General features: G+C 35.3%; 9 protein-coding genes and 1 pseudogene across 20 annotated transcripts in view; 6 read left to right on the forward strand and 4 right to left on the reverse strand.

Annotated features, from left to right (window-relative positions):
* The window catches only part of LOC121751308 (truncated transcription factor CAULIFLOWER A-like), a 4,709-nt gene extending 3,749 nt beyond the window's left edge, over positions 1-960 (reverse strand). The window contains exons 1-2 of the mRNA XM_042146029.1: positions 817-960; positions 500-686 (exon numbers count right to left, since the gene is read on the reverse strand). Coding sequence (XP_042001963.1) covers positions 500-684 — 185 coding nt within the window. The 5' untranslated portion in view covers positions 685-686; positions 817-960. The remainder of the gene's footprint in view (positions 1-499; positions 687-816) is intronic.
* Positions 961-8,753: 7,793 nt separating this feature from the next.
* LOC121750120 (UDP-arabinopyranose mutase 1-like) lies at positions 8,754-10,587 on the reverse strand. Its single transcript, XM_042144579.1, has 4 exons — positions 10,209-10,587; positions 9,588-9,838; positions 9,361-9,529; positions 8,754-9,300 (listed from the first exon to the last, which is right to left on the reverse strand). The coding sequence occupies exons 1-4, from the start codon at positions 10,518-10,520 to the stop codon at positions 8,962-8,964; spliced, it is 1,071 nt and encodes a 356-aa protein (XP_042000513.1). The 5' UTR covers positions 10,521-10,587; the 3' UTR covers positions 8,754-8,961.
* A 5,245-nt stretch (positions 10,588-15,832) lies between these two features.
* LOC121753052 lies at positions 15,833-16,717 on the forward strand. The gene is made up of 2 exons (XM_042148201.1): positions 15,833-15,992; positions 16,241-16,717. Exons 1-2 carry the CDS (start codon positions 15,882-15,884, stop codon positions 16,622-16,624), a joined length of 495 nt encoding a protein of 164 aa, XP_042004135.1. The 5' UTR covers positions 15,833-15,881; the 3' UTR covers positions 16,625-16,717.
* Positions 16,718-16,954: 237 nt separating this feature from the next.
* Positions 16,955-18,274, reverse strand: LOC121753051 (probable RNA-binding protein EIF1AD). 2 transcript variants are annotated; one of them, XM_042148199.1, is made up of 3 exons: positions 18,143-18,274; positions 17,580-17,701; positions 16,955-17,508 (listed from the first exon to the last, which is right to left on the reverse strand). In XM_042148199.1, exons 1-3 carry the CDS (start codon positions 18,225-18,227, stop codon positions 17,095-17,097), a joined length of 621 nt encoding a protein of 206 aa, XP_042004133.1. In that variant the 5' UTR covers positions 18,228-18,274; the 3' UTR covers positions 16,955-17,094. The 2 variants fall into 2 exon arrangements, with proteins under 2 accessions (XP_042004133.1, XP_042004134.1); XM_042148200.1 differs by having other exon boundaries at positions 17,580-17,696; positions 18,143-18,245.
* A 4,354-nt stretch (positions 18,275-22,628) lies between these two features.
* LOC121753255 (protein SPIRAL1-like 1) lies at positions 22,629-24,497 on the forward strand. 5 transcript variants are annotated; one of them, XM_042148474.1, is made up of 3 exons: positions 22,629-22,785; positions 23,490-23,780; positions 24,136-24,497. In XM_042148474.1, exons 2-3 carry the CDS (start codon positions 23,505-23,507, stop codon positions 24,211-24,213), a joined length of 354 nt encoding a protein of 117 aa, XP_042004408.1. In that variant the 5' UTR covers positions 22,629-22,785; positions 23,490-23,504; the 3' UTR covers positions 24,214-24,497. The 5 variants fall into 5 exon arrangements, with proteins under 5 accessions (XP_042004408.1, XP_042004409.1, XP_042004411.1 ...); XM_042148475.1 differs by having other exon boundaries at positions 22,638-22,785; positions 23,468-23,780; XM_042148477.1 differs by having other exon boundaries at positions 22,716-22,827.
* Positions 24,498-25,647: 1,150 nt separating this feature from the next.
* On the forward strand, positions 25,648-28,138 carry LOC121753369 (EKC/KEOPS complex subunit bud32-like). Of its 2 annotated transcripts, XM_042148656.1 has the most exons (8): positions 25,649-25,801; positions 26,371-26,427; positions 26,523-26,636; positions 26,717-26,995; positions 27,110-27,223; positions 27,549-27,621; positions 27,708-27,769; positions 27,919-28,138. In XM_042148656.1, the coding sequence occupies exons 2-7, from the start codon at positions 26,371-26,373 to the stop codon at positions 27,743-27,745; spliced, it is 675 nt and encodes a 224-aa protein (XP_042004590.1). In that variant the 5' UTR covers positions 25,649-25,801; the 3' UTR covers positions 27,746-27,769; positions 27,919-28,138. The 2 variants fall into 2 exon arrangements, with proteins under 2 accessions (XP_042004591.1, XP_042004590.1); XM_042148657.1 differs by lacking the exon at positions 27,110-27,223 and having other exon boundaries at positions 25,648-25,801.
* A 2,888-nt stretch (positions 28,139-31,026) lies between these two features.
* Positions 31,027-36,940, forward strand: LOC121752278. 3 transcript variants are annotated; one of them, XM_042147261.1, is made up of 7 exons: positions 31,027-31,194; positions 31,987-32,971; positions 33,047-33,128; positions 33,301-33,367; positions 34,723-34,908; positions 35,020-35,080; positions 36,434-36,940. In XM_042147261.1, the coding sequence occupies exons 2-7, from the start codon at positions 32,167-32,169 to the stop codon at positions 36,631-36,633; spliced, it is 1,401 nt and encodes a 466-aa protein (XP_042003195.1). In that variant the 5' UTR covers positions 31,027-31,194; positions 31,987-32,166; the 3' UTR covers positions 36,634-36,940. The 3 variants fall into 3 exon arrangements, with proteins under 3 accessions (XP_042003195.1, XP_042003196.1, XP_042003197.1); XM_042147262.1 differs by having other exon boundaries at positions 32,011-32,971; XM_042147263.1 differs by lacking the exon at positions 31,027-31,194 and adding an exon at positions 31,215-31,395.
* A 195-nt stretch (positions 36,941-37,135) lies between these two features.
* LOC121752279 lies at positions 37,136-38,267 on the reverse strand (annotated as a pseudogene).
* Positions 38,268-43,276: 5,009 nt separating this feature from the next.
* Positions 43,277-48,221, forward strand: LOC121751696 (protein LONGIFOLIA 2-like). Of its 2 annotated transcripts, none has more exons than XM_042146497.1 (5): positions 43,277-44,114; positions 44,294-44,367; positions 44,897-46,909; positions 46,987-47,134; positions 47,226-48,221. In XM_042146497.1, the coding sequence occupies exons 1-5, from the start codon at positions 43,979-43,981 to the stop codon at positions 48,038-48,040; spliced, it is 3,186 nt and encodes a 1,061-aa protein (XP_042002431.1). In that variant the 5' UTR covers positions 43,277-43,978; the 3' UTR covers positions 48,041-48,221. The 2 variants fall into 2 exon arrangements, with proteins under 2 accessions (XP_042002431.1, XP_042002432.1); XM_042146498.1 differs by having other exon boundaries at positions 44,900-46,909.
* A 9,664-nt stretch (positions 48,222-57,885) lies between these two features.
* On the forward strand, positions 57,886-60,620 carry LOC121750509 (transcription factor TCP5-like). Of its 3 annotated transcripts, XM_042145055.1 has the most exons (3): positions 57,886-58,126; positions 58,284-59,319; positions 60,384-60,620. In XM_042145055.1, the coding sequence occupies exon 2, from the start codon at positions 58,409-58,411 to the stop codon at positions 59,297-59,299; it is 891 nt and encodes a 296-aa protein (XP_042000989.1). In that variant the 5' UTR covers positions 57,886-58,126; positions 58,284-58,408; the 3' UTR covers positions 59,300-59,319; positions 60,384-60,620. The 3 variants fall into 3 exon arrangements, with proteins under 3 accessions (XP_042000989.1, XP_042000988.1, XP_042000990.1); XM_042145054.1 differs by lacking the exon at positions 60,384-60,620 and having other exon boundaries at positions 57,887-58,126; positions 58,284-59,532; XM_042145056.1 differs by lacking the exon at positions 60,384-60,620 and having other exon boundaries at positions 57,887-58,126; positions 58,447-59,532.
* Positions 60,621-60,948: the final 328 nt, after the last annotated feature.

Genomic DNA, 60,948 nt, shown 5'->3' on the forward strand with positions numbered 1-60,948 from the left:
GGTATAAGTAGTGGGTATTGCTTAAAAAAACACTAAAACTAGTGAAATACTTAGAAGATAGTTATAAAAAATGAAATAGTAGGGAGTAGTACTTAATAAATAGTGTAAGGCACAAAAGCAAGGAGAGTTTTGCATGAAATTGCAGTGTGCTTAACACCAATCATAAACTGCAAAAGCAAGCAATGTTTGTCATTGGCTCATTGGACACATATACATACACACTCACTCACACACAAATCCTACTCTGATTTCCTCCAAAAATACCAAGAATTGGGTCTTCAAATTTTGAAAATCATAGAAAGCCACAAAAGAAAGACAGCTTGACTGATATGATCATGTCACTCCAGTCCTTCACTACAGAATTTTTTTTAATTTCGATGCATATATGATGAAATCAAAGAATTTGAAGAAGAAAAAAACCAATCGAAAACCCCAAACCATAATAATAAAAAAAAAATCATAAAAGAGAAGAATTAAACCTAGTGAGCGAAAAGCATACCATGAATCAGTAGCATATTCGAAGAGTTTTCCCTTAGTGGAGAAGACGATTAAGCCTACATCGGCGTCGCATAGGATGGAGATCTCATTTGCCTTCTTCAGAAGCCCCGATCTCCGCTTCGAGAAGGTCACTTGTCGATTAATTTTGTTCTCTATTCTCTTCAGTTGCACTCTCCCTCTCCCCATTACTAATGTAGTATATGTGTATGATTTAGGAAAGAGGGGAAATCAATAAAACCTGACCTATTTATGGAGAATATATATGAAGAAGAAGAAGAAGAAGAAAAAGATGTGATGATGAGTTGCTCTTGTTTTTACCGTTTCCATATACATGCTCTGTCGCACTCCCCACCACTCAGATTTTTTTTTCCTCCCCCATTATATATCGGAATGGAATTGTTTGTTGGTGTGTGTGTATGTATAGATGCGTGGGAGCGATGTGTTTGGAATCAATATATCGCTACTGTGTGGGAGAAGAAAACAATCTTCCCAACTGGTTTTGCAAAACCGGAGGTGGTTTTGGGGGAAATGGTTGTCAACATCTCATTGGCTGCATATCGTCTACGTGTCGACCTCTTATTCCTTGAGAAGCTCTCGCCCATCGGTTATACTCTAATTAATTTTTACTTTTTGAGCAAATTGTCCAATCGGTCACTATCGTCATTATTTTTGCAAATTTATTTCGAAATGGATAATTAATTTTTTATTAGGTCATCATTTTTATCCTACTACCCTTTCATCCAATGGGGCGCCCAAAGGCGTGCTATGTGCATTTTCTTTTATTTGAATATTTAAATAACTACAAAAATTAGGAAAAAAATTTCATTTTATTTATAAAAATTAATAAATTGATTAAAGTCCCAAAATAGTCCTTAACATATTACTTTTTTTTTTTTATTTTGGTCCAAAACATTATCTTTTGAATTATTCAGTCCCTCACATTTGAAATCGGATCACATTTGGTCCATTTTGGACGGTTCCGTCAAATTTTTGACGGTTTTAATTACCGGGTCACAAATCCGTCACTAACTGGGAGAAACTGATCTGTCACTAATCCGTCACTAATTCATTAAATAAGAAATTAAAAAAGAAAATCTAATCCTAATCCCACCGAGACAAATCATCAAACACCTTCGCTCCAAACCCAATCAACGCATCTTCGACAACCGCGGCGAGCTTCTGATTACGGCGGCGGCAGTCACCACAGCACCCCCAATCTTCCTCACTCCCTAAACCAATTTCCTCTTCTCCCCCTTTTTCCCTCTCCACCACCGCTCAAATTCGCTTTACTCCTCGTCCTCGCCGCAGCGCCGCCCCCAATTTCCCTGCCGGAGCTGCTCGCCATCCCACTCTCCCTCGCCACTCTCTCGAAATCATCCCCCAATTTCCTCACCGGATGGCGCTTGACGTTGAGGCCGCCCATGGATCAGTGGGCCTCCTGCGCCCACGACATGAGCGGATCGGTGACGGAGGGCGGTGGATCGACCCTCTCGGAGTTGAGCTTGACGTCGGTGTAGAAGCACGGGCGCAGCAGGCCGCTGTCGTAGAACTTCCCCGGACCTAGTGGCACAACCATTTTTGCGACGGATTGTTTGTGTGTGTGTGTGTGTGTGTAGATCTGATTGAATGTGTTGTTTATGCTCGATTGATTTGAGTGTTTGTGAGGGAAGAGGCGCAACTTTTGTAGGGCGTGGTTTAGGGATTAGTGACGAATTTGTGACGGATTTGTGACCCGATAATTAAAACCGTCAAATATTTGACGGAACCGTCCAAAATGGACCAAATGTGATCTGATTTCAAATGTGATGGACCGAATAATTCAAAGGATAATGTTTTGGACCAAAATAAAAAAAAACGCAATATGTTAAGGACCATTTTGGGACTTTAGTCTAAAAATTAATACATTACAATACGAATTAAAAAAATACGCAAACTCAGCGACGGCGGTTACAGGCCCACACTTCTTCAATCATGTCGTTTATGAGCTGAGCATGGTCTTGTTGCTTGCGCATTGAGGCCTGTCTAGATAGAACCTCATTGAAGCCCGTCGGTAATCCTCTAGCGGTAGGCGCGGTCGCCGTGCCGGACGAGCTAGATGCACCTTCATCATCGTTCCAGTCGGTGATGCTCCCACCTTCATGCTCGACTATCATGTTGTGCATGATTATGCACGCATACATGACATCGGCGATGACTTCCTTGATCCAGAGACGAGCCGGCCCTTTCACTATTGCCCACCGTGCTTGGAGCACACCAAATGCCCGCTCGACATCCTTCCGCGCCGCCTCCTACTTGTGCGCAAATAAAACCCTCTTCTCAACAATTGGGCAGCTGATAGTCTTCACAAAAACAGGCCACCGTGGGTATATGCCATCGGCCAAGTAGTACCCCATGTGGTATTGGCGCCTGTTGGCAGTGAACTCGATGGCCGGGCCATTGCCATTGCATTGCTCGGTGAAGAGGGTGGATGAGTTGAGGACGTTGATGTCGTTGTTCGACCAGGCTACACCGAAGTAAGCATGCCAGATACAGAGCCGATAGTCAGCGACGGCTTCAAGGATTGGCCTCTCCATGCCTTCGGACAATTCTTCCACTCCCAGTGCATACAGTCGATGCTCCCTAGCATCCCAGGAAAGTCGTGCACCGTCTCGTGCATCTTCATCAGGCCCTGGCAATCAACAGCAATCGGCCTGCGCAAATATGTGTCCCCGTAGGTCTCCACAATTCCCCTACAAAATCTCTTCAGGCACTCCTGGCCTGTTGTCTCCCCGACATGGAGGTACTCGTCGAAAATGTCTGCCGTGGTGCCGTAGGCCAACTGACGGAGTGCAGCCGTGCACTTTTGCAACGGTGTAAGGCCGGGTCTGCCGACGCCATATTCCCGATACGTCGTGTATTCATCACGTGACTCCAACGTCCGGACAATGCTGAGAAAAATGTAACGTGGCATTCTAAACCGGTGGCAGAAAACAGTCGGGCCCCACCGTGGTTGCTCGGCAAAATAGTCTGCAACCAGATGTTGGTGAGCTACCGCATGGTCGCGTCAGAGAACCGTCCGACGTCGAATAGGCCTGTGGATCCGCTCCGCCGCCGCCGCCTCCTCGCACTGCAGTTCGGATAAGCATTCCGCCATGGCCTCTTCAATGGCTGCATCTAAGGCATCCCCGGTCGGACTACCTTCCTCCGAGGAACTAGTGGTGTCGTCGTCGTGGTTCATTTTGGTATGTAATAGAGGTAGAAATGTGAGAGATGAGAGAAATGAGAGAGGCGAGATGTTCATATGAACAAGTGAATGAGAAACGAGGTTTAAATAGACAAGATTCGGGAAAAAAAATGCGTGTCATCATCCGTGCCTATCGTCCGCGGAGCCCACAATGGTGCCAGATGGTGCGGACGATGGCCTATCGTCCGCGCTTCTTCCTCGCCCGAAGCTTAGGGCGTAGGCGTAGGGCGTGCCATCGTCCGGGCACCCACAATGGAGCCATCGGGTGCCCCATTATGGGTGCTCTTAGAGCATCCACATCGGCGATCACAAGCTCGTCCGTCCGTCCGTGCCAACGGCGCGGATGAGCTGTCCGCCGCTGCGCTCTTGCCACTTGCACGGCGCTGCTCGATGCATCGAGCACGTACGTGCGAGCGAGCAGGCGACGTGGCAGCTTCCTATTGGCCAACGGCATAGCCATTGGCAATTAAAATTTTTTTTAATAAAAAAATCAGATTTTAATTAAAAAAATTCGATTAAAAATAAAAAATTCCCACTTCCCAAAAAATTATATCCGTTTTCTACCCACTTTTAATTTATTTTTCAATTTTTTTTTTCCAAAAAATACACATTTTCATCTATAAATACTCCCACTTCCACACCAAAAATTCACACCACACTACACAATTCTCATCTAAATTCTCTCATTTTTCATTCTCAATTCTCAATCTTTTTATTTGTAATATAAAAGTTTTTTATTTGTAATAATCATTATTATTTTTGAATTAATTAAAAATGATAATTGGGTCAAAATCTGAAAATTCACGTTGACTGTTAAATTTTAACAGTTCCGTCCATTTCGGACTAAATGTGATCCGATTTCAAATGTGAGGGACCGAATAATTCAAAAAATAATGTTTTGAACCAAAATAAAAAAAATTGCAATATGTTACACCTTACTAGTAATTAAGATCTACGTTTGTACTATAGTCCACATAACGCCATGGATTCTCATTTATGCCCTGAGATAGTAAATGATTACTTAATGTTAGTTGGTTAAATAGAGTACCGTTAGTTGGATATTAGATAGATAGCCCTACCTAGTAATAACATGATTTTATAGCATGTATCTAGTGTGTTCCGTAATAATCTAGTACAGTATAAGTTTTATACTATATTTTTTAATAATAATCTATAAGTTATATGACTAATAAGATGTCCATATTTTGATTATAGAAAGATTTGGTTGTGACAAGTATCGCCAATAATCTAGTACTTATAACTGTATAATTGGTTCATCTTCATGAATACATATATAATGAAATACATGATCGAAGCTTGTACGACTTAATTAACAGAATAGGCTTTCTCTAGCTCTCAAAACTTTTAAAAGTTCAAGTCTTACCACAGAGTCATTGTAGGTTATCTATATCGTAGAGATGATTAACCATTAATGAAATACTAGTATATTTGTTTTAATACTCACAATTTAAAAACAATAAAATATAATATCGTATTCCTCAATAATCATTAACAATGGATTCATCTAAATGAATACGTTGTGAAATAAATCACCATATTAATTAAGAAACATTGATTTTATATTTCATCCGAATATCATCTTTACTAGTAGTAATTTGCTAATGTAAATTGTACTTAGTTTATTTTAGTACTAGAATAAATCTTTCTCGAAGATACCCTTTTATGTTAAGGAAGAAAATTGCATTGTGGGATGGACTCTTGCTTGTTTGTTTTATTGATGTTGGCTCAAAAATGTGTATCCATAAATGTTAGCACGTATGGAGATGTATATATATGTGTTGCTTGCAATGTTGGGATTTTCCCATTTCATCATTTCGTTTAAAAAATGGAAATAATAGGTCACCACAGTTTCATACATGTGCTTGGTGAGAAATCAACAGAAAAATTATTCAAAGGGTGGAAAGAAAAATAATGTTTGCCGCCATTTTAATTAAGTGGAATCTGACCGCAAATTGTGCGGGTATGGAAAGTGATGTAGCCATATCTATTGCTAAGAACAAATATCTTATTCTAATTTCTAACATTGAGCTTAGATTCCATTACCATTTAATTTGTTTTCTACTGGAAACAATCAATTTGATATCTGATATATGCGACTTGTATTCAAGTCTATTTAAGTCTGTTGTGATCTAATTGAGTTGGAACTTTATCAAACTATGAATTTTCAGTTCTAAACACTTTCGGGATTGGAAATAGCTCAATGAGCGAATTGAGTTATAAGCTGATAATAAAAATTTAACTTGTGGAGTTGTATGTATATTTTTATTCTTAAAGATCACGTATTTATAATGAATAAACATTCACAAAAACTTAAATATATACTCATATAACAAATACAATAGGAGTACAATAAAAGGTCTAAAACATTCCAAAAAAAAATCAAATTTACTTCTCTGTCTTTTAAAACGACATGATTTGAATGCACAATCATTAAAATAAAATATAAAAGATAAAAAGAAAATGTTATTGAAATATTGTTAGTAAAAAATGAATGATCTTACCTTATTAGAGAGAAGGGTTTCCTAAACTAGAAACTTTCTATTTTTAAGAGCGGACCAAAATAGAAATAGTTTTTTTGAAAGGACGAGATGATTATAGCATAAAACTAACGATAGATTATTCAACGTAGTTTGACGTCATAAAGTCTAACTGTCTCATATAAATCTAACATCTAACGCTTAGAATAACATTTGGAATTTCAACATGGAAAGAAACACGACACCACATCATTTTTCGGTCGTTAAAAAAAAACAAACAAACAACAATGACTATTATAAAGTACTAGTATAGTTTTGCAAAATGTATCAAAAATTAAAATCAGGCACAAATCTGTGACATTAAAAATATGCAAAAATAAGGTAAGGGAAGTAGCTTGGGGTTGGATTGGTATACCAATTCAACCTAACCCTATTGGATGATCAATTCCTTGTTTCACATGGAAATGTGTAATTTAAATTTGTTGTCGACATGTGATTTGTCTACTCAAAATTTGCAACATACACTATAATCCTATACTTGTTCATTGATAGTTATACATATATATGATGTCCTAATATTTGTAGCATAATTTATTTGTTTTTTAAATGCTTTTGTACGCTGTGAGATGGCCTGGAATCCAATGGGACCATATTGTCCTTAACCAATTTAGCATTTCTTAGGGCATCAGCAGTTGGGCGCCCTAAGGCGCGCCCTATAGCGCGCCACGTCATCAGTTTTATCCTCCTACCTCCCCACCTGCACCACCTGCAGTGGGGCGCCCTATGGCGCGCCACATCATCATTTTTTAATATTTACAAAATTCATACGAATTTAAAAAAACTAATAAATTAAAATACGAATTTCAAAAACTCAATTTCATTTAATAAAAATTAATACATTACAATGCGAATTAAAAAAATGCAAACTCAGCGACGGCGGTTACGAGCCTACACTTCTTCAATCATGTCGCTCATGAGCTGCGCATGATTTTGTTGGTTGCGCATTGAGGCATGTCTAGATAAAACCTCATTGAAGCCTAACGGTAACCTTCTATCTGGTTTCTTGGTCGACGTGCTGGACGAGCTAGATGCACGGTCATCTTCATTCCAATCGGTGATGCTTCCGCCTTCATTCTCGACTATCATGTTGTGCATGATTATGCACGCATATATGACATCGGCGATGACTTCCTTGTACCAGGAACGAGCCGACCCTTTCACAATTGCCCACCGTGATTGGAGCACACCAAATGCCCGCTCGACATCCTTCCGCGCCGACTCCTGCTTTTGCGCAAATAAAACCCTCTTCTCACCAATTGGGCAGCTGATCGTCTTTAGGAAAACTGGCCACCGTGGGTAGGACGCGTGCCATCGTCCGCGACCATCGTCCGCGTAGCCCACAGTGGGGCGGCCGATGGCGCGACCGATGGCCTATCGTCACGGCCATCGTCCGCATAGGCCGCAATGGGGCGGACGATGGACATCGTCCGCGCTATACTCCGCGCCCTTAGTATAGGGCGCGACGATCGTCCGCGGCCTATGTCACGCACCCGCAATGGGGCGGACGATTGCGGGCGCGGACGATGCGCGCCATCGGGCATGCCATCTTCCGCCCCATTGCGGATGGCCTTAGCTAAATTCAACTTTTCTGAGAAATTTCACAGATATTAATTGCGTGGTAGTGTAGGGTTACAGCCCAACATTCATATGCCTTAAATATCCACAGAATCTAATTGTGGTTGGTCATGTGGTGAAATATTTTGGGGAAGTAGATATATACTTTAATTAAATAGTAATTGCACCAAGATACATGAATTTTAATATTAGTTATGATTTTGCACATGAACTGACATGTTTCACCTTGAAATACAGAAACTTTCAATTGTTTTCTTTTCAAATGCTTATCAATTTTTGAAATTAATGTCATTAAAGTGTAGTAGGTATCTATACCGTTATGTTCAAGTCATGTAGATTTTTATTGTAAAATATCAATAGTTTTACCCAATTATGAAATAGATCTCAAAATGCAATTAAATGATAGTACTATGAGATTTGATAACTCACTTTGGTAAACTCAGCAACCGAAGAAAAAGGTAACAGATTAACTCATAAATGTCTGACATTTTTTTGAGGTACCGATAAGGGAAGCCAATAAATAATTGATTTTAACCTTAAACAATTATGAATTTATTTCCTTATTAAATTTAACTGGACCGCAATTCACGTGTTTTATCTTACTCTCATTTTACTGTTTACATTTCGATCGAAATTTAAAACAAGATAATTTTTTTATTTATTAAATTAGGTGAGCAAAAAAAACAAGGATTAAAACACGTCATTAAACAATAAGGGGACCATTATTGCGTTTAAAAAGTATGAATAATCAAGGCGGCCAATTAAATTTTGGAAGGAGCATTGTCGAAACATTCAAAACCTAAAGTTATTTCAGTTTTTAGAGGAAGCTTGTGCTTAATTTATTTCTGATTTTTAGAAATCTATTGCAAAATTATAGTATTTTTTATGATTAACTGGTATTGAATTTTTAATGTAGTAACGCTCATAAAAACAAAAGTAAATAGAAATATTACAACTAGTGTGGTTCTCAACTCAAACAATTAGCTAAATAAGAAGTATGTCGCAGAAGACGAACTTGTCCAATTTGTCAACATCAACAACTTGAACAAAGAGGACTATTCCGGTGCTAGACTATAAAATTATTACGGATGAATCAAACTCCCTTTACTACTTGGCTGTGCCGTTGGGGAGGCGGCCGGTGGTTCCCAGCGGGTTGAGCTCGTCCCATGCTTCGATCCAGGTCACCATTGCACCTGCCAGCTTTATGAAGTAGTCGTCCACCTTCCCCAGCTTCGCCTTCACCTGCTTGGAGATCTCGATGTAGCATTTCTGCACGGTGGTGCATTCCTTTGGGAGGACGACGGATTGGAAGAACGGGATCAGCTCTTCCTGCCAGTAGATGCCCTTGTATTCCTTCTGGAGATTCACAAACGGATTGCTGGCCTTGCTGTGCCAGATGTATGGCAACCCGGTCTTCACGCCCCAGCCTAAGTGGTCGCAGATCACCTACAACAGACATGATTAACAATGAATGAATTCGAGACATCACTAATGAAGGGAGTCTACCTTAATGCACCAACCAGCCCACATGTCGTCATAGCGCCCGATGGGCTGGCCGTCTCCCATTAGTCCGAAGTACATTGCCGGGCCAATCAACTCACGGTCAAAAGCTAGGTTCATCCCACACATTGGGAACAGAGTTCCCTTTGGAATTGTCATGACTGCATCAACATACCTAAACACAACATTTATAAGCAAACATTTAGAGAAGATTGAAGGGATGAGATGTATACCTGGTGTTCCTCTCGCGTGGCTTGACAAGTTGAGTGGGCGCGTCGTAGTCAGGGATGTTGAGCCAAAGACCGTGAGACACGGCAGTTGACACACCTTCACGGAGACTGAAGGGGTACCCCCGGACAAAGTCTGCACCCTCACGGTAGGGATCATAAAGGGTGTTGAAGAAAAACGGAGACGATGGTGACAGCAGGTTCTTGATGTGCTGCTCGAGTGCGTTGATGTCCTCGCCAGATGGATTTTTGGCAACCTGCACACCAACAAATGAGTTTATATAGATCAGAACTATATGATGATGTCTATACCTACAGATCAATGCTCCGATAACTTAAAACCTTTGTACAGATATACACCACGCAATCTGTATGATGCTGATTAACCACAATTACAATGAAATATGGTGCATAAATTCGACATTACTCACTAGATCAACACTAAAGAGATGTAAGTAAAACTTGGTAAACAGAGCAGAAAAGCATATGCAGTTCACTGATTTCACACACCCAATTATTAAATTTATAAAAATCAATAAAACTAAAGGAATATAATGAGAGCGCATAGAAATGTCATAATTGGAGAGATGAAAAACGAAAAGGGGGGGGGGGAGAAGAGAATCTCACGAAGCAATCGTCATCAATGGTGAAAATGTACTTCTTCTTCGAAACCATGTAGCCGAAGCAGCGGCAAGCGGAATCCTTGAAGGAAATGCAGCTGGCCTTGGGGCCTAGAATCTTATTGATATCGTTCCTATTGTAGAGCTCGTAATCGAAGCCCTCGGGCACTTTTATCGTCTTCGATGGATCGCCGTCCTGCACAATGATCAGATGATACGGCTGGAAAAACGGCCGCCACATCTCCAGGAAATCCAGGTTTCTGATCGTCGGGATCACGATGTCCAGCTCGTCCTTGAGCACCGCCGTCGAGGCTGCCATTTTCAGATTTGAGAAATTTGTTTTGATTTGGGGATAATTTCACAAGAGGGAGATGGAATTTGTAAGAATGACGAACTGACCGATTCCTTAATTATTTATTTTATTTTATTCGATTTCCCAACCTCCAAATAGAAAAAAATAAACGAAAATTTCCAAGAATTAGCAATTTAAATATCTTACAATGTTAATGACAGATTTCGTTAATTTCGAGTGGTTAGTTTTTCTTTGGATTCAACGTGTCAATTGTGAATATTTATGTTAGTGTCGTTCAAGTTTATTTCTGAAATTTTGTATATTATTTTAAAATAGGAAGGCTCCTATAATTACTTGTCTCGTCTGTGATCAGTTGCTAACTATGCTAACTCATTAACTTAATATATTGAAGTTTTAACAAAATTATGTGTTGATATTTTTAATATACTACACTGATGAGTTAACAGAGTTCAACTTAAATAATTAGCAATATAATACACATTAGTCAATTAGTCAACAATTATTTTACTCCGTCCTTTTCAAATTTTCTTGTTCAAACTGAAAGCTGTGGAAACAAATTTCGGTAAACACTACCAAAATAAATTTGGTAAGAGTAACTTTCATATGTTTTCTATTTGTATTATTATAGAGTAACAGTAAAGTATGGAAAAAATTATACAAAATCAATTCCAACACTAAATCTATATAATTAAGAAAAGAAATTACTAGTAGAAAAGAAGATAGAATAGCTAGCGGCAGATGAAGAGGAGCGTTTGGCGAATAAATCAAAGTCAGCCGCCCAATGGCCAATGTTGTTCATTTTTTCATTTTTTGGTGTTGTATGAATCCTATGCACTCTTTCTTGTGCATATTAATTGTCAAATTACAGAAGCACTTCTACTCCAGAAGAGAACACTCTACTTTGAATGACAGTACGACACGATGCAATTTAAAATTTAAAAAATATGTATTAGGAGTATTATTTTCGAACAATCTCAAAATCAATTCATACTATATTAAAGTAATATTCGATTAGTTTATATTATATTTATCAATTTATTGTGTCACTTAAAGTAAACATCATCTATAAGTAAAAACTTTGGAAAAAACACAAATCTTAAGTACTAATGAGAGTGTACCACTAAAAAAAACTTTTTATGAGGATAGAAAAAATTAAGACGCAATTATTTGCGTTAGAAATTTTTTAAAATAACATGTTAGGGCACACAAAAAACGTTCTTAAATGAAAGACAAATTAACTTACTATTTTGCTTTTATAAGATGCTTCTATTTGTGTCATCTAATTTTAGTTGTGATATCAACAATAAAAATACTTTTAAGCGTTGGTGGTATATTTGAAAACATAAATTAACGTCCTTTAATATTGCATTAAAAATATCATTAATGGGATTTTTTCTAAATTTCTGAATTGCATTGTGATAAATGACGTCAATTATTTTGGAGGCAAAAAGTGGGATGGGAATGGGATGAAGCAAAATCGAAAGTCCATTGTTAATAAAACATTCCTACAATAAAAATATACCTGATGTAATTAAGAAAACAATTTGAAAATTAAAATAATATTTATCCTAATAAAAAATGGCACGATTATAGTATGAAAAAGAAAATTGTTTATTTTGACCCAATATATGTTAATATAAACGCAGTTGTAACCAAAAAGCCCAAAACTAATGAGAGGCCGTATCAAAGCCCATTTACAAATTTATAGATATAAGTGCATTTATTCAGGTCCATGACTAGATTATAAAATTAAAACAGTTCAATAGATGGATGTATATATGTGTGCTATAAGACTAGTATCAATTCAACTAAATCGAATAATCGGATCCTAAAATCCAACTAAATTGTACTATCAGTTTAATACTCTTGGGATCAAAATTTACTAGTACAAGTTTAAAATACTTCCTCTCATAATAAGAGTCATGTTTTACTATTTCGGTCCATTCCACAATAAAAATCTTATTTCACTCTTACCATAAATGGTAAGTAGGTCTCACATTCCACCAACTTATTCCACTCATATTTTATTCAAAAAACTAATATATATATATATATATATATATATAGGATTGTGATCAAGATAGAACCATTCTTAAACGTAGAACCATTCTTAAACGTAGAACAAATGCCAAACGGAGGCCGTTAGATCTTTTAATCCAATGGTGTTGATTTGCACAGCAACTTCCCATTACAAATCCCAAATTTACGGCCTTAAATGAAAAGTGCGAGTAGCATGGGACGGAGGGAGTATTTTTTTGCTATTTCCAATATTTTCATGACCAAAGTACCCTTAAGGCCATGAAGGGCAATTCGGTCTATTTATTCATCCACTTTTTTCTTTCTTCTAATTTATTTGGGATTAAGTTTAATACATCTTATATTATTATTAATATATATCATACCTTATTTGAATATTATGATATTACTTTCTAGTATTAGTTAATACTTTTATATGGTTACATTCTCAATTATTTAGATAAAACTAAGATAAATACTTTATTTTAATTAATTTCATAATTTTGTTAAACTGAAAATTTAAGTTAATCAAAATATATAATATATACTACATTGAAATAGAAATTTAATAAAGTAGAAAAAATATGATTCACAAATAGTCAAGGGAATAGATATGAGAACTATGAACAGTTTTCATGATATTGTAAATGGTCTAATGATAATATTAAGACGCGACATTGTGATATTAAACAATTGATAGCAACTATTGATTTTTTATTTAATTAAACAATCATAGATTTAAATTAAACATATATTCAACTAAGAATGTCATTGTCTTTTTTATTAAATTGATTATTGTTCAACTAATTTTTTTAGACTACAATTACTATATAAGAGTAGATAAAATAAAACATAGCTCTTTGAATTATTTAATATTCTATGTATGTTATAAATTTTAATTTATTTTTAATTATCAATTTTGTATTGCGCTTAAAAATAACATATTCTATGTATAGCTTTGAGATTGAAAAATTAATATTGCATCTAATAAATTGAACTACTTTTATTGTATAATTATAATGTTTACATATATTTATATCTAAGTTATTTTACTATTAATATTAAATATAGTACAATGATTTAAAATATTACAAATAAATAAAAGTAAACGTAAATAATTAATGATATTAGAATATTAATATCATTAAGATATTTTTATTTTGAAATTAAAATTAGAGGCAACATCTTTTTTTTACATCAACTATCCCAAATTACATACTTTAATGAAAATGAGAGAATAAATAAATTGAATTGCCCTCATTGGTCTTAAGGGTACTTTTGTCATGAAAATATTAGAAATAGCAAAAAAATAGTTGAATTGATATTAACTTATAGTTGATGGACCTTAAAAGATATTATGAAATGTTACGGACCAAATTTGTTCATTTAGGATAGTTGATGTACTATAAAAAAGATGTTCCCTAAAAAAAGTCGTCTCAAAATGACATTTAATTTATTCAAACATTTAATTCCAATTTAATCTAAATAAAGAAATCCATTTGGCGTCGCAAATGTTGAAATTCGAGACTTCTTTCATAGTGATCGAGTATTCAACAATCTACGTCATCGTAAAACTTGTGTGGTTCGCTACCAAGATGCATGACCGTATGATCATTCAGGGGTGTCGAAACGGGTACCCGCGGATACCCAAACCCGATTTTGTGGGTACCCGTACCCGAAAACTTCAATATTATACTACCCAATCCCGACCCGTATAGTTATACGGGTAACCCGATACCCGCATCGGGTATCCCAAATCCACAAGCATAATTTGAATTGTGTATTATATTATTCAATGGTATTATGCTTTTAGTTTTCGCTTATCATCAATGCTAGACATCTAATACAATAATTTTATGTACATGTTTGTAATTCTAGAATGGATTTTGGGATTGTTGCTAGTTGCTACACTATGATTTTAGATTTGTATTTTTTTTACTTTATTGTATTTGCATAGTTTCCTACTATTAACTATGCACAAATATGATGATTTATCATCTCTTAAATATAATATGACTACGTATGAAATATAACGCAAATCCAAATTTCAAATAAGCAAATATGATAGAAACATCAAGCATGTCTAAAATTAAATCACCATTCAAAAGTTTAATATAAACTGATTATATATAAACTTGAAACTAATAAAATAAAATAAAATATATTAAAACCCTAGTCCTAAAAATAACGGGTATTATCGTGTTTAACGGGTATACCCGCGCGGGTGCGGGTATACTCGATCCCGCCTCGTTTCCCTTTGTCGTCGGGTAGCGGGTCGGGTTGAGGGTTTCCCGATACCCGTTTCGACACCACTGTGATAATTTATTTAGAGCATCTGCAACGGTGGACGGACGGCGTCCGTCCGTCCGTGCCAGCGGCGCGGAAGACGGCGTCCGCCGCTGCGCTCGCGCCGTTGGCACGGCAGGTGACGTGGCCGGACGTGATTGGGCAACAGCATAGCCGTTGCATTTGAATTTTATTTTTTAAAAAAAATTGTTTTAATTAAAAAAATTGATTTAAAAAAAAAATCGCACTTTCCAAAAAAAATATATCTGTTTTCTACCGTTTTCTACCCACTTTTAATTTTTTTCCCTCAAAAATACACATTTTCATCTATAAATACCCACACTTTCACACCAAAAAATTCACACCACACTACACAATTCTCATCTACATTCTATGATTTTCATTCTCATCTACATTCTCTTATCTCCATTCTCAATCTTTCTTCCACTCATACAACATAACAATGTCCGGCCAAGGCGATCACCCTCCGGGCTCCCACGGTTGGAACCCCGATTTTTAATTTTTAGTATTTTAATTATGTAATTTTTAATTTTTAGGATTTTAATTATATAATTTTTATTTTTTAGGATTTTAATTATGTCTTTTTATTTTATTTGTAATTTGTAATATTATTTCGGTTTTTTTAGTGAATTTTAATATTATGGAAATGTTTTTATTTAAATTGAATAATAGAATGGTGTGACCCTTGTGCTCGTCCTTGCAGAAGAGCACAGCTGTGGGTTTTGTGCTCTTATCTAAGAGCAGATAGAAATAGTGGCATCGGGCCCACAACCATGCTCGTTGGCAAGATAACGGTTGTGGGTGCTCTTAGTCCTATCGTTGGTAAGAATAGCTGTGAGATTAAAATTTTCTTTAACTTGACGTGTAAAATATTGGGAATTTGATAAAGTAGGATAGTATGGAAGCAGCGAATGAAGTGATGACACGTGGAAGAAATTATATTTTGTAGCAGTAGCAGCTCCACGAGAATTAATTTGAACCACTGAAATTGATAAATATGCAGATTTGTTTAGTCGAGAGGAAAAAAGGAAGAAAAGAGAGGTGATGATGAAGATGATGGCTGCCGCAGCTATCCCATATTCACCTCTTCTTCTCAGATCCATGGCTTCCCAGAAGCCCATTTCTTTTGCTGCCAAAACTGTCACATCTAAAAAGGTCTCTCTCTTTCTTGTTTCTTGATTTTTTTATAGGAGTAACATAGAAATAATTATAAACACTCCTATGTATCCATCATTGTTCAATGTGTTCCAGTCTATATGTAAATTGAGAGAACAACTTGTTCTCACAACATTATTAAACTAGTTTAATGTTTATATTGATGAATTGATTAAATTTTTAGTTTAATTATAGAGTACTATATTTTATCAATCTATCTTGTCACTCAAAGTAAACGCCCAATGCAGGGCACAACGGGGTCGAAGCCGAAGCCGAAGCTGCTGACACGGGTGGAGCAGCTGCGACTCCTGAGCAAGGCGGAGAAGGCGGGGCTGCTGTCGGCGGCCGAGAAGTCGGGGCTGTCCCTGTCGGCAATCGAGAGGCTCGGGCTCCTGTCGAAAGCGGAGGAGCTCGGGGTCCTCTCGGCGGCCACGAACCCCGGGACGGCCACGGGGCTTCTCAACATCAGCTTGATTTTGTTGGTTTTGGGACCTGCATTTGTTTTCTTAGTGCCAGAGGACTACCCTTGGGAAATAGGCCTTCAGGTTGCGGTTGCTCTGCTTTCTATAGTTGGTGGCTCTGCTGCTTTTGCTGCATCAAATCTTGTATCCACTTTGCAGAAATCTAGTTAGACTTCTTTTCCTCAAACATTTGCTCAGATTTTCACAATTTCATGGCAATGTAAGGACACAAATTCCCATACTGGAGTACATGATTTAGAGATATGTATCTATGATGAATGATAAGATTGCCATTTCAAATGAAGTATACATAAGAATCTATGACTTGTTAATACTACATCATAAAGACTTTACCCCAAGTTCTTGCCAGAGGCTCACAACAATAACCAAACACTTTTTCCAACTCCATAAACTGACTGATACAAACTATAAGGCAATGAATAAGATTTTTTATCAGTACAACTCTGTTTCTATATAAAGAAAGAACATTTAGCTACAAAATGAAAAGAGGCATCATAAAAGCTGTTTCAATAAAATGAAAAAAAATGCAATTTGCATGTACTCTTTTGTCTAATAAACACTACAAAATGGGCAAATCACATGTCATACATATAAGCTGTTTCAATACATAATTGGATCAACTAAGAATCATGCTCAATATCAGAATCAGATGTAGACTCTGCATCCGAATGCAACAGCAAAGGATTCACTCTGTTTGTATTTGCTTCCAAAGGCGGAAGCCCTTCATCATCATCATCAGTCGAACATTCATCATCATTCAAACATACATCTTCTTGATTGGGGGTACCTTGCATTGAGCTCTCCTGAGAGGAGGATCTGAAGATCTCTGGCCATTCAGAGGATTTTTGGAGGATACGAACTTGATCGTGGTAAAGCACTTGAGTGAGGATGCCCGCCACCTTTCTGCCAGATTCGATGGCCTCCTCTCTCCCACTTTCATCTACAACTACAAAGTTCCCTCGTTTGATCCACATACTTTTCTGGAATTTTGCTGGAAATATTGCTAGTAGATGTTGCCCTTTTGCATCCATTACCTTAAAAAACGGAATGAATCAGTAAAACAACCTTCCATCTGAAAAGTATAGACAGAGTTAAAGATTTTCACCTCAATCAAATTAGAGCCCCTCAAATCGACAACCTGCATTATGTTTTGCCCTTGTTGAAGTGCCATCATCTCTGCCTCGACGGCCCTCTTGAGATTCTTCCTCCCCCCTTTCATGTTCTGTGCTGCATAAGATTTCAGTAATAACTTTGTGAATTTCGACACTTAGATGAATAATTGCAAACATCAATATGATAATTACAATAAGGCATTTTTGATATTTCAATTCCATTTAACCAATGTCCAAAATCGTCTAATTCATCTTAGGGCAAATTGTTATGAATTAGAATCAGCAAATGCTCAAATTGATAATCTCTACCATCACCTAAGTAGCTGAATCAAACACAACAATTGCCAAAACCTTCAAGCGGGTATGTCAACTGAGAGCGAATAAGTTGTTAAACATAGGTTTATTGTGTAGGATATGAGGTTTTAGTCGAGATTACCAGCCAAGATGCAGAAATTTCAATAGTTGTATTACTGTATTAGTGATTCAGCACATACACGCCTGCGGAGTAGTAATATGCAGACATAGAAGACAACGAGAGAGAGAGGGTAAAACTTACTGGCGCGGTGGCGATGCCGAACAGAATCGACGGCGGCGGTGAATCGTTGAGATTTTATGGTCGTCCGAATTGGGTTTTTGGGCATAGTACTGTATAAATCCCCTCTAGATTATAGGAGGAATAAGCTTTATACTAATTGGTTATACTACTTTATCTATATTTTTGGGGCATAGTACTGTATAAAATCACAAAATCAATAATCACGCCTACGTGGTTATACTACTTTATCTATATTTTTAAAAATAAAAATCTCTCTATAATAATATAAATAATACTAATAATTATTTTTATACCATTATCATATCACAATTAAAATTTACGTACTCCATTTCAAGATGTAATAATAGAAATCCGAAGTATTATATGAACATATTTATCGTTTATACTAAATTCAGAATCATTTTAATATAATTATCACATCAAAAATAGTAATTTTATTATAATTATTTACATAAAATTCTAAAAAAATATCCACACGTACTTAAAAAGTCTTAAAAGGTGATTATAGTTGTTAGAATATAGGGGGATATTATTTAGTATGCCGTACTACTCCTCCATTCCTGAAAATTTATCACATTTCATTTTTTTTACTCATTTTGAAAAATAATAGGAGTAATAAATAGTTAAAGTGTGGAGAAAGTAAAGTAAGAGGGACTAAGAGCATCCGCAGCGGTGGCGAAAGACGCCACCGCCGTCCGCGCCGTTGGCAAGGCGCAGGACCGCCGCCGCTGCAGCCGCGCCGCTGGCACGGCGCTGCTCGATGTATCGAGCACGTCCGTGCCAGCGGACGCACACGTGGCGCGCTCCCATTCGTCAACTGCATAGCCGTTGTGTTTAAACTTTTTTTTATTTTTTTTTTAAAAATCGGTATTTAATTATAAATAATGCTAAAAAATAAAAAAAAAATATTTTCCAAATCCCAAAAATATGGCCGTTTTTTTCCCATTTTTTCTGAATTTTTTTGATTTTTTTTTATTTTTTTTTCCCCAAAATCATCTATAAATACACACATTCATCATCCATTTATCACATCAAATCATCTCTCATTCATCTCTCATTCATAATTCTCATACAAACTATCAACACATTCATCCCCCACTCAAATTCTCAAATGGATTTCACCCATATTATGGCGGAAGCGGAACGCGAAGAACAAGAATACTACGAACAACATCGTGCCGCTTACGAAGCATATGTCGCGGCGAATACCCCTGCTCCTCCTCCTCAACGAACCAGATCAAATCGACGGTACATCCATCGTGACCGGGAGGGAGCCCACGAAAGGCTCGTTGCCGACTACTTTGCCGACCAGCCGCGGTTTCCGGCAGATTACTTCAGGCGCCGTTTTCGCATGTCAAAGCGCTTGTTCATGCGAATTGTCAACACATTGTCCGCACGTGTTGAATACTTTCAAACAGGTGTAGATGCAGCCGGCCGGCAAAGTATCACGGCGTTGCAGAAGTGTACGTGTGCCATCCGACAACTCGCTACTGGGCAAACGGCCGACATGTTCGACGAGTATTTGCATATCGGTGAGTCCACTGGAATCCTATGTTTAAAGAATTTTTGCGAGGGCGTTCGTTCTGCTTTTGGGGATGAATTCCTTCGAGCACCCACCACTGATGATTGCCAACGGTTGCTTCGTCTTCACGAATCAGTCCATGGCTTTCCCGGAATGCTTGGCAGCATTGACTGCATGCATTGGAGGTGGAAGAATTGTCCGACTGCTTGGAGGGGGCAACACTTGAGCGGTCACAAAGGCGGCGGCCCAACGCTTATCCTTGAGGCGGTCGCCGACTACCGCCTATGGATTTGGCATGCATATTTCGGCGTTGCTGGATCCAACAACGACTTGAATGTGCTATATTCGTCACCACTCTTCAATGATGTGATGAATGGTGTAGCACCGGCGATCGACTTCACCATCAACGGAAATATATACCGCATGGGTTACTATCTCGCCGATGGTATCTACCCAAGGTGGTCGACGTTCGTGAAGACGCTCCACAGCGAGGTCTCCCCTACGCCGAGGCGAGCATACGACGGTTGGCCAGAGGATCGAGACAAGACACACAATGCGCGATACTCGAATCCACAATCAACTACAAGAAGACCTAATCAACCACATGTGGGCGAAATTCGGCAACGAGTAGTGTCATTTTTAATTTTTAGGATTTTAATTATGTAATTTTTAATTTTTAGGATTTTAATTATGTAATTTTTAATTTTTAGGATTTTAATTATGCAATGTTTAATTTTGTTTGTCATTTGTAATATTTATTGTGGGTTTTAAATGAATTTTAATATTATGGAAATGTTTTTGTGTAATTGAATTTTATATTAATTGTGCTCGTCCTTGCGGAAGAGCACAGTTGTGGGTGTTGTGCTCTTGCCAGAGAGCAGGCATGAATAGTACCGCCCGGGCCCACAACCGTGCCGCTGGCAAGAGCACGGTTGTGGATGCTCTAATGTAAAGGAGACCATTCTCTACATTATTTTCTCTCATACTTTACTCCCTTTCCACTTTAACTATTTATTATCATTTTTCAAAATGAGCGCAGAATATGAAATGTGACAAATTTTCAGGGATGAAGGGAGTATTTAAAATCATAAATTCTGGCCAAATCTTGGAATTTCCTACGAACTTGAAAATTGATTTTAAATATCACAAATTTTATATTCTATTTTATATCCAACCTAACTCAAATAATATATTTTTGATAAAAAACTTATTCTATATGAGCAATCGTGAAATGTTTATGGTATTTTAGATCACTTTTTAAGTTTGTAGCAAGTTGAATAAGAGTCACATAGAAAATCACGTTGAGTTAGTAGTGGAATAAAAAACAAAATGTAAAATTTGTGATGTTTTAGACCAATTCTAAAGTTCACATATTGGAATACCAAAATTTGAAAAATTTACAATTTTAGAGACCAATATAACTAATATAAACATAAAAATATATATTTATTTGTAAAAACTCGAAATGGGAATTTTGATCTCCAATTGAAATATTTTCTCTAGCGATTTTAAATTTTGAAATACCCTTGGAGATGATCTAATCATCGTATTGCAAAATCAATAGCACATACTCCCTCCATCGTATTGCAAAATCAATAGCACACACCTCATCCGTCCGCAAATAGGAGTCCCATTTTTTCATTTCGGTTCATCCGTAATTAGGAGTTTTGGTTCATTTTTACTATAAATAGTATTAGAGTCACACATTCCACTAACCCATTATACTCATATTTCATTTAAAACTATAATATATACAAGTTGGCTCATATATCACTAATTTTTTCCACTTATTTTTCTTAATATTTTTAAAACTTATGTCAGAAAAAAGATGAGACTCCTATTCACAAACAGACGGAGTACTGCGATATTTTCTTTTCGGCTACCCCACAAACTCTATTATTTGGTATAGTAGGAGTAGGAGTGTTATTCTACTCAACAAACTCTATTATTTGGTATAGTAGGAGTATTATTCTATAGTACTATCATTCTCTGATTGAAAGTTGTGAAACTCAATTGGTCATAGGAAGTTATGAAACTCATAATCGCTGATATTGATTGGATAATCAATTCAATTAATCGAACATACGATGACTTTTCGAATAAAGAAGCAATACTATATATTTTATAATAGTAGTGGTATATTTAGTGATAAAATACTATATAAAAAATTGAATTAACTCTTATGACCTTGCCTCTGATGTATTCTACATAAATGCTTCACCTTTAAAAAACGTACATTTATTTATTTGATTAAATAATTTACGCGTTTCAAGTTTTAAATCGATCATTAAAACATAATCCGACAACCTAAAGATAACATATTGTGTCGAAATTCCGTGCGTAGAATTTCACATGACAAAGTAGTCATTTTTAGCGGTGTCACTTCAATTTTTCTATGTGGTTTTATGTCAAAATCAAGAAGACTCAAACAGCATTATTTATGATAAAAAATGAGATTGTTTTATTAATGTGATATATTTTTCATGAAGAACTTCGGCACCAATGGCAATGAGCTGTAGACTGTAGTATTGTGTCTTCATTATATAAACGTCGGCACGATTACACTTACCGACAATCTTATTGAATTAAAACTAATATTGAAACTTGGAAATATCCAATTTGAAAATTTTAGTAAAACATTGGTTCCTTTTAGAATCCCCGTTGCGAAAAGATCAAAAAGTAATTTAAAAATAGAGAAACGCTATTAGTTAGGAGTCGTATAATTAGATACAATGTGAATATTTAATAAATAAATAATAAAATGGTATTCTTTTTAGAAAGAAATGGTACTAATAAGACAAAAATATTGTATGGCCGATCAGTAGATAACAATATTCTTTGAAATAATAGTTTTCACATAAAATTAGTCACTCGCTATATGTTTCAATTTAATCTATTTTTGTTTTTTTTTTGTTTCTCCTTTAAACACCTTAAGTTTAGCTATGTTTATTGCAGATTAAAATTAAAAAACGAAACCATTCTTATTAACGGTAAAATATTCAAATGGAGTATCTTTTAAATACAACGTATGTAGCGTTTGTTCAATACTCCCCTTTTTCTCTGTGTCTCTCTCCACATTAGTAGTTTGTTACTTATCGCCGTAGATCTGAATTCGATCTAGGTTAGTCGACTTTCTGCTTCTCTCTTCCTGTTTTATTTTCTGGTATGCTTCTTTCAATTGTATTTGCTAGAATTCGCGTTTTTTCTGCTGCCTATTTCCGGATCTACCGTTTTGCTTCCCGATTTTCATCTGCAAACAACATTTCTGGCAACCGTTCATTTTCTTTTGAATACGTTATTGTTGCTGATTGATTGTTTATTTATGTTATCGCTACTGTTTTCATCATTATTTCGTCTTTTCGCTTTTGATTTTTTTGGTGGATCTCTTTCAATCCACAGTAATAATGCAATTATTAATAATTGTGAACCTGTGATTATTATAGTTGCTAAGCTGATTTTGTGGAAGAAATAAAATTGTTGATTACTGTTTGATGGAAATGCAGAGGCAAAATCATTTTATTTTGTTAAATTAAAGTTGTAGGTATAAACATGGGTTTGACTGATTGAAGTTCGAATCGCAGATTTCGGATCAATTTTGATGGGGTCCTTATTGATCCATTAGAATTCCACAATCTTAGCTAATTTTAGAGTGATATAGAGAAAATGAATCATTTCTAACCGAATGAAAACTTGTATTGTTGCTTCATTCATTTATTTATTTATTTATTTTTCCTGTTAGTTTACTGAATGTTGAATCCTGTGATCAAAATTGATATAGAACTGATCGAGTATTTGAATCTCAGACGGTTGCTTGGTATAATTCAGGACTTGTAAGAGATAATGGGTCGTGGAGTGAGCAGCGGTGGAGGTCAGAGTTCTTTGGGATACCTATTTGGTGGCAATGAAGCTCCTGCGCCAAGACCTACTGCAACCAATGTGGAGGCTCCTCCGAGGAATTCAGCTCCACAGGCAAGTGCAGTGGTTGCAGACAAGTCATCTGCTGTTGCACCATCTGGCGGGGACGCTCCCAAGCAGATTCCAGCCGGCATCCAGGGCAGCCAGAGTAACAACAACTATTTCCGTGCTGATGGCCAAAACACCGGCAACTTCCTCACGGTATATCTATGATATGTTGTGTTATTTAAATTGTTTCATCAGGGCATTACTCCTGATTTGGGTTCGCTATTTTCCCTGGGATTATATGCTTGTCATCTCACTGCAGAATCAATGTTTTATTATGGTTGTTAGCTTATTGCATTGGTGATTCAAGCCTATAACCTTAGTTCATATGAGTATACATCTTTTGAGGATTTCCAAACACAATTCTTTGATCACTTTTTCTGTGGATTTGTTCTTGTACTATCATTTTGTTGCTTCCTACATTTGATTTTGATGGTTGTGATTCTCTTGGTGAAATTGGGGGCATGAGACTTTTTCATCAGAATGATGCGCAAGAAACTTGGTTTGACAGGATCGACCATCCACCAAAGTCCATGCTGCTCCAGGAGGCGGATCGTCCTTGGGATACCTTTTTGGAGATGGCAAGTAGAATCTTCAGACCTTCCAATTCAAAGATGAAGTTGATGTTTGCTGTGTCTCCCTCCGAAGTGGGGGGGGCCGACTTCTAGTAGCTTCAGACATTGTGGATTGTAATATACGTTAAACTTTGTTTCCTAAATCGAGCGTTGCTTCCCTTGCTCATCGAAATCAAGAAGTTGCTGCTGTCTGGATGCAGATTATTAATTGTAATAATTTGCTTTTTCATACCTCAATGTCTATTTTGGTGACGATTTTTGTACGTGAATTTAATGTGATAATGTAAGTTTGGCAACATTAGACCGGGAAAATAGTACTAAAAGAATATGAAGACTATGTTAGAAGAAAAGACCATTCAATTGGTGATAGGGATTGGGCATTGAGTAGTTAAACCATCTTCAAATATACACCAAAAGTGAGTTTCGGTATAGAAATCTTTTCCAATAATACACCAAACTCAAATTCATTTTTTGAGTATTTTGTGAAACAATATCAAGTGTTACCGCAAACAAAAACTCAAAAATTGTGTAAATTTTGAATTTAATATAGATGAGTGTAGTAAAACTACTTTTTAACGTGACACATACTAAAAAATGGTTTGAGTTTGTGGTAAATGGTTGGAGATGGTGGTACTACTGTATTTGAATGGGATAAACAATCAGCTTTAGTGGTACTCTAAAATCAATCTTTGAGTAAAAAATACCTCATTCTAGGTCTACACTAAAACAAAACCAAAAACTTTTTCAAATTTTGTGAGTAAAATGCTTAATATAAAATATATTTTTTAAAATTTGAGTTTAGTATAAATGGTTGAAGTAAAATCATATTTCACGTGACATTTATACTAAAATAAGTTTGAATTTAATGTAATAGTTGGAGATGCTCCTAGGCAATTCAAAAGCATCTTCATAACATTGCTTTGAAGTTATTTATCCTTTGTAGTTTACATTTTACTATAAGTATTGCTTTTATGAAAAATTATTCAAGTAGTATAATTTTTTTGCATGAGACAGTTTTAATATGCAAGGGTATTAAACTATATAAATTTACCTGTTTAAAATTTCAATCTCACGAGCATTGGAACTATATGAATTTTCTAATTAGTCTGGTATGTGTTATCCATAAATAGTCTGGTAGTATTTAAATTATGTATAGATAGTTATTTTAATTACCAAGTTTGGTCAAAATATGATTTATCTACAAAGTTTGAAATCTATTAATTAAATCATGAATTTAAAATTTTTCTATTTTATCCTATGAATCAAATTTTAGGTGGAATCTTTGTTAACATGGATTGAGATTTTAAGATGGATTTCAAGGTGGATAGACAAAGATTCACACCCAAATTTCGACCCATGGATAAATTAAAAATATTAAAACTTCATGATTTAACTAGTGAATTTTAAGATAGACTAGATTTTGAACAAAATCTGCAGATATTTTGAACCCTAGCCCAAGCGGGTCACCGGTCCGGTTCAGTTTTGTGCAAAACTCCAAACCGTCTCTCTCTCAATCTCAGAAGTCAGAAGTCAGATCAAAACCCCCTCCAAAACCCTTTTTTCTGCCGCCGCCGCTTCCAATAATCTGCAGCGACTAGCGAGGTAAGGTTTAACTGAATTGAAAGAACAATTTGAGCCAGTTATTCAATCTGTGATTCTCTTCACCATATTGTTCTTGTGCTGGTAACTGTCTTTTGCATTAGCTGTAGAAGCGAATTGAAATAGTATTTAAAAGGTAGATATGTTTTCAATTTATTTACCTCATTGAGGAATTCAGCAATGAATTCTTATTAATTTCAAGTTAAACGAGCTTGAGCTCAAATATGGTGTAAACTATTTTCTCAGCTTTTGCAATCGTCTGTTGATTCTTGGGATTGTACTTTATCTTATGGAGTTGTAAGTTTTAAATTTTTTTTGGATTGCAATTGATTAGCTAAACAGTTAAGAGATGATATGAGGTCTTTGGCGTCTCAGTTTACAATTGCAGCCAGAAACTAACTGAAGGAGATTATTCTTAATCTCTTTTTCATGATATCTTTTTATCAGATCATAATTTCATTTAGATTCTTTGATGTGAAAGAAACAAATTCACATTTAACTGCAGAGTCTTACTGTTTTCATTTTGCTTAATGCAAATTTTGTATATTGACATTTGAGTTGCTGAAATTTAGATGGAGTTAGAGGGAAAAGAAGGATCCTTGGTTTTGATCAAGCAAGGTGCTGAGGCTGTAAGTTGAATATCGGACCTTGTTAAAATGATTGTTGCATCTTGTTAGTTTCTCTTGCTGTATGTTAATCTCAAAATTTTATGTTTTTTTACCAGAGGGTGTTTGAATCTACTTTTGTTGGTAGAAGGTCTGTTGTTAAGGAACGGTTTTCAAAAAAGTATCGGCATCCGTTGCTGGACTCAAAGCTGACTCTTAAACGTCTTAATACGGTTAGTCTTCTAATAAGAGATGACATTGTAGCACTCAATTACTTTGCTATTTGCTTGACTCTCGCTCAATCCTTGAGCAGGAAGCTCGGTGCTTGACAAAAGCTAGAAAGCTTGGGGTCTCGACTCCAGCCCTCTATGCTGTTGATCCTGTGCTACATGCTCTCACATTTGAGTATGTTGAAGGTCCTGCTGTGAAAGACGTATTGCTGGACTTTGGTTTGCATGGTATTGTTGAAGAACGATTAGATGATATCGCTACACAGATCGGTAATGCCATTGGGAAACTACATGATGGTGGCCTGATCCATGGTGATTTGACAACATCAAACATGTTAGTTCGTATCGGTACTAATAAGTTGGTAGGTCACTACTTTTTCTTTTTTGGGTGTGCGTATATTTTGTGGTATACTTTCCATGTTTATTTTGCTAACTTTCTTTTTCAATGAATTTGCTGAATTTGTATATTACCAAAGACACTCATTGATTTCGGTCTAAGCTTCACTTCAACACTTCCAGAAGATAAAGCTGTGGATCTTTATGTTCTTGAACGAGCATTGCTATCTATGCACTCTTCATGCGGGAATGTGGTATGCAGTCATTGTTTTCAATAAGAGAGTTAGTGTTAAAAATGGCCTGAAGCATTAGACCAAATATTTCTGTTCTATGCCATTGTTCTATTAGCTGAAAAAAGTTCTCCTAGATACATTTGGCTATTTTATACGTACGTAACATGCAATTTGATTTCTCCTCAGCAGTGAAAATGGTAGTATTTCATAGTAAGAAATTGTTGTGTGCTGCAGAGTACTCCTTTTGTTACAAAACTTTGCAAAATAAAGTCTCCTATGTAGTGATCAATGAGAAAACGAAAATGTGAATTAATGTTGCCAATGTCTATTTCATCATCTCTTCTAGATGGACCGTATCCTTGCTGCATACAGGAAATCCTCGAAACAGTGGTGTGCAACCTTGAACAAGCTAGCTCAAGGTACCAATTAATTCAAGCTCTGGATTGTCGTATGTTTTGCTTACCAAAAAGCAATATTTGATCGATTATATATTTTCTGATTTCAGTAAGACAAAGAGGAAGAAAACGCACAATGATCGGATGAGCTCTTCGCCCTTCTCTCGACCAGGTAAGACTTGTAAATATCATGTTCATACTGAATTGATATAATTGATTAGTGGGAATTGGAATGCAATATTTGATTTTATCTTCTCTTGAGTTCTTCTCGATATGGAAGCATACAGGTTATGTGAAAGTCCTTTGTGATTTGGTGTGCAGTGATATCACAAAACGTTGGTTAAAAAGGATTTGAAGGAATAGCAGAATCTGGGCTTTACTTTACTGGTATATTTATGCTTGTGGCCTTTGGGTATGAGTTGATGTTCGAAACTGAAGGCAAAGACATTTGTGTATTATTGGCATGTAAGTTTGGATTGGAAATTGTAATTACCATTTTATCTAACTGATGCATAATTTGTATTGTAGTATTTCTTTATCATCTTTTGCATGTTTGTAACGGAATTAGAGATAGAGTTTACCTCTCCATGCCCAGGAGGAAAAAAAATCGGTTAAGATGTTGATTTTGATTCAGAAAATGAAGTCAAAAGATAATGTAAAATATTAGATTGAAAATAAAGCTGTGTAGGTAAATGATGTGAAAAAGCTTGGAATTGTTTGTCTTTTGGATTTTTTTGTGATGACAATATCTCAACCAGATATTAAAAGAAGTAATGAAACACGAGCTCACTTGGTAATACTACGTTTTATCACCAATGAATAGGTTGGACGTTTGAGTTATACTACTATTAGAAGTAGATGAAGAAACGTTGATGTGTTATAACTGTTGATAACATGAACCTTGATACCGTTGGAAGAAGAAATTTACAAAGATTTAAAATTCCCAATAAGAAAAGAATAATTTGATACCGTTGTTGCTTGCTGCAATGACTTTGACCCGACGGTGGTGACTGTTAGAAAACCATTTTCCTGAAAAAAGTGAATTTGATGAAATAAAATTATATTAGAAGGTATTTGTAGTGTTGGTTCAGGTTGTCGTGTGATATATAGGAGTACTGCATGTTGATTGATATACAGAAACCAATGGTAAATGGCGGCGGTAATTCGATTGATATACAGAAACCAATGGTAAATGGCGGTAATTCGAGCGGGATGGGATATAGCTGATAATACAATTGTTCAAAATGTCTGAAATCCAAAAATTTGATCCGAACTAAATTCAAATTTAAATTTCAGTTTAGATTTTCGATTCAGATCAGACCAGATCAAATTTTATAAATATTTCTAATGTTTGGATTAGATTAGCTATTTTAAAATCTGAAGTAACCCAAAATCTGAAATATATTAAATTTTTATACTAATATTCCCTCGTCTCCTATTAGATGTCCATTTGCCATTTTCATCCGTCCTCCATTAATTGTCTGCTTTTATTTTTTATTTTATCATAAATGGTAAATATGCCCCATATTAAACTAACTTATTTTATTCATATTTTATTATAAAACTGAACTCATATTCCATTAACTTTTTAACTCACTTTTATTTATAAATCCATATCGAAACCAAAATGGATAATTATTAGGAGATTGGGGAACTACTAGATATTTTTATGCAATTTTAGGTTTTTGGATAAATTGAGGTGGGCAAAAATCTAATCCATTTCCCAATGATTTTTTTACATTCAAAATTCGACCATGTTCTCCTAGTAAGAGCATCTGCAGCCGTGTCTCGCTGCGGGCTTGGTTGGTCTCGTCCCGGCGAGACGCCGCTACAGATGATCCGTCTCGTCACTTAGCTCGGGGACAGGCCGCCACATGCCACGTCGATTTTTCGATATTTTGTTTAAAAAAATTCTGAATAATAAAAAAAATTACAGTTTTTTTCTGCCTTTTTTTCCACATTCATCTATAAATAACACTACACACACAATTCCGCCACCATTTTTTCCACACACAAACACTACACTCTCGCAAACACCATCTCTCTTTCCTCTCCAAAAATGTCCGGTGACGTAAACTCCGGCGACGAGGGCGGCGGCTACGACTTGAACGCGTTTGCCGATTGGGGGGCATGTACAATGTTTTGGGTGCTTCCGGTTTGTCGCCGAGCTCCCATGGCTCGGCGACGCCTGCGTACAAAACACCATCTTTTCCAGTTGATGCATACTATCGTCCTCTCTATCCCTTGGGTCTGAGGAGCTCGCAAACGCAGGGATTATCCCAAATTAGGAAGGATATTCCGAAGGAACCTACTCCGGAGGCGGTGCCGGACGGAGACGACAGCGTCCGTCATCCATACACACAAGCGGAGACGATGGCTCTGTTCGACGCTTGGATCAGTACGTCGAACGATCCCATCCTCGACAATCAACAAAACCGCAAGGTTTTTTGGGATAAGGTCACCGTCGTATACAACGCAAATAAGCAGAGGGGGGCCTTCCGCCGCAACCTGAAGATGCTTCGCGCTCATTTTGAGCGAGCCGACAGAGATGTCAAAAGATTTTGTGGGATCTACAAGAGGGAAGCGGAGGAATACCAAAGCAGAGACAGTGGATCCGACATTCTGAGAGCGGCTTTGCGAATCTTCAAATCCGACACCGGCAAAGATTTCAAATTTCCCGATATTTGGGAGGAGGTCAAACATCTTGATAGGTGGGCTGGCGGTGTCGATTCCTCCATGAGCTCCAGCTCGAAACGCACGAAACATACGACTAGTGGTCAATACTCGTCTAGTGAGGGAGAGGAAGCCAACGCCTCACAAGAGGTTGAGTTCCCGACATCCGATGTAGGGGGCTCCTCCGGTACACGAGGGGGAGGGGCCGAGGCGAATCAAGCCAGACCGGCTCCCAAGGGTCGCCGTCCTCCCTAATGTCCATGTACTTCACCCTACGATGGCTGACACTTCTCGCATGACGCCTCCCCAATATCAAGCCCATCTTGCCGGCATTAAGTATCTGGCAAATCAACTTGGTATTCCGTCTCCACCTAGCTTGAGGGCACCGCCACCGCCTTCGGGGGATGATTCGCCGGCGGAGTGGTTTAAATTATGTCTTTTTATTTTTTTAGGATTTTAATTATGTGTTTTTTTAGGATTTTAAATTGTAATTTTCTTTTATTTAAAAAAGTGTGTTTTTATTAATTGAATTTGTTGGAAATAAAAAAAATGAAATTAAATGAATAGTTAAGCGATGAGATGGTTAAAAGATGGATGAATGTAAATGTTGTCTCTCAGTTAAGAGATGAGGTAAAAAGTATAGTGAAACCATGTATAGTGAAAGGATGAGGCGGTATTGAGACATATTCGTCAAAACGGAAAAAAGCTAGTTGATGGAGTATATCGTAAAAAGACAAAACGGATGAGACAGATTCATAGTCAGAAAACGAAAAATATTCCAATTTTCACTTTTCACCCCACGCCGTCTCCTTTTTTCCTACCAAACACAGTAAAACAAGGTTATTCTCTGCCGCACACACGAACCACACGCTCTTCGTCTCCAGATCTGCTGCTTCTTCAATATTCACAAATTCTGTTTTATCGGTATCTATTTCAACTTTATTTCTAATCCTGCATATCTGCAAAAGTTCGTTTATTTTGGAACATGTTTTTGTGATTCTTCGACTTATTGTTCGGGCATTTTCTCTTGTAATCGTAGTTTTTTTCTGAATTCTATTCTAATTATGCTTTCGCTTCAGTATTTGGCTTCGGATCCGTTCAGATGGAACCATAATTTTCATGCTGGTTAGTTGGTGATATGTTCAACTGAGTTCATGGAGTTGGCATTTGTTTGAAATTTATTCTGTGATTACCTTATTTAGATTAAGCTTATAGCGGGATTGAACTTAATGGCTTAGTTATCATAAGAAGTAAATGAAGGTTAAATTGCATTAGTTGGTATTGTAGATTGAATTTTTGGATACTGAGTGCAAAATAAGCAAAAAGACATTGGGGGACTTTTAGGGAATTTTTGGAGTTGCAAATGAAGATGGATAATGAATCAGCTGGACGTAAGAGTGTTGCAAAATGAGTTTGTAATTGCATATCAAAGCAGTCGTCTCCTAGCTCAGAAATCTGCTTATACATATCATTTTATATTTGGGGTTTGCTTCAGTTTGTTTGATATCTAACGAAAGTAACCAACGAAATAAATGGGTTCCATGCTGAGGGATCTATGTACTTGTGGGTTATGACTAAAGTGAAACTGAAAACCGAATGAGTCAAGGATCTGAGGGAGGTCGTTTATTTCATTGTAGCTTTATCTGATTGGTTTACTCACAAATTTGTGTCTTCTGTTATTTGCCAAAAGATTGAAAATGATACTGAATTATGCAGGTGCATTTTTTTCTGGGTATATAGTATAAGATTGAGGAGCAGAACAAGAGTTATGATTCTGTATGGGTAGTTCAACCAGCCATGGAATATTTGTACCTTGTAATGGACCTGGCAGGACCAAATTAACTACACATGAACTCTTTCCAAACCGGGGCTTAATCAATTAGCTGCGATAGCATTATGAGTCTGGCTCAGGGAAAGAATGACATTGTTGAGGATAAGGAGATTATTGAAGATGGCAAAGATATAGCTATGTATCAACCAAGGAAAAGACTGAAGACGGAAGACCTATCTGATCTCCCAAGAACTCATGTGGAATCTTTCAGTGAGGTTGGTGATTTATCCTTTGGAAATGAGCGCCAAATTAGGGAAAACCATTCTTTGGTTCAGCCCTCTTCAGAATGTCAAAGTACTCCCACGAATAAAAATGACAGAACACTGACTGGAAAGTCAGATGATACAAATGGAAACGGTGATACTGACATGCATGAACTTATGACTGGAAATAATGAAATGCTTAATGTAGAATCTACAAAGACAGATACAAGTGAATTCCCAGGAGTAGCTTCTAGTGGTGCATGTTGCAAAGATTTTCCTATTCATTTGGGCATTGAGGATCAATGCTTCTCCACGCATGCAACAACAAGAAGTACGTCTTGTGATGATGGTATGCTAGCAAGCAAACACCTGGAAGAACTCCATGACGAGGCAAAGAAAATAATTAGTGTGGTTGATGGTGATGCATTGAGTGGGGTTACTCGATCATACCATGAGGAACAGTCCGTGTCATCGCATGACGATGATATCTCCTTAGATGATACACAAGCTGTTGTTAGTGAAACCATAAATGTCTTAGTTGATAGAGTTTTTTCTGCCAACATGAAGAAGAAGCTTCTTGTTCTTGATTTGAATGGGTTGCTTGTTGATATATCCTCATATGTACCTTACAATTACGACCCAGATGATATAATAATGAAGAAAGCAGGTACATGAATCAGTTGTAAGTTGGTGCTTCAGATGCTGCTCAACAGTTTACTGATATTATTCTTATTTTTCTCAGTTTTTAGGAGGCCTCACTGTCACGATTTTCTAAACTTCTGCTTTGAGAAGTTCAATGTGGGTTTTTGGACTTCAAGAACGAAGTACTTTTCAACCTTTGCCTTTTCTTGATTAAGCCTCTCTCTCTCTCTATTCCCACATCAAATTTTCCTTTAAGTTCCTTGCAATATGTATATTACTTATTCATTCTTTTGTGTCCTTGGAAAGTCTGTGACCTATTCTAATCTGCCATGTGCACTGATGGTACCTTTGCAGGAGAAATATGGAGCCACTTCTTGATTTTCTTTTAGGGAATAATAAGTCAAGGTTGCTTTTTCATTGGGTAAGCCAATAAATTTATTTCCAGTTTCCCCCCTATTTTGCTGTATCAATCTGGTTTGTTCATTGTTCTTGGCAATTGGCATGTAAAGCATTAGAAGGGACTTGAGCGTTGAATCTAGCATGGCCTGTATTTTCAAGCTTAGAATCATACTTGTATGTGTGTATATATGTCTACATTGCTTGGTTTCCTGCCTGTGTATCTCGGCATTTTATATTTGCTTGAAAGGAAATTAATTGCATTAGATTTCGTTCTGATTTCCAACGTTTTGTTTCATTGAAACTGGTTGCACGTACTTACACAGCTGGAAAATTTGAAGAATGACGAAAGCATTACACTCTGGACATTTTCTTTTTTCACTCTAAAAAATATTAAATATATGAATGCTTCAATATCTTACATAACTTTAATTATGCAAGTATCTAATTACCATAAAGTAATAAGCTATCTCTTGTATTTCTTAACAAGAGATTCAAGCCCCAAAGTATAAACAGAATAAATTGTGTGACTACAGATTACAGAACTGGTAATCTTTGGATTTAGAGCTTTTGACATAACATTTGGAGGAAAGAAGCTGAGATCATATTAATTCTAGCCGTTTTTTAGCTGGTCTTTCAAAAACCTCATGAGTCATGACTAGAGTAATACTAAGTAGAGAGTGTTAGAGTGCTAGTGAGGCAAATTGTTCATAGCTTGAGGTAAATTTGTCATATATTGTAAGATTTGGTGTATCCTGGAGTTGAAAATGTTTTAAAAATGTTTTCTTGTGTAGGTGTATTTGCAGTGAGACTCTTTCGTTTTTGCCTTTAGAACTTTATTTCCAGAGGACTTATGTTCATTGGACTCAGCGAATATTGTTCTCACTTTCCATCTCTGTCCAATACATGGCCAAATACTTATCACTTACGATGTTAAGATGTATATTTGTGGCAGTAACTTCTATAAGCACAGATAGAGAATCTCGCACATCTTAGAGAGTAACATGCTCCCTTGTAATGTGAAAACGTAACTATGAGGAGGACTAGCTTTTTCTTTCTTCAAATGATGGGAGTAAGATTTACGCCACATATAATGTTCTGAGGGTGTAGGTTAAACCCGTTCCCTGCCTTTTGAGATGCAACGAAGAGACTCCTTTTTTCTCCTCTTGATGTCAGGGGGAAATGAGTACTACCTTTCTTTCTCTGCTAAAATTGGATTTCTGCTGAAATGTTGATTAACAATATACTGGCATTGTCTCTTTTAAAATCTTTTGCACATATGTACAATTGCTAATATACTTGTTCCGCCTCTTTATGAAATGCATGCATTATCTTGATTCTTAATTAGTTTCTCTATCTGACTAGAAACCTCTCTTACAGGATCAATCGCACTGCACTGATACAGGTTATTATACTGTGGATAAAAAAAACAAGCCTCTTCTCTTGAAGAAACTAAAAAAGTTATGGGATAAATGTGAGCCTGGTCTTCCATGGGAGAGGGGAGTGTATAACGAATCAAATACGCTTTTATTAGATGATACTCCCTATAAGGCTTTAACAAACCCTGTAAGTATATTTTGTTCTCTCTTTCTCTTTACAGTAAAAATCATTTGGTCCAATCTTTTATGTGATCTGGTGAAAGTTTAACTCTGAAAGTAACTGTGCATATGTTTGCAGCGATACACTGCAGTCTTTCCTTACAGTTACTGCTTCAGAGATGTAAGAGACAATTCATTAGGTGAGGTCTATTTATGCAACTCATTTTCACGTGGAACTTCCTTCTGAAATCATTCTTATATTTTTGATTCTTTTGGTTGTTATTCTTAATGCATAACGGGCATCAGCCATCCATAATATAATGTTAGGACTCATTTTTTCATAATCACTTAGAAAGAAAGACCGAAAGGAAGAAAGAGATGAGGAGTTCCATTGAAAGATGTACATATTTGACCACATAACGCAAGAAAGGAATCAGTATGCTAGGTTACAAGGAAGTAGATTGCTTATCCATGTTGCTGAAACGTAATCCGTAATAAACTAACTATATTAATTCATCTGTCACGTAAGAATTCACGGAAGCATTACTACCATATCCAGTGACATAGAAATGACTGGACATGGATTTTGTTACTTGAGTAGAAAACTGAGTGCAAATATGGCCAAGGGTGGATTTTGTTACAAGGAAGTAGATTGCTTATCGATGTTGCTGAAACGTAATCCGTAATAAACTAACTATACTAATTCATCTGTCACGTAAGAATTCACGGAAGCATTACGACCATATCCAGTGACATAGAAATGACTGGACATGGATTTTGTTACTTGAGTAGAAAACTGAGTGCAAATATGGCCAAGGGTGGGTGAGCATTGTTATGGATTGGAAACTGCGTGTTTGCAGTACTCTTAGTAAATATAAACTCTTCCTATAATATTAGAAGTAGGTTTTATACTTGGTGAACTTTAACTTAGTTCAGGCCAGCATGCCTGTAAGGATAGGTTGGGATTGAGCACTTATTGAGGAAGAGACAAACACCGGGAGTTCAAGATATTTCTAAAGACAAACCCCGGATTTTACCAGTTCTTTAATTTTTGGTCCACAAGGAAATTTATAAAAGACGTGTATGAACTGTTTAGAGGTTGACTGTTGCACCATCTTTGTTAATATTTACACGTGCAATATATCATGTTTGACACAATCCTCTTGTAGATAGTATTCATATATTATTGTCCATAAGACAAACTAAAATGTATATTACATCACTGCGTCATTTTTTATAATCTTTAAAGCATAGTTTGATCACGTTACAGATAGATTTTCTCTGTTGGAGTGGTCGAAGCATATCTGAATACGTGCTCCTTTTTGTTCTTTATTTTGATCACATGTGTTTCCGTTGCATGTCATAACGTGAAGTAGCTTACATGCTTATGAAACTGTTGTTAGATCACTTACATTGATTGGGATTTATATAATTAATTTTCCTTTGGATAGTTGTCACTTTATTCTCTTCTCAACTCACACCATTTGTGTCTTGAATGCATATATAGATTGTGTGACAGCTGACAATCAGTTATCTTATGTTGTCCTCTGTAGGGCCTGGAGGTGATCTCCGAGTTTACTTAGAGGGGTTGGCCGAAGCAGAAAATGTTCAAGAATATGTAAAGCAAAACCCATTCGGACAGAGGCCCATAACGGAGAAAAACCTTTCCTGGGGTTACTATCGTAAGGTTATCGCAGCAAACTCCACACCGCCACGAGAAACAGATGTAGGCAGCCATCGAGATGAACAGTAAGTCTTGTCCCACATGAACCACAATTTTGCCCAGACATAGATTTTCTGTTTAGTGAACGTAAAGCATCGGAATCAATCAGTCTTAGCTGCTGCATAAAGCAGAGAGCAGATTTAATCGTGTATACACTGTTGTTTTTTTGTTTCTGAATGCTCTTCTTAACTCTTTTCTTTTGTGGAATAGTTAGTGTGAGTTCCGCAGATCTATGTTTGGTAAAGGGATGATTAGTTCAATGTAATCTGAGGTAGATTTTGTATGATGTGGTTTGCTAAGCAAAGCACTTTTGAACTACAGGTGTTTTGATGTGTAACGACGTGTTGTCTGGATATGTAGTGTACTGGCTTAGTTGAGTCATACATACGTCTATTGGCTTGAGTTTGACTTGTGTAACTTATGCTAAACTAGAGCTTCTTTGCTGGAGATATTTGAAGGTCCGGTCAACATGACCAACGTTGTATTCAGTAGAGATTACATATACTTTGTGTAGTGTTCAAAATTATATAGTTCACTATGTAACAGCTATAACAAATACTACTACTCCACTAGATTGCGATTCAATAAAATAAATTTGAAAAGCATCTGGATGCAAACGGACTATGAAAGGAGCTTATACACCCAAAATCAAACAAAGCTTGAAACAAGAAGACAATACAAGTTGAGGTGAAAAACCATTCAATGCCTAAGCCTGAGGGGCTTGACGACTTCCCAAGTGAAGCCGGGTTCCTCTCTTCCAAAGTGACCATATGCAGCTGTCTGGCAGAACCTCCCGTTGTTTCCCCTCTTTAAGTCCAAGTCGATCGGGATCATTCCAGGCCTGAAGTCAAAATTTTTCCTGACGATCTCTGAAATCTGGTTGTCAGGGATCTCCCCGGTGCCATAAGAGTCGACAAAGATGGATAGCGGCTCAGGCACACCATATGCGTGCGACACTTGCACCATGCACCTCTGTGCAAAGCTCAATCGCGACAATACTCTTGGCAGCCTGCCTGGCAAGGTAGGCACCGCTTCTGTCGACATTGGTTGGATCCTTCCCAGAGAAAGCAGCACCACCATGGGCACCCCAGCCACCATACGTGTCAGTGATGATCTTGCGTACGGCACCATCATGGGGTCCACCAATAACAAAGCGGCAGGAGGGGTTCAGGTGGAAGATCGTCTTGTCATCCAAGTAATAATACTCAGGGATCACATTGTCAATGACGTGCTCCTTGAGTTCCCTTGCAATCTCATCACTGGTAACAGTCTCATCGTGCTGAGTGGAGATGAGAAGAGTGTGGACTCTGATCGGATCCACAGCACCATCCACATTGCAGTACTCAACTGTGACTTGGGTCTTTCCATCAGGTCTCAACCAGGGGCATGTCCCATCCTTACGGACCTTAGTGAGAGGAGCACCTAATTGGGTGGCAAGCACATGGCTGAGAGGCATGCACTCAGGGATGGTCTCTGGTCAGCAGCACCAATCTCCTCTGGGCGGCCGTGGACACCATGAGCAATATCCGGACTATGCTGCTCAATGTTGACAATAACCCTGCATTTGTCAGCATCAAGACCAACATCATCAGAAATGAATCCAATCTTCTCATAGTCTATGTTGGCATCTCACCAAAGACCATCACCATGTTGGTCACATGAAACTTTGCTGTCGGGATCTTGCTCGAGGCAGGCATCAACAACTGCATGCAGAGCTTGTCCGGGTGTCCCTCGTTCACACTCTCACAGGTAAACACGAAGGTCTCCGTTTAATAATACTACTGCAACTATAATCGCTTCATAAATTCATGTATCCAAACTTAAATTTATTTCTTAATTACTGTAGAATTAATCACTAAGTTGGCTCAATCATAAATTCATGAATCAAACAAATAATCTTAATTTAGAACCTCAAAACAGCGGCGCTACTAACACCATGAAATAAAGATATGCAAGCCTACTCAAATCACACACATGATCTCTCATACTGTGCTCCATATATTTTATGTGAGTTTCGGAATATGTTTAAGAAAAATTGCTTCTTCGTTCCAACTTTTGTGAAGACATTACATACAAACCTATTGAACATTTTAATAGTATTATAATTACAAAAATAACATCGTCTTGTTTACTATTCTAGTTCCCTCACCGATTATATGAGGAGAGCATAAAACAATTCAAAGCAATAAAATGTTGAATCAAACAAATTCCATGAGCCAGAAACTTGATTTGGTTGAGAATGTGTACCTGAAAAAGATAAACCCAACTCAAACTGCAGAGGAGAGAATGGTTTGGAACTCTCCGAAAAATTATGCGAGTATTGGCGAATGATTCTACACTGATTCGGAACCATTGATTTGATTCATACAGAAATAATATGCTAGATACATTATATGTTCATCTTTTATAAGCACTATACTTGTATAATATTATTTATTTTGTTTTATATATTTAGTTTGCTTTCAAAATTTAACTAGATTCATAAAAATAAAAGCTTGATTTGTTTTTTATTTTATTTTATTTATTTATTTATTTAAAATTATAGAGAAAATAATAAATTAAACTTTAATTTTTATGAATATTAAGAAATTTAAATATCAATAACATTTATAATATATTAAAATAAAATTAAATAGATAAAACAAAAAAAATAACATTAAAAGGAAGGACGAAAAAGAAAAAATACATTTTATTGCGATATAGGATTAGCTTTGGGCTTTGAAATAGTGGGCCGAACGATTAGGCTATACATTTCACATACTATTATCACACGAGGTATACATATTAATATAGCTCATCTCATTGCAATTGAGCACCAATATTGAGATCAATCGAATATAGAGGCTTTTAGCTCAACTAATCCAATATGCCTTATAAAAAATGCTTAGTTACTTTGATTTTACAATAAGCTCCCATTTTTTTTTTTCAATAAATCAGCTCATTGAATTAAGATATTTATTAAGAGCTTGTTGCCTGAAGGATTTTTCTAGGGGGGGGGGGGGGGGGAATGTATTGTTGGTGGTGAGTTGTGGAATGAGAATATTATGGCCTATGAGTCCAATCGCTTCTTAACATTTACTTTAATCACTTTCTTATTCGAAAAAAAGGTCAAAATTAAGATTTATTTTGCACATATATCCTTAATTCACATCAATTAATGCCACCCCATTCATTTAATTTTGGTAGTTAAAATTGACCCCTCACCAATTTTCACACCTAACTTGCGCGTGCAGCTATTATTCCTTTTAAATTTGCAACATTAATTACCATTTCTCATGAAATGTAACCATTTTCTTCGGAGGCTGCTACACATATGTAAATTATATTTAATGATTTTATCTATATGGTTGCAAGTACATTTCAAGAAATAGATCGTTGTCATTTATAAAATACATAATAGTTTGCATTTATAAAAAGCCTATGTTATTTGCATTTATTACACTATATTGTGTGATAGACTATCATCAATAAATGTTGACCTACTTTCATATTTTTGAATTCTTTTTTTGTCTCTTGGCAAGACGTAATTCTATGGAGTATATCATTGTGTTTGTTCAACATAAGCTTAACTCGAGTACTTAGTACCCGTAATTACTAAATAAACAAATAAAAATGATTTAATTACTAGCACTTAAAAGAGACCATTTAGTGAGGTTTTCTTAAATGTGAACTAAACTACATAAAAAACCATGTTGTAACATGAACCTATATTATACGCATTAATACGTCTTTAAAATTCTTATAAAATTACCGTAATGTGAGTATATGCTTTATAAAATTATATATTAAATTAAAATTTAGATACTTTTAGAAGATAAAATGATTAATTTTAACCATATATTTCATGTGACTAACGGATATTAAGTAGCATCACCATCATATGGCCCTATATGTGATCGATTTATTTCGATTGTCTTCAAATATTTTAAACTAATGTCCAAGTCATAGAGATTTCCATTTATAAAAAATATCACAATGTTCATATTTCATAAATTAGGATACCTTTTTTTCTCGTGATGAAGTGAAATTCACATCGACCCCTCATAAATGGCAATATGTCAACATCTTTCAAAATTTTGTCATTAATATCAACCATCAAAATATTCATTGTAGGGATTTATCTCTTGCAAGTTAATTCTTATTTTAACTATAGCTTGTGGATTGGAATAACCGAAGTTTATATTTGTTCAAATGATTTAAAACATTACGGTTTCTTCAATTATTTGACAAAAATTAGTCATCAACACTGAATCTTAAAATTAGATTCTATAAATGTCACTATATGTAAGCGATTTATTACTTTTAATTAATCTAATTGACCAACAATTGAACTTAGAATCATGAATATTAATAGAATTAGAAAAATAAAAACCTCAGAATATACAGTTCAAAATCGAATAATTTCTTTGATGTGGTGTGACACGTTTGAATAAAATGAAAGATTGCTCCAACCTGTCAATTGTGCAATATAATCCAATGCATTTCGATTTGAAAAGGTTAATATAATCAAATAAATCATCACATGTCAATTTTGGTATGTCTGTAAGATAGATTGAGATTGATAGTTGTATTGCATGTGTGCCCAACATAGTTGACACTCTGCACACTCTAAACGAAGACATTTTACTTAATAATAATACTCCTAATAATAATAATAATTAATATTATAAATAAATATTCACAGCTGGTGTTGTAAACTTAATGTTCAATATCAATAATGCAAAAATCACATATTCACCGTCCAATCCATTACCCAATTAGACCTGACAATTCCTTTTCTTTTCTTTGTATTTTGTCTTACTTTTTACTTTTACTTTTACTTTTTTTTTATTGGTGTATATTATCTAAAAATTGGATTTAGTTATTTATTCCCATACCAGGCATTGTCACTCGATGGGAATGTGAGATGCTTCTTTCCATTTATAGTGGATTTCGTCCTTCATCGAACTAGAAATATTTTTAACTTTGAATAGAATCAACGATTTCAGAGAATACACATGGAATTTCTCACAAAAAAAAAGTTTTCAGAATACTTATAAATTACAATTTACAAATTCACATTTCAATATGATAAAATGATTCTCACAGTCCAATCACATAAAAACCATTGGGTTTATTATGTGAATTAAAAATATCGCTAAAAAAGCACAATATCATTAAAAAAAATTCAATAACTTAAATCAACGGGGAGGTCGTGTCAATTATAGGCTCATTTACTTACTTATTGGGCATCTAACAATAAAATGACAATTAAATTAACAACCTTTTGGATTCCCTTTTAATAACTAATTAATCAAACTTGTTCAAGTCGTCATAATTAAAGGCTATGTTTCGTTATAGTACGTTTCAGATTGCCTCTCCAAATTAAAAATGCCACTTAATCATGAAGTTTAATAATTCTCTGATACAACATTATTTGAAACAAGAATAAATTGTTTACAACAATTGCAATTATTGATAAAGTGCATCATCATCATCATTAGAGTGACAAGTGATTTTACTATTTATTGGAAGAATCATGCCAAAGGCATATAAAAATATTACTCCTCATAATTTACTTGTAAACAAGTGATTTCATTTATAGTACTTCAGTATATGAATATTTGCAGCTGATGGACAATTGATTTTCGACATAATGCATAAAAAAATAATAGCAATTGAAGGGTCAAAGTCATACTAGTAATTACCCAATATTTATGACTAGCAAGACAGAATTGATCGAACTGGGTCGGCGAGATCTTCTTTTGATTTGCTCAGTATAGATTACTAATGTTTCTTTATAAACATTTCTTTTAAAATTAAAAACTGCTCCATATTAGGTAAATTATAAATTTTCTTTAATTCAAATCATGCGAATTAAATCATAACTTTATCACAATTCGCAATTGGAGTACTACACAAATCTAAATGTATTTGAACCAATATTGTTTCAATCAAATTTATACATTTTTTAATTTATATTAATAACGTATGAATTTTAGACGCTTGCTATTTAGGCTTTGGAAATTCGGTTCAAGATTGCAATTCACAATTCACCTCACGTGGAAGCTGGATCAGGGTTCACAACTCACAAACTACAATCAGGCTTTCACAAATCTAGGCATTCGTGGTTTAATTAGAACTTTTCTTGAGACAATTGCAAATTACAATATGATTTAATTAGGAAAGTATGAAAGTTGAAAGACATGAACTGGATTTCTTCTCTATCTTCTCTAGTTTTTTGTCACTACTTTTATTTAATTGAAGATGATGGAGTTTTCCTCATCTAAAATGTTAATTTGTAGTACTAGTATATTAAAATTATCTAAAATTTTGGGTTATTTATTTATTTACCAATGTGAGGCAAGTAATTTTACATGGGACTAAACTAATTGTGCCGTACCAGTTAACCAATAATAATATCCTAATAAAAGTTACAAATGTCTAATTTAAAACAAATCTATATGATTAAAATAATTAAGCTATATTGATCAAAAGCGTGCCTTCAGTCAGTCAGCATAACGAAAAATGCAGCACTCCAAAGGGAGAGAGAGAGAGAGAAGAGAGTATTCGTCCTGACAAAATCACATGTAGATACAGACAGTTTTCGACCCACCCACCCACCCACCCACATACCCCATCCCACATGGCAGTTGCTGTGCTGGCCTCCTCTTCTCTCCCATTTCTTCCCAATTTAATACTCCCTCCCTACTCTATTTCCCTCACCTTTATTTTCCTACCTTTTCACTCTTATCATGGCTCCCTCTCCACATGGATCATGCCCCCTGCTTTCGTCCAACAACTGACCGCTTCCCCCCCTCTCTTCCTTCCTCTTCACATTTCATTCAGCCTTTTCATCGAACATATTATATCCTCTTCTTGGATCTGGAAACTCCCCTTCTTGCACTAACCGTCACCTCTTACTTTCTCCACTGCTTCAAATCGTGCTGGACACCCAAATTCACCTGTAGAGACTCTCACATTTCTTTCTGATTTTGGTTCACAATGCATTTTACCACTCAAACTGCCTGTTTTGAATATAAAGATCTGATTTTTCACATTGGTGTTTTGGAGTTTTGAATGGAGTTTTAGAGATTAGTGGGTTCCATTGATGGTGTGGTGATTGATGAAGTGACGGTTTAAGCTAAACTTTTCCTATAACGCATTTCTGATATTGCGTTAAAGATTGTTCCTTTCAGTGCTGCAGACGTCAATTGTTTGTATTTATTCACTTTTTTTAGAGGTGTTTGGTGTCTTCTGGAGAATATATTGCCAGAAATTCTACCTTTTGCTGAGCTGTTTTTTGCTGTTGATGATTAGGCATACTTGGTAGTCTTCAGTTGCGGATAGGGAAAAATTAGGCCTTCAAAAATTAGTTTTGAGTATTTGAAAAGAGATGGCAGCAAAGCTCTTGCATTCTTTAACAGATGAAAATCCAGATTTTCAAATTGGGTGTATGACTGGGATCTTTCAAATGTTTGAACGTCAACACATGCTTAGCAACAGCACCAAGAGGCTGCACCCTCCACCCGGTAAAGATTTGGAATGTTTGTGGCACAGACAGTGTTGTTTTACAAAAGTTTGCTGCATAATTATTGATCTTCTTTTGGTTTGATTTTGTCATCAATTTTCTAGTGATGCTTGTGTATTGTCATTCTTAATGCTATACTAATACTGTGAATTTTGCTGTTTTGTTTTTGTGTTTGTGCAGGAAGTTCCCACATCAGTAGTTGTGATACATCGGAGAGAGATTTTAATGGTGCACAACCGAAGCCCTCATCACTGGTATAGCATCTCAATATTCGATCTACGTTAGTGGCTTTGCTTGTGCTGCCACAGTCTGATTTATGATGATAAATTTCTACTGGACTTGAGAAAATTGAATTCGCTGTCCATTGATGGATGTTTGCATAAAATCTCATGTGGTTTCTAAGTTTTGTGTAATGCACGAGCTCCATTGTCTCACGGGGGGAAGTGCATCATCTGTTTTGCTTCTCTTATGGCTTAGAAAAGAATATGTGGCCATCTTTTGAATATGCATTTGTTGCAGTTGGTATTGCCTCAGCCTAATCTTGGTTATCACATCTTTAGTAAAGCAGCAAGTTTCCTCATCCACCACCTGTGTCTGTGGTTAACTTCGATTGCATTTGCGCGTGCCAATGAATAGCAAGATTTAATTAGGCTCTTAGGTTAATCATTTTTCATATGAGGCTGAAATTGTGTACATGTCAAGTTGATTTCGATCTGACCATGTATACTTAGCTATCAATATGTGGAGAAGTGATAATTCTGATATCCTGACACTTTGATGCAGCAGGATAAGTATTCTTACAAGAATATGCAAGACCGACAAAGATACTCTGCTGAATCATCGAGGCCTTCATTCTCATCTTCATCCCGCTCATCCTCATTCTCTTCTCTTGACTGTAACAAAGCTAGTCAGTTGGAAGCTGGATCATTTGACAGAATGATTTTCCCCGAAACTTCTTCAAGGGACTCAGCAACGAGCCTGCAGCCCCTGTCTAGTCGACAAACTCTTGACCTTCGAGATCTGGTGAAGGAGTCAATTTATAGGGAAACTCATGGTTCATCGGTGAAGGTTAGGCCTAGTGAGGGAGCAGCAGTTCCGTTCGTGTACAGAGACTCACCAAGGCTACAATCAGAAACCAGTGATGGTGGCGGCAAGAAACAATGCTCGCCTGCTGACATCAAGGAGTCTCTTAGAATTCTTGCTAAGCTTCAAGAGGCACCTCGCTATAATAATGAAGCTAGAGCACTTTTGAGATCATCATCGTGCCATTACAAAGATGGATCATCAGTATCAATCTCAAGAGACGGCCCTCGGTTTTCTTATGATGGAAATGGTTCCAATTCTGCTCTGAAGCTTAAAGACCTTCCAAGACTTTCATTGGACAGTAGGGAGAGCTCGATGCGGAGTGTGGGTGCTGACTCAAAGTCCAGTGTCCTCTCGAAAACTATGCAGAAAAACTGCAGTATGGTCCAAGGGAAGGTTCAAACACGCCCCCCAAGCGTCGTTGCAAAGCTGATGGGTTTGGACTCACTACCGGATTCTGTTTCATCTGGTGACAGCAACATGGGTTCTACTAGGAGTTATCAAGGCGAAAGTTTTGTCGATGAATCGAGCTTGTCTGAGAAAATAGATAAAACCAAACCTGTTCAACCGTCTAGTCCCTTGAAGAACTCGTGGAAGGAGCCCATCTCACCACGTTGGAGGAATTCTGATGGTTCGGTAAAACCTATGTCATGGCTTCCCCTTGAGCCAGCACCGTGGAAGCAGAACGATGGGACGAGGACTTCCCAGAAACCAGCATCCAGAAGTGCAAGAGCTCCTGCAAATGCTTCCACTGTGTTTCCTTCTGTTTACAGTGAGATAGAGAAGAGATTGGGAGATCTTGAGTTCACACAGTCGGGAAAGGATCTTCGAGCACTTAAACAAATACTTGACGCAATGCAGGTAAAGGGACTCTTGGAAACGTCGAAAGATGTGCAAGGTTCAAAATACAGTATTCATAAAGATCACGAGGAGTTCCTTTTAAGTTCCTCAAGATCAGTAGACAGGGGAAAACTACCGGCTGATGAAGTGCTTGCTATCACAAAGAGAAAGGCCATTGCGGCCCAAACTCACGAGTCTCCTATTGTCATCATGAAACCAGCTAAATCTTTGGAGAAATCTGGTATCCCTGTTGGTTCTGTAGTTTCACATGGTGGCTTTTCTAGTCAACCTAATCTTCGGGTTAGTGAATCAGCCAACAATAGAAAAAGTTCATACGGTGGCAGGATATCCAACGATGTGGTTTCAAAGTCTAGTGAACGACAGAGTGCTCTAAGTTCTGTCGGTACAAGAAACAACAGAACTCTAAGGACCACACAGACTTCAACAAAGTCCCAGCAGTCGGCCACAGATGGTTCTGCAGGGTTGGTTAAGATCTCTGGACCAGTAAGCCCGAGAATGCAACAGAAGAAGCTTGAACCTGAGAGAAGGTCTCGGCCTCCCACCCCTCCTGATTCAAGCAAATCAAGAAAGCAGCCAAACAAGCAACAGGCCGAATCCAAATATGCTGGCGGAAGGCAAAGACCAAAGAATAGTTATTCTCAGAAATGTGATGAGCAGCTGAGTGAGGTCAGTGTTGAATCAAGAAATTCAAGTTCCCATGACATTGAGGATTCTGCTGAATCGAATGATACCATCACAAGGGGCTATAGAAATGTTGAATTTAATAGCTCTAAAAGATCTCTGCGGGACACCAATTTGGACAGCTCATCTTCAAAGGCTTCTCAGTTTGTACTATCTAGCGTTGTGGAAAAAGTTTGTATACTTTTTGTACTTGATATACAGTATATTCGGCCTATTTCTGTTTTGAGCTTGTTTTCTCGTTTATTCAGAATTCTACCCTGATGCTGAGCGAGGAAGAGGCAGCTGAATCTGGTTATGTTCCTCCTGAGTACTTAAGCCCTGTCTCGGTTCTTGACAATGCAGCATATGCACACGACTCTCCGTCTCCTATAAAGTATTCAGGGAAGACCCTCAAAGGTAAAATAAAGTAACTAGAGATGTGTAAATAAATTACCTATGGACTCTATTTAGTCATTCATATGCATTTTCCGACTGTCTTCTATTTCAGTGGATGTGCCCGCAGTCAACGAGAGGGATACAAATGAACGGAGCTCAACTGAGAGCTTCATTTGCAGCTCTGTGGAATTTGGCTCTACATTTGACTACACGAGGGAAAAACTTCAAAACATCGATAACTTAGTTAAGAAGCTCAGAAGACTCAACTCCAGCCATGATGAAGCGCGCACAGACTACATTGCCTCGTTGTGCGAGAACGAGAACCCTGACCACAGATACATATCTGAGATATTATTGGCTTCGGGTCTCCTTCTCCGAGACCTTGGTTCAAACCTGACAGATTTCCAGTTTCATCAATCAGGCAATCCTATAAACCCTGAGTTGTTCTTAGTCTTGGAACAGACAAAGGCTAGCGCTTCATCTAAAGACAAGTCCACCGCCACAACTCGGTTGACAGCAAATGAAAAGCTGCAGAGAAAATTAATATTTGATACTGTCAACGAAACTCTTGCTAGAAAACTGGCCTCCACGAGTTCAGAATCCAAGCCTTGGTGGGGGCAGGTTAAGCTAGCAAGGAAGGTATTGAATGCTCAGAATCTACTCAAAGAACTTTGTTGTGAGATTGAAGAACTCGAGACAAAGAGTCCAATTTGCAGTTCAGGTGACGAAGACGATGGGTGGAAAACCATCTTCTCGCACGACGTGCTGCTCCAGTCGGACAACTGGATGAACTTTGACACTGACACCTCAGGCGTTGTTCTTGACATTGAACGGCTTGTTTTTAAGGATTTAGTCGATGAGATTGTGCGCGGAGAGTCTGCCGGCTTGACAGCAAAACAAGGTAGCCGTAAACCCTCTAGCAAGTGATTTGCATCCTAAAGCTTGCTGTGTTCTGCATCTCCAATTACATTTTCCTCTTTTTCTTTACCTTACATAGGAACTGGCTGGTTGGATTGTAAAGGAAACTGCTGTTAATTGACTACAGTGTATTTATGAAGATTAACATTTAACTGTAAATTAATTCCAGAATCACATTCATTACTGTTAATTTTACTTGTGGGACAAACTAGAAATCAACTAAAATTAGTGGATTTTTTAATTTGTTTTAATTATAAAAATTCCCAAATTCAACAGTATTTATCACGTGTCAAGCAATATTCATCTTTTCAAAATTTTAAATGAAAATTAGTGTTAATTATGAGCTCCATTAATTGAGCTTGAGCTGTATATAGAAGATTTCAAAACTAAAATGTTGAGCAACAATGAATGGTTTGAAATTCCCTCAAAACCAGGTGGCTGCAGCTCCATCGTCCTTTCTCCACCCTCTCACCAAACCCCCTTCCTCCTCCTCCACCACCGCTGCCGCCGCCGCAACGAGACGGTCATCCATAAATAATACTGACATCCGTCCTTCTCTGGACGCACGCAAAACCTGGCGCCGCATTCGATTTACGGCTTACGGAGCCGGAGCAGAGCGTGGAAGAAGCGGAATCGGAGATTCGGTCTCACGCGCAAAGCCTGGTGAGAGTGAAGGATCTGCTAGAGGCGGAGTCGTGGAGAGAGGCGCAGAAGGTGCTGCGGAGGAGCTCGGCGCTGCTGAAACAGGACGTGTACACGATGATTCAGGCGAAGCCATCGGCGGCGGAAGCTCTACTCCGATCTGTTCAATGCGGTGACGAGCTGGATTACGCGGCTCGGGATAAGGATAGGATTAGGGCATGGGACTCGTACCGTACCATTCTTTCGTCGCTTGAAGATATTTTCTCTGCAATTTTTAATTAACAATTATTTGAATTAGTTTTGCTCAATTCATATAGTATTATCCAAATTCGAACGTCTGAATTTTAAAAAAGTTTCTTAAAATACAGCAGTACTAAAATAGTACTATATCCTATCATCCGCGTTATCCATTTATTTCACAAATTTAATATGGAAATAATTAGTAGTAGTACTTGATTGATTAAGGAGTATTTTTGTATTCTTGTTAGTAGTATTAAATTTCATTAGTCACTCTTTCAATTGAATATGACTTAAACAAATTGATAAAAAAATATTGAGTTTTAGGAGTATTGTTCTATTTGTGCAAGGCAGGGCGACATGTGAAAGTGAGTAGGATGTTTAAGCAGAGTGTGAAAGGGCACGACTCTTAGAGGATTATAATTTCCTCATAGCTATTGAAGATGCTTAGAATATCAGTCTATGGCTTTTTCACACGTTTTCTACTAATGATTTGAACCTTTCTATTGCTAGTTTCATGCTTTTTTATCTTCGGATTTGGGCTTCATGTTGAGCTTTTGGGATAGGGAATTTGGATTGTGTGTATGTAATACAACTTGTATTTCACATACAGTTAACATTGAATATTAGGTGCCCATTTCTAAGCCCAAATAGATGCTAATGGATTTAGGATTATGGCTAGTCTGCATAGAGACGAATTAGGTAAACGATTCTCATATTTTCATTGCTTTTCGCATTGGTATCATCCGCAGCTTTGCTTCTTTCCTTGTAAATGTGAGAATTGGTAAAATTCATGCCACATTCAGTATAAAATGAGTAAAAGGATATGAAACATTTACATCGGAGAATTTTTTTTATCAATGTGACAAAAACATCAAAAAATTTATCAATGTGCCAAATTTAGGTAAAAGTTTCGGTTAAAAACTAAAAATTTATCACAGATTAGCAATTTCTTTATGTTTATTATATATGTTGGCCTAACGTTGAAGTTAAAAATTGTGTTTGAATTCATCATGACACAACTTTTATACTCCACTAGTGTTAGTCCACGCGCTATGCGCGACACATAATATTTTTGTTTTAGTAATTAGACATTGCAAATAAACTAAATAAAAAAATAACATCATTAAATAAAATTTTAAAAAATTATAGATATAAAATTGTTATAAAATTTAAATTAAACCAATATGAATATATATATATATATATATATATATATATTAAGTATGTACTTCAATACAAAAATACTATCAATATAAAATTAAGATTAAATAAGTATTTAATAATACAACTAAAAAATATAATGATGACAATGATATCGTCATAAAAAGATAAAATAATGTAGTACAATACAAATAAAAAACATATACATATAAACATTAGAACAGTTCGTAAGACATGAAAAATTATTATTTTCCTCCTTAAATCTCCAAATTCATGATTTATGTATATGTGTGGAAATAAATGTAATATTTTATGATCTTCGTCTTCTTAGACTTGGCCAAAACTCGTCTTTTATATATGTATAGATAGATTCATAGGAAAGTTAGATAGACAAAATAACATTGCATATTTTTGTGTGAAAACCTTATTTTACTATATTCGGAAGGGAGTAAAAGAAAACTTAGTAGCAACCCTCGCATTCTCCACGTCACTCCCATCATCTCCAAGGCCCAAAAGTTCAAGCTATAATAGCCATCATGAAAATGAACATTATAGCTTGAAGACATTCTATAGAATTTACATGATAATAAAAAAATACAAAAGATAACGTAGCAAAACCAATGTTTTGGATATATCAAACACAAATATCTCAAACCTTTTCTTTTCTCATCATCTTTGTCTTCATCACCCTCATCTCTTCCTTGTCCTCAACAACAACAAATATATTGACATAAAAATAATAAAAAATATTGAATGCATAAACTGATGGAAATAGAGATTAGTAAACTATAGTATAAAAAATCTCCAACCACAAAATAGCTGAGAGAGCGACATGATGGCTCAAAATAAACTTTAATAGTTATAGACAAAGGGGAAAACTTTAATAGTAATAGACAAAGGGGAAAACACATCATATAGAAACTGATTCATGTTAACATCGTTGGAGAGTAATGGAAAAATAGGTAGCGAGTGAGTGGATTATAATCCATAAAATCTCCTATATTTATAATCCAAAAAATAGAATTATAGGAGACTCTTTCAAAACCTTCCACTTTCTCCACTAACAATTTAAATTTATAATCCTATAACTTCCCTGATATTAAAATCCACAAATCGGACAAACAGGTTAATATTAAATTTAAAAAATTAAACGACAACCTCTTTGTTATTAAATTTAAAAAATTAAACGACAACCTCTTTGTAATTCAAGTAACGCACACTTTGCACAAATGTTGGGCATTAAATGCATAATAATTATTGAGCATTCAATTATTTACTACATTAATCATGTGTATAATATTTTTGTAAAATAAAATGAGGGCAACTTAGAGCACCATCTCACAATTTATTTTACATAACTTTTCAATTACTTTACTGCATTAAAAATTGAAACTTTATTAGCAAACGTGGAAGGCGGCGGTTACATAATTTTTCAGCCATATTAGTAACGTTTTGGAAGAAATTATCTAACACTCCTATATAACTAATAAATATTTAAAAGTATGTCAAAAACTTATGAATATTCAAAATTATGCCCAAAACTCGCTTTTTATATTAGTATAGATTACATTCTGAATCTTGTCTGAATCATCATTGGAGTTCATGAATACTATCTCCATTCTCCAAGAAAATGATTTTGTCAATATCTATATAAATGAACTTTAACCCTCCTTCAGATTTTATTATTGAGGTTATGGGAACTTAAAAAATTAAAAGGACAAAAACTAAATAAATACAAAAATGATAGTGTACAGATTTGGGTTGTGACAGTGAAGCAGAGTCCAACTGCAATGGGTTTAAGTGACAGTTAAAAGAGACGATAAATACAAATTCTGTATCATCCATTATTTCTTATTCATTATTTCTGCTCTTTTCTGATACAAATTGCGACCTTTCGAAACTCTCTCTCTCACATACAATCGTTTTAATGGGGTACTATATATATAATCAAGATTTACAGTTGATGCCACCAAAAATGAGCCATCAAATTATAAATCTGCATTTTATTGTGATATGGCTCTACCTAAAACGTATACAAATAAATTCAAGTTTAGGAGGAATTTTAGTTTTCCATTTATGTATCTGATCAGTATATATATTCATTTTTTAAGATTGATATAATTATATCAGTAAAAATAAATAAATCTTGTGAATTTGTTCTAAGGTAATGATATACTGCATGAGTACTTGTTAATCTTATTTTTAACAATCTAATTTATTATATGAAACGACAAAGTTTCACTGATTCGTCATAAAACGTTGCTGAAACCATCAATTCTAATGACTTAATGATAATCTTATTTTGAACATATATATGATGAAACAATAAATTAAGTTTCACTCATTAACTAATATCACCGGCTGTTTAAGCCATGATGAAGTATTACACGACCTTCACCATAGCTAATTAGATCTCTTCAGAAATATATCATGTAAAAAATGAGAAATTAAAAGTTCGATTGTGTATTTGTAGGTAGAATTAATAACTAATGTACAAAAATCAAAATTGCGTGAAAGTTTCGTGTATTTGGATAGAGTTTATAACTAATGTGCAAAAATCAAAATTGGCGTGAAAGTTCGTGTATCTGGATTATCCTAAAAGAATATATAGGATAATCGATTTTACGTACTATAATAAAAATATATATGTGGCACAAGACCATCAACAATTTTCTACAGCAAATAAGAGAAGATATTTATCAATGACATTGAACATAGAATTACTTAAAAATGACCATTTGTTACTTTTCCTGATCAACAATAACAAAATAAGTTTTGCTAAGTTTTAGTATCACATGAATTTGATCACCCCAAAATAATTACTCCAATTAATTAAAGTTCTAACTGTGAATCGTACCGATCCACTTCTCAAAACAATTATTCTTTGTGGTCCTAGAACATACTGTAATTGTTTGACAATAATATTATACCCTTACACATATATTTTAGGTATAGTACGAGTTAGTGTAGGTGTACGACCTAATATTGCTAGGTTTGTACTCTTATTACATAATCTACATTACTGTATTTGTTATTACCCGAATTGATGTCACAATTAAAGACAAAGATAGTGATGCATCTAAACTAATTTTAATTATTGAGATTAGATCAGGCTCGTAGCTCGTGAGGCGTACACGTTAAGTTTTTACTTTTTATTCTTTATTTCTTTACAAATATTGTGATGCGGATGATTTTATTCATTTTCCAAAAATATGCATAATAGTCCAATCTCGACATACATTATTGGTTTTTATCTATACAAAACTCAATTTTAATACAAAACGCAGAATCAAATATACGGAGGTCATTTTTAGCCATTATTAGTTTATTTTTAAGTCATTATTGTAAGGATGACCTACAATGATCTTAATATGACCTCAAACCTAAATTTTATTATATGACCTAAAATTGCTTAATAATGACCTTTCGTATTTTTAGTTAACTATTGTCCATCTTATTGACAAATCTCATAGTTAGGGTTTAGTCTGAATTTTGTATTGAGATGCATTTTTGTATTGATCATTTTCCATTTTATATCTATGGAACGCTACTAGTCCCTTAGTCGAATAAATTTAAAAAACACAATAACCTTAACTACTTTTGGCCCTGTCTGAAAGGACTAATAATTAAACTTATATCTTGCATTGAAATTTTACGTTACTAAATTTATGTCACTGTATATGCATAATAAAGTTAAGGGTAGTAATTTAGAGATATACTATCTCTATACCATGCCCTTATGTTTTTTTGCCATAAGAATAATTTATATATGACCTAGTATACCCTTAGTTCAAATAAGAGGAAATTAAATTAATAGTTGTGTAGTGTAACCGTTTCATTATTGAAAGGAAAGTCAAATGAAAGCAAATTAACTATCTTAATACTAGCTTTCAATAACTTTGGGGAATTATAATTAAGTCATTTAATAATTTTCTTCAAATTTGCATAATATAAAAGGATTTGAATTGGCTTACCTCAAAATGGAGAATTTTTTTATATTCAAACAGTAATATAAATATTAACTTTTCGATTGAATTTACTCATTTAATAGTCAATAGCAATTAATTATTATATTATTAAATAATACTTAAAATTATAAATTATAAAAATGATTAGATGCATATATATTTAATTTCTTAGTGTTATTTTTTTACTAGTATTAAAAAATTATTAAAATTATAAGTCATAAAAATGGCTACATATATGGATATACTTAATTTCTAAGTGTTATCATCCAACGAAATAGTAATAGTATTAGCATCAAATTATTGTAGTATTATTTTTAAATAATTATTAAAATTAGTAAGTCATAAAAACGACTACTTGTATATATGTACTTCATTTCTAATTGTTATCATCCAACGAAATAGTAATAGTGTTCACATCAAATTATTTCATTAGTAGTATTAAAAAATTATTAAAATTATAAGCCATAAAAACGGCTACATGTATAGATATACTTAATTTCTAAGTGTTATCATCCAACGAAGTAATAATAATATTCGCATCAAATTATTGTAGTATTATTTTTAAATAATTATTAAAATTATAAGTCATAAAAATGACTACTTGTATATATGCACTTCATTTCTAATTGTTATCATCCAACGAATAGTAGTAGTATTCACATCAAATTATTTTATTAGTAGTATTTAATGATTATTAAAATTCTAAGTCATAAAAATGACATGTGTATATATATACACTTAATTTATAATCATTATCATCCAACGAAATAGTAATAGTCATTCTCATCAAATTATTTTATTAGTATTAAATAATTATTACAATTATGAATCATAAAAATGATTATATGTATATACTATACATACTTAATTTTTTAGTGTTATCATTCAACGAAAAGTAATAGTCATTCACATCAATTATTTTTTTCTATAAATAATATTTAAAATTCTAAATTGTAAAGTAGTAGTAGTATACATATGTTATATACTTAATTTCTACTTGTTATCATCTAATGAAAGGATAATAGTCATTTGCATCAAATTGTTTTATTAGTAATTATTAAAATTTTAAGTCATAAAAATGACTACATACACATGCATACACAATTTCTTAGTGTTATCGTCCAACTAAATAGTAATAGTCATTCACATCAAATTATTTTATTAGTATTAAATAATTATTAAAATTCTAAGTCATAAAAATGACTATATATGCACTTAATATCTAATTGTTATCATTCAATGAAATAGTGTAAAAATGAAATTTCTTAATTGTGAAACATGACTATTAAATTTCTATAGCTAAAACACATTATTTTAACACCATGTAACAATTTAATTCTAGTATACAAATTTAAATTGTTGTTCCCTAACATTTTGTCCATTAATAAAATAAAGCATGTATAAATTTCAAATCTTCATTTTGATGCTCTAAGAACTCAAGCAATTAAATTGATTTATTAATTTTACAAATATAAATTCTAGATTCAATAATGATTTGTAATAATAAAATTAAGATTGAGTATTAAATCTATTAAGTAGCTATAAGTTTAGAATTTAAAAAATTTAATTGTATAATGTATTGTTTAAATAAAGTTTAAATTCATTATACTAGATTTTTTTAAAAAAAATCGTGATTGAAGTTAGAAAGAAGAATTCAAAAATTTAGCATCGTTGGAGTATTTAAAATTTTAAAATTTATGTACACTTCCTAAACAAAATAGTATAATATTAAAGTCAATGATGGAGCCGATTTAGGTTGATAGATTGGAGATTGTGTGCTTAAATCAAGCCATCCATATAAATTCACTCAACTTTCCTAAGGAGGTAAATTCTTAAATATAAATAAATGTTTTTATATGCATAAGGGTAGTATGGTATATGTACAAAATATATATTTAAATAAAAACATAAAACAATCTAAAATGACTATTTTATCCCCATTATGACATAGACATTATGTCTATAAATCATTTCTCTAAAGTTAATTCAATATATATACTTGTTGATTAATTGTACTACATGTAATAAACACTTATCTAATTCATTTATTGTTAATACCTATAAAGTATGTTATGATATTACACAACTAACCTAAACGTACTTGCATTTAATTAACCTAAATTAATTAATGAACTCAGTTTGCAACATTTTACTTCATTGTCGAGTGAAGTTTCTAATTAACGTTGGAGTTCACAATGTACAAAGTTTCTAATTAACATTAAACACAATGTACAACAAACCAACATTTTATTAATACTAAATCACAATGTACAACCAACATTTTATTAATACTAATTAATTGCACAACGTTTCTCAAGCCCACAAATTTGAATCGGGATATTTTTTTATCACATTTTGAAAGACTGGTTACCGTAATATTTAATGACGGGGGCATATCTGACAACAGTATTAAAATATAATTTTTAAAATGTTGTGTGGTACGTGATCATGATTTTGTGTTGCATGTTATGCATAACGTGATCATGATTTTATGATCACATGATATACAAACAAGCATGCACTAACGCACATATAAGAGATAACAGTGTGTTAAAATATAAATTTAGTTATTATGAAAATGTGAAAAATACTTGAATTCAAAGTATTTGCATTTGCTGTGATTCTGTGAAACATAATTGCTCAATAGTCGATCAAGATTTGAACCCAAATTTGCATTCATCTAATAAACTAAAGGAGATGCATTTAATTTATCGTAAATCTTTATATTAAAGTACTGAAAATAGTAATTAATTTTTGCAAGGTTTTTATTTGGACCCTTCTCTTCTCTAGTTCTCTTTATGAACATATATCTATGTCGTGTGCACGCCCGAACTTAAGTAAAGATGCATTTCTAATATTGACCTAATTAATTATAACTAATAGTTTTGTCGAAGTAAATTAAAAGCACTTATGTTATTTCTAGCAAGGTCGTTTGTTTCCAATTTTCTCCTTGAATTTTCTTCCTAGCTAGCTATAAGAATTAAAAAATAAATCAAAATTGTTGTAAGTGCTTCTAACATGCAACATTATATCTATATAGCCACCATATTTTTGTTCCCCTCATATACCACCACACAGAGAGAGAGACTCTTCACCCTTTTATGATTAAAAAATGGAAGGAAAGAAAAGAAAAGAAAAGAAAAGAGAAGAAAGAAATAAGCCAATCTCAATGGGGGTACAAGTTGGTTGATGCAATCTCACTGCAAAATTTAGAAGTGGTCCTCTGATAAATAAGCAGAAGCTTTAAAGAACCTACCTCCCACCAAATTGGTCCCTGCTCTACTATACTCTAATATAAACATACTTATACTTATCTCATCCACCACTACATCCTTCCATTACTCATCCAAACCTATCTTCTTCATTTGCATTTATACACTTTGAAATCTACTATTCCTTACCCTCCATCTCTTTTCTCATGTCACTAGCTATTCTTCACTCCAAAGTTATTAAGGGCCATTGATTAATTATCATGATCATTCAAGAAAATAGATTGATTACCATTAAAATAGGGCACATATATATGCATCTCTCTCTCTTGATAAGCATGTATATATGTATAATACATTCCATGTATACTGTATATTTGAAATGTTGCAGCTGATAAAGCTATTTGTAGTTGGCAATAAAGCAAATGGTGTTAGCTAGCTAGATTGGTCCCATGTTATTTGATGATGGAAATTAAAAGTCCATTGATCACAAAGAATCATTAATTATCAGCAGCAGAGTATAAACATGACTTTGCACAAGTCATTCAAATTTAATTTTCCCAGCCATAGCTTAAAATAGTACTATTATTATTTCTTAGATGAATTTATAACCTAATTTCTCAATTACAAGATTTTTTATGTGTCGTTTATGCACCCACGCCACATGGTCACAACACCATACCTTTATCTTTTCTGCAACATGGACTGGTAAAATATTCCATTACCATCATCATCATCATCCTCTCTTCCTAAATCCCCAACCAAATTATTAATTTCTTCATATTTCATCACATAGCTTAGGGTTTCCCCTTCAAGAATGGGCTGAGCCAGTAGCAGATTCAGTTTCTTGAGCACCCACGAGATGATGTCAAAACGTGAGTTCAATCATCTTTTGATCTTCAATTTTTTTTTTCATTTTGAAGTTATTCTTGAAAAAATCTCCCTTTTTCTCAAAACTGTGTCATAAAATTGTCAAATTTAGTATGTGCCATTCACTTCTAAGATTTGGCTTTTTTTCTTGTTTCATTTCAGGCAAAAAAAACATGCCCTAATAAACTTTCCTCTTACATTTGGTAAAACCTAATTGATGAAATTCTTGATCAAATCATGAGACAAGAATTCTCTAGATTCCAAGTCTATCTACCACAAAAACAGAAATGCTGACAGGATCCGTTGAGATTAATTTTTGGTGCAGAGTTGGTCATAGTCCAAGCATGAATTCCAATTCGAAAGAGGGAGAGGTGCGAGTGAAGCAAGAAGGCGCGGCGAGACCACAGTGGTCATCAATCCACAAAAACCCCCGAATAGTGTGCGTTTCACGCACCTTTGGAGGCAAAGACCGCCACAGCAAAGTATGCACGGTGAGGGGGCTAAGAGACCGGCGAATCCGCCTTTCCATCCCCACAGCCGTCCAGCTCTACGAGCTCCAAGAAAAGCTCGGGCTGAGCCAGCCTAGCAAGGTCTTCGACTGGCTCCTCGACGTCACCAAATCCGACATCGATAAACTCCCCCCTCTCCCCACCATCCCAGGAATCTTCCCTAACCCTAATCAAGATTCATCATCTCAACCACCCCTCTCCCAATTACTCTCCTCCAAGATCGATGATGAGAGAGGAAAGGAGAGGGAGAAATGGATTGAGCAAGAGAATCAAGAGGAGGGTTTTGGGGGATTTGTGGCACAGAATCTTTTCCCATTACCAAACACTATTAATCATCAATCCAATTTCCCTAATTTTAATCACAACCCTTATTTCCATTTGGATCATCCCAATTTGTCCCTGTCTCCATTTGGACCTAATTACATTAGTCAATTGCCTAATCAAGGATATGATCAATCAATGAATAACAATCCTTCAAATTCTCATCTCTACTTCTGCCCCACTGCACCTTTTGTTCCTTCCTATTTGCCTCCTTCAATGGAGAATGTGCAGCAGAATCTCGGGTTCTCAGCGGCTCTCCATCTCATGAGCTCCCCGATGAGGCCCTTCGCTTTCAAACCGGCCCACCAGGATGGTGCCGGGAGATCGGAGATGAAGGAGGACTTATAGCTATACAAATGGCATATACAGTAAGAGATACGATTCTGCTGTCTCTTTATATGTTTTCTTATAATTTTTGCACGAGAGATACTATACATTTATACTTGAAATCAATGTGTGATTAAATAATATACCTGTACTTGCATAAAGACACATTTCTCAGGGTTTAATTTTGCTTGATGTAATCAATAATTGAGGTTGGTCATGAAAGATGATTATGAAATTGCAACTTATTTTGATGATTTTGGTGTGATTATTGTGCAACGTCTTCATACTACTTTATTCGAGTACAAGAACTAGGCTAAAAAAACTGGATAATCTGCAGAATTTTAATTTAATTAAGGGACTAACTATATATAGAAGTTAATTTGTAGTTAATTTAGCTTGCATACCATTTTTGCATTTTATTTCGCTAGCTAGTAAACATTAGATGATTAAGTGATGCTAATTTGATTTAATTTATTCTTTCTTTGTCATTGGTTTAAATATTGGAATAGATTAATTAGTTGTCTTAGAATTAGCTTGCTATATCACAAACCACGTGGGGAAAAGGCCCTTATTTTTATACATATCCCTAGCTAGGTAGATATACTAAAAATTAAGATAAAATGTAATGGTAAGAAAATTGAATGGTAGGAAGTCCACATGCATGTTGAAGATAGGGGAGCAGGAAAATGGTTACTATTGCACTAGCTGTAAAGTGCATGAGACACTCTCATTATTTTTCTGAATGTCCCTTTTATCAGTTGCCAACGATATTGGTAACAAACATAAATTTCTTGTCTTCATCAAATGAAGTTTAGGAAATCACAACTGCAAAAGAAATATTTAATTCAGCTTCAAAAATATTTTTTCCTTTTAGTGCTCACATTCAGGCTTTGGGTGACATTATTAAGCTGCTGTGTATGATAACATATTTCGATCGAGTATCATTTTGCAGCACTGACTTATGTATAGGTGTCATTTTGTTTTGATATGATAACTGATCAAACGATTTTACTCCATAAGATTTGATACTACTATTTTTTTAGTTGGGTTTTAACTCTATTACATCAATTGGTGGAAAGTCTGAATTACAAAGATTGATTGTCAGAAACTTTGGCAATTGAAATGTGCATCCACAGCATGTGATCTTTGAGGAATTGGGTAAGAGATAAGCATGATTGCAAATGGAGTTGAAGAATTTGTGATGTTAGAGCCTCATAATTTTAGAGAAAACTTGGAAACAGATGATGAGGTTATAGACTATTATGGTGGATCTCCAATGAAACTATAAACCATGCAATTTTTTTTAATTTGGTCTAAATTATCAATGTTGATTATTGATGAAGTGGCGACTCCAGTGACTTTGGATTCAACTCCTTGACGTCTGTCTTGTGTTCGATTCTTGCTTACCCAAAGCATGTGTGTACTTTTCGTTTGAAATTACTGATCCCGTATATGAAATATAGTCACATTTGTCTATTTTGGTCCGTATACCAAAATTAGTCTCATGAAAACTTTTTCACCATTTTACCCATATATTCTCATATTGTGCAGTAGAACACGTATTATTCACATTTTTACACATTACTAATTATTAATTAACTTATTTTCATGTTTCTGCTTTGCATTATAGAATTATTATTCACAAGAATATATTCCTTTGCACATATGAC

Source organism: Salvia splendens, chromosome 10, assembly GCF_004379255.2.
Source record: "Salvia splendens isolate huo1 chromosome 10, SspV2, whole genome shotgun sequence".
NCBI lineage: Eukaryota > Viridiplantae > Streptophyta > Magnoliopsida > Lamiales > Lamiaceae > Salvia > Salvia splendens.

Bases quoted from the DNA above. Each gene is read 5' to 3' on its own strand.
- LOC121753369 (XM_042148656.1), top strand. From the start codon at position 26,371: ATGGAGTTAGAGGGAAAAGAAGGATCCTTGGTTTTGATCAAGCAAGGT. The intron at 26,996-27,109 runs GTAGGTCACTAC...ATATTACCAAAG, and splicing joins GTATCGGTACTAATAAGTTG to ACACTCATTGATTTCGGTCT. The intron at 27,224-27,548 runs GTATGCAGTCAT...CATCTCTTCTAG, and splicing joins ACTCTTCATGCGGGAATGTG to ATGGACCGTATCCTTGCTGC.
- LOC121751696 (XM_042146497.1), top strand. From the start codon at position 43,979: ATGGCAGCAAAGCTCTTGCATTCTTTAACAGATGAAAATCCAGATTTT. The intron at 44,115-44,293 runs GTAAAGATTTGG...GTGTTTGTGCAG, and splicing joins GAGGCTGCACCCTCCACCCG to GAAGTTCCCACATCAGTAGT. The intron at 44,368-44,896 runs GTATAGCATCTC...ACTTTGATGCAG, and splicing joins AACCGAAGCCCTCATCACTG to CAGGATAAGTATTCTTACAA.
- LOC121753255 (XM_042148474.1), top strand. From the start codon at position 23,505: ATGGGTCGTGGAGTGAGCAGCGGTGGAGGTCAGAGTTCTTTGGGATAC. The intron at 23,781-24,135 runs GTATATCTATGA...TTGGTTTGACAG, and splicing joins ACACCGGCAACTTCCTCACG to GATCGACCATCCACCAAAGT.
- LOC121753051 (XM_042148199.1), bottom strand. From the start codon at position 18,227: ATGCCCAAAAACCCAATTCGGACGACCATAAAATCTCAACGATTCACC. The intron at 17,702-18,142 runs GTAAGTTTTACC...AATCTTATGCAG, and splicing joins TCGGCATCGCCACCGCGCCA to CACAGAACATGAAAGGGGGG. The intron at 17,509-17,579 runs GTGAAAATCTTT...CCGTTTTTTAAG, and splicing joins GGGGCTCTAATTTGATTGAG to GTAATGGATGCAAAAGGGCA.
- LOC121752278 (XM_042147261.1), top strand. From the start codon at position 32,167: ATGAGTCTGGCTCAGGGAAAGAATGACATTGTTGAGGATAAGGAGATT. The intron at 32,972-33,046 runs GTACATGAATCA...TATTTTTCTCAG, and splicing joins TATAATAATGAAGAAAGCAG to TTTTTAGGAGGCCTCACTGT. The intron at 35,081-36,433 runs GTGAGGTCTATT...TGTCCTCTGTAG, and splicing joins TGTAAGAGACAATTCATTAG to GGCCTGGAGGTGATCTCCGA.
- LOC121750120 (XM_042144579.1), bottom strand. From the start codon at position 10,520: ATGGCAGCCTCGACGGCGGTGCTCAAGGACGAGCTGGACATCGTGATC. The intron at 9,530-9,587 runs GTATACATCTCA...TGTTGTGTTTAG, and splicing joins CCACGCGAGAGGAACACCAG to GTATGTTGATGCAGTCATGA. The intron at 9,301-9,360 runs GTAGACTCCCTT...TGTCTGTTGTAG, and splicing joins GGGCTGGTTGGTGCATTAAG to GTGATCTGCGACCACTTAGG.
- LOC121753052 (XM_042148201.1), top strand. From the start codon at position 15,882: ATGATGAAGATGATGGCTGCCGCAGCTATCCCATATTCACCTCTTCTT. The intron at 15,993-16,240 runs GTCTCTCTCTTT...CGCCCAATGCAG, and splicing joins AAACTGTCACATCTAAAAAG to GGCACAACGGGGTCGAAGCC.
- LOC121750509 (XM_042145055.1), top strand. From the start codon at position 58,409: ATGCTGACAGGATCCGTTGAGATTAATTTTTGGTGCAGAGTTGGTCAT.